Source organism: Pipistrellus hanaki, assembly GCF_964339955.1.
Source record: "Pipistrellus hanaki genome assembly, chromosome: 6".
In the NCBI taxonomy this organism is placed as follows: domain Eukaryota; kingdom Metazoa; phylum Chordata; class Mammalia; order Chiroptera; family Vespertilionidae; genus Pipistrellus; species Pipistrellus hanaki.
This window is the reverse complement of record NC_140508.1, coordinates 5,305,293-5,372,000: the sequence shown is the minus strand read 5'-3', so window position 1 is coordinate 5,372,000 and position 66,708 is coordinate 5,305,293. Positions and strand designations below refer to the sequence as shown.

Here is a 66,708-nt window from a genome sequence, read left to right as displayed (position 1 = left end):
CTGTTCCCTGCAGGGCCGGGCTATGGATCGGGAGGGCAGCAAGGATGGGGTGGGGTGCTGGTGTGGACACAAAGCGACGTCCGGGGGATGTGGAACCAGGAGGCCTGGACTCCCAACTTCACAGCCCAGTACGGTGCTGGGAGGTGCCTGATGCGCCCCCTCCAGGGAGGTGCATGCGGCTGGGTCCTAAGAGGGGCCTGCCTGTTGCTGGACCAGCCCTTTGCACTTGCTGAGGAGGGCCTGAGGTGGGCTCTCCGGGCAGATGCCTGGAGGGCCAGGACGGGGGCAGGGAGAGGGGAGGTGGCCAGACCTAGGGGTTGGACCAAAAGGTTCCCAGAAAGTTACACGGAGAGCTGATCACAAGCCCCTAAAGGGGCAGGTGTGGCCCATCGGCTCCTCACGCCCCAGGCAGAAAACGCACCTCTTTGCCTGACCGGGCCCTGTCCATTGTCTCGGCCCTGTCCATTGTCTCTGCATCGGGGCTCACACACCTCTGAAATGTGCCTCTGACCCTCCTGACACACAGCACATGCTCCGAGCTACCCTGTGCTCCCACCCTCAGGACTCCCACCTCCACTCAAGTCCCTGACGTCTCTTCCTTCATTCACGTGCATAAAAGAAGCTGGAAAGCTGTCATTTCTGGGAAGCATTTGAGATCTTGCCTCCTGGCAATGTCGTGTTTGGCTCAAACAAATCTCGTAAAAATTCGCTACAGGTTTGGACGTTTCTTACGTCAAGGGGGGCGGGGCTCCATTGTGTTCAGGGCGGAGGGACCAGGCCCAGGACGAGGATCCTCAGGCAGGGCTGACCAGAGCGGGGCAGTGCTGGGCGGCAGCCAGGGCCTGGCTTTCATCCGAGGCCAAACAGGAGCCCCGCTGCCTGGGGGAGGCAGGCCAGCCCAGCAGGCACTCAGCCGCTGGAGCTGTTATCGGAAGGGTTCCAGTCCACCGGGGCAGCCTGACAACGGCGACCTCTGGCTTCTCCCGTCTTCACAGATCCACGGCCCAGTGTCAGCTGGGGGAGGGGGCTCTCCCACACTCAGCCTGGGAGGGAGACACTGAGCCATGGGAGGGGGCGTCCAAGCTGGAGCCTGGCCTCTGGACTGCTGTCTGCATTGACGTCAGGCTGATCACCCCATTGAGTCACGGCCCCATGTTCCTGAGTATCCTGGGCGCTCGTGGGGCCGGCCTGCCCGGCAGATCCTGCTGGGACGGTGAGCCAAGTCAGGAAGGCAGCTTTGGGGACCCTCTGTGGAGAGGAATGCCAGCTCAGGCCTCTGGCTCCGGAGCACACCTAAGCCTGACTGTGCCTCTCCCCCCACCAGGGTGCTGAAGCTCGGGGACAGAGGTCACAAGGCTCCCAGAGGAGGGGCTGTGGCCGGTCTCTGTTCCTTGGTGACCTGGTGGCCTCTGAGGTTTCCCGGGACCTCATGCCCACAGATGGCCTAGTCCCGACAGCAGCAGGGCGGGGAAGGCAGGACTCCTTCCAGAGCAGCAAGGGGCTGTCCCCAACAGTCCTCCTGCTAAGGACTCAGGCTCTCCCTGGACCCCTTCCTCTGAGGCAGCAGCCCTCAGGTAGGGAGGTGGGTGGCAGACCACAAGGGTAGGGGTATCTGGCCTGGGGAGGGGTCCAGGCTGCTCTGGGCCTCCTGCTGGTCCTCAGGTCTAGGCCTCCATTCCTCAAGGCCTGCCCTCTGCCCACTGGTCCCAACCTCGAGTCCCAGCCGAGAGCCGTGGGAGGCTCCAGCTCAGCAGCGGCTAACAGAGCAGGAGTGCTCCCATCCTGCTGGGTCAGACCTGCGGCCCGCGGGCTGCATCCCGCCCCCAACGAGCCTTTCTGCGGCCCAGCCGTATAACGGTATGTAAGAAGTGTTCTAATAAAAATTTCGTAACATAATTTTTACAATATCCTGTTATATATAATTATTAATAACGAACTGCAATGTTCACTAATGACTGATGACTATAATCATGTTGCATTCATTTCCCTTATGTGTAGGCGCACCATTTCCCTCCACTAATACCAGCAGTGAATATTTTAGCAGCGATTACCAAGTCATTAGTCTTGTACTCACTTCTTTGGTGTGCGTAACAGGAAGTATTTTGCTTTCAGAGAACAAGAAAAATAGGTTTATTTGTGTTACCCTTATTAATTTGTGCAGTTATTCAGTGTCTGGTAAGTTAACAATCAAGAAAGTGTCGGTCTGCGGACTGAAAGGTCCTGGGTTCGATTCTAGCTCTCTATCTCTCTCCCTTCCTCTCTGTAAAAATCAATAAAATATATTTAAAAAACAAAAAAGAAAGAAAGAAAGAAAGAAAGAAAGAAAGAAAGATGAGAGAGAAACATCAATCAGCCACCTCCAGCACACCCCCTACCGGGGATGTGCCCACCACCGAGATACATGTTCTTGACTGGAATCGAACCTGGGACCCTTGAGTCCACAGCTGATGTGCTACCCACTGAGTCAAACCGGTTAGGGCTGTTCTATTATTTTATGTTAATGATCAGGGGCCCAGTGCATGAATTCGTGCACCTTGAAAGGAACTGTGGGCCATGAGGCTCCAGTGGGCACATGGCCTGGTCTCCTGTCTGCTGGCAGCCTCACTCCTACTACCCCTGCTCCCAAGCGCTGACAGAGTGGTCCCTGCTTGCACCCTTTGACAGTGTGGAGTGATCGGGGCTAGTGCCAGCAGCGGGCACGCTGCTCTGATCGCCCTCAGAAGCAGGGGGAGGTGGAGAAAGCCTCAGGGATGGTTGGGGCCAGTACCCCACCCCCCCCACCCCCCTGCTCACACCCACTGAGGGCACCAAGTGATCGCCCTTCAGGAGCAGGAGGAGGTGAAGAAGCCCTGAGGGGTGATCAGGGCTGGCAGCCTTTGCTTGCACCCACTGACGGTGCCAAGCAATTGGGACCAAGGCTGGGCACTGGCAGCATGTGCGAGTGGCAGCCCCGGCACCAGCAACAGGTGCGAGAGGTGGGACCGCAGTGCAGGGACAAAGAATTTTCAGTAAATGCCAGAGGCTCGCCCGGATGACAGCAACTGGCACCCCGCCTTGATCTGGTGTCCCCGCTCCACCATCCCGCCATGGCCAATGCCACCATGTTCCACACTGTGCCGCCTGCTGCCAATACCTGCCATGCTCTGTTAGCGCACACATGTCATAGCGACCGACTGTTTGGTTGTTCGATTGTCTTGCCATTTGGTCTATTTACATATTAGGGATATATATATATATATATATATATATATATATGACTCGTTTATTTAGCCCTTTGTATTCAGCATGTCTCTATAGAAATAAACCTATGTTTCTATGAAAATTGAAGCTTTTGGTTTTTTTGTGGCCACATAACTTAAACCTTCTTTATTTGGCCCGTCTTAGCTTTTGAGTCTGACATGACCTCCTGATGAGGCTGCTTCCAGCTCTGAGTGCTCACTGGCCCGGTAATGTGGTCCTCCACGCCTGCGACTTTAGCCGCCAGCCTCCCAACCAGCCTGGGGGCACCTGCTTCCTGTCCATGCCCACAGACGCACTTGCCTGCTGGCTTCCCTGGAAGGGCACCAGGAAGGGGGGGCCACACCACTTCAAACCACAGCACTAGCTCCCTCGCCCCCTTCCCCGGAGACAAACACAGGCCAGGAAGCCTGGGCTCCCTCCTCACGCCACACTGCACGGCCCTCTCGAGGGGGCAGGGCCCAGGGACGGCTGGGGCCCGGGGCCTGGAGGCCCGCACAGCCACCTGTCAGTCATTGTGAGCACAAGGACCTGTGTGCGGAGCAAGTGGGCGCCCCATGCGACTGCTTCCCGGAGAGCCTCTGGCTGAGCAGGGTGCCGCTTGGCTGGCAGGTCCCACACTTGCCCCGCAGATGAGCAGCAGGGCTCCTGGGGCAGCAGGGCCATTGCAGTGGGCAGGGGGAGGAAGTCAGGACTCGGGGCACCAGGACTGGGTGTGCCCTGCTGGACATTCAGGACAGAACGCTGGGCTACCTGGTTGGGAGGTGCCCAAGGACCTGGGAAGGCAGTGAGCGGCTGACTTTGTGCTCTTGGCTCTCCCTGGACCTTTGGCCTCGTTTTCCCGTCTTTACATGGGAAAGGTGCCTGCGGCCAGAGTCTGAGGAAGGCAGGACACACTCGCTGGGCCCTGGGGAGGACGTGGGCAGCAGGGTGATAGGGGGCCAGTTCCTCTCCCCTCAATGCTCCCATCCTCCACGCTGTCCCCTCCCTGGCAGGGCACAGACACAGAGGCAGAGAGTGGGCACCACATCTCGCTGCCCCACCTCCCACCAGCCATCAGTTGCTCCCTGGCAGCTGTGAAGAACCTCCTCCAGCGGTGCTAGGGCGGACTCAGCACATTCTCCTCGCCTGCCCCTCCTGCTCTGTCTGGGGCGGTGGGCGGAGACCTGGCCCCCAGGGGGTTCAGAGGGAGCCCACCCACCACCTCTGCTCACTGGTCCCTCCAGGGAAATTGGGAAGCTTACCTAGATGGGGGAGATCCCAGCCTCTAGCCCCCGACTCCCAGCTACCATGGGGGTGCCGGGGGCAGGAGTGTACGGCTGTGGTGTTTGTGAGGGGGGAGGGGAGGAGAGGGAGGGGGAGGCATCTTGGACACTGTGCCTGGAGGCAGCTGTCCTTCGCAAGGGACCATAAATTACCCTGAGCAGGCCTGTCCGGTGCCGCCAGATTCCTCCAGGTCTCCTGCCCACCCTCTGAGCCGGCCCTCCCCCACCCTGAGCCTCTTCTCCTCGCCCACCCCAGGTGGGAGAACTGGGTGAAGTTACTGAATGAACAAGCTGGAGAGGAGAGGGGCGGGAGGGGCATTCCCGCTGCCTGTTTTTCAACTCCTAATGGAGAGAAGGGGCCGCCCAGCCCCTACCTACAGACTCAGGATTTGAGGGGGGTGGGGCAGCCAAGAGGATGCTAAAGGTGGTGCAAACTGTGGGGAGGGGGCAGGACCCCCACCAGGACAGCAGGATGTGGCCCCACGAACTCACCTGGCCCCCAGGACTGTCCAGAGGTCTCACGTGGGACAGAGCCCGCTGGCTGGCTCAGAAAATGGGGAAGCTGCCAGCCCCACCTTGGGTTTCCCTGGAGGCTGATTGGGTCAGAGCCTCCTCATGTAGAAACAGCGGGGACAGAATCCCAGCCTGGCCTCCAGGCTTTGTCAGTCTCCTGGGTGTCCTCCCTGTACAGGGGCGGCCCTGAGCAGGAGGGTTCAGCCTGGCCCACCGAGTCTAGGTCCACATTGCCCCAAGCACAGGCACCGCGGGGCACAGGGAGGTTCACACGCCCCCACCCGCACAGCAGGTGCTCATACATGTGCTCCGGGCTTCCTGGCATCCACCAGGCCCTGAACACGCTTCCTTCACAGTTTGCGTGGGTGCCAAGTCCAGTCCCTCCCGATCCATCTCCCTGTTTCATATGCTTTTCCCAAACCGCGGGGGCGGGGGCAGGGGCGGGGGCGGGGGAAGCATGGGGTCTGCCATGGGGGTTCCTCTGTCCCTCTGCCAATGGGATTCCCTCCAGGGCCCCAACACGGCCCCGCACACGGACACCCGGCCGCGCACACGGACACCCGGCCGCGCACACGGACACCTGGCCGCGCAGGAGCAGAGTGCTCCTTCCCGCACACCTGCAGATGAGGACGACATGGGACAAGTGAGGGAAATAAAGCCGAAAACCGGCCTTGGGAGAGGGGGCGGCTGTGTGGGGGTCTCCGGAGGGCACCCGTCCAACTGGGTGTGTGTGTGTGTGTAGCCAAACAGACGTATGGCCGTCGCTGGGGCCGCTGCGTGGTCCGGGGTGCGGGCGGGGACGCGCTGCGTCCTGGAAGGACAGACGCCGCGGCTGGAGCGGGCGGTGCGGGATGGTGCGGCCGCCCGGCAGGAGCCCGAGCCGCCGGCGCCGGGCCGCGAGGGGCCGAAGGTGCGGAAACAAAGAGCGGAGGCTCCGGGCTGGGAAGCCGGGTGGGCGCGGCGGACCGGGCGCCGCGGGCCGCGGGATGTCGCTTGGGACCCAAGCCCTGCCCGGAGGGGCCGGGCCTCTCGGGGTCCCCACGGCCTGGCCCGGGGCCAGCAGGTGCCCCTTCCGGAGGCGGCCGCCGGGTCCGGAAGGGTTAAGGCCGCCCCTCCCCCCTCCCGTCCCCGGGGCGCGGGGCTCCGGCGCCCGGGCGGGCGGGGCGGGGCCTGGCGTCCGGGCGGAGCGAGCGGCCCCGCGCACACCCAGGGCTCCCGGGCGCGCAGTGCGGAGAGCGCCCGGAGCTGGAGATGGCGAGGTGGCGCCCCGTGCCGCCGCCGCTGCTGCTGGCCGCGCTGGCCGTGCTGGGCGCGGCGCGGGCGGCCGGCGACCTCAGCCTGCACCCGCCCTACTTCAACCTGGCCGAGGGCGCCCGCATCGCCGCCTCCGCCACCTGCGGCGAGGAGGCCCCGGCGCGCGGCGCCCCGCGCCCCACCGAGGACCTCTACTGCAAGCTGGTGGGGGGCCCCGTGGCCGGCGGGGACCCCAGCCAGACCATCCAGGTGGGCGCGGGCCGGCGGGTGGCCGCGGGGGGTGCGCCGGGCTCGGGCTCTGCGACTCCACATTTCGGAGAACAGACGGGACCCCAGCTCGCCATTCAGGCTGTGCCGGGACCTGCGTGCTCCCGTCGCCCCCGCCCCCGGAAGGCGGGACGCCGCCGACGGCGGGGCGAAGGGGGCGGCTGGTGCCCAGACCTTGGCGCCCGAGGCCGGGGTGCGGGCGAGGTGGGAGCGGCGCCGCCTGTGCGGAGGGGCGGACCGATCCGCCTTCCCCGGGACGAGCTGGAACTTGCTGTGGCGTCCGGATGGGACTGGGACGGCGGGAGGGACCAGACCCCGGAGGTTTCCCCGCTCGCTGCAAAGTGAAAGCCATCCCTGCTGGGGTGTCTGGGGCTTGGCGGGGACCTGGGTGGAGGAGGTGGCAAACAGCTGGGTCTCTGACGGGGTGGGGACGGGGAGCGCCGTCAGAGCGGCACCTCTGCCCCCAGGTGGCCAAGTCCTCAGGGTGAAGACCCTGGGCAGGGCCCCTCCCACGCCAGGAGCCTGCAGGTGGGGGTTGGGTCAGGTGCCCACACATGGTAACACGCTCTCCCCCAGGGAGGCAGGCTGCCAAGGCCCCCAGGGCTGGGGTCCTGTGAGCTCCTGGGGTGGCCTTGGGGAAGCAGGTAGGGTCTGCTCTAGGGGTCCCTGACACCCTGTATGGGCCCACCTTTCCATTTCTGAGGAACCTTCAGGAGAGTTTGGGGTCCCCAGGGCCGGAGGAGGTCCAGGCCACCTCCTCCCTGATGGGAGAGGCTGGGGGAGGGCAGGAAGGTAGTCGGACGGTTGGGTAGCTGGGGTGGGTGATGAAGGAGCCTTCACTGCGCGCCTTCCGCTTCCCGCCCTCCCCTTCTGCCTGCCCTGGCCCTCAGTGGGGGGACCCTGTGTGGCAGAGCCATTCTTGGCGGAGTGCTGCCTCCCTCAGATGCCCATTACCTGCATGGTCTCCTCTAAGCCCCGCACAGCAGAGCTGGGAGGTCTCACTCTCACATTTCCAGTGGGGAAACTGAGGCCTGAAAAGGCGCAGACACCTGTGGAAGCCTCACAGCTCTGACCTGGCGGGGTGAGCAGTGAGGAGTCCCTGGCACATCTGGTTGACGCCAAAGGGGCTGGCTCCGGGGAAGGAACTTGTAGGGGGTTTCCAAAGCTGCCCCAGGGGGGCTGGCCAGTCCCCACTGTGCCTCACTGCTCAGCTGAGATTCCGCCACTCAAGTAGTGGAAGCTCCTGGCTTCCTCTGAACCCCGACCACTCCTCCCCACCCATGCTGCCTGGCCCAGGTGGCAGACCCCTGAGGAGGGAAAGGAGAGCCTGGAGCAGAGCTCAAAGCCCCTCCCCCCTGCCTCTCCTTAGTTGCGTGGTTTTCCTCCCAGAACCTGAGTGCCCTCGTCTGTAAGATGGGCACGGTGTGAGGGTGCCCTTTCCCTCCACTTGGAGGCTGGGAAGCCATTTGTCACAGTGACCACTTGGCACCAGTGGCAGCCCCGGTGTTAGGGGACGGAGCTGGCCTGAGTGAGAAGTGTCAGCCTGCTTGCCTGGTCCACGGTCTGGCAAGAGGGGCCGAAGCTTGCCCCCGAAGCCGGCGGCACTCGGGGTAGGACCTGCTCCGAGGCCGCTGGGGTGAGGCATGGTAGGAAGGCCAGCAGGACACGAGCTGAACAGCCATGGGACTTTAGACAAGTCCCTGGACGGCCCAGCACCGCCCCCTCTCCTCTGGGGGCGGGAGGTCTACTCAGTGCCCTGGTCTCCGATCGGTCGGAGAGGTGCCAGGAGATACAGCCCACCTTCTCTCCATCCAGAGAGCCCGGTCTTGTGCCACGTGGGGGAGGTCACAGAGGGCATGGGGCCCTGGGCTGCAGGCTCCCAGCTCCCAGGGGACCCCCTGGAGGAGACAGGACAGAAGCTGGCGGGGCCAAGGCAGGGGGAGCCCTGCTGGCGAGGCGGTCGTGCGGGCAGCCCTTCCAGCCTCAGGTGGGCACGGGAGGAGCTCAGGACTGGCCGCAGGCCCCGGAGGCAAGTGGGGGGCTAGGCCACTGGCGGTGACTCAGCGGGAGGGGAAGTTCTCATGGCCTCTCCCTGTCTCCGCTCCCAGCAGGAGCCTCCGCACCGAGGTGTGGAGGGAACCGCGTCCCCTGCCCGCTGCGGCGGCCAGGCACAGTGAGGACTATAGGGTCACCTCCAGACTGTCCGCAGGGGCCTGGCCGGAGCCCCCGCACCCAGCCACACGGGCTCACAGGCGGGAGGCTCTTACACAGGCAGCCTTCTCTGGAACGCCGCCATCCCAGCCACACGCCTTGCCTCCCTCCTCCGAGAAACCTCCCGCCACCAGGTCCCTGACAGCCTGCACCCATGTGCACAGCACTGCTGGCGACACCCTTGAACCCCTCCTCTGTTCGCCCAAGAGCTCCCACAGGCCCGGGAGCCAGAGCTCCAGGTTCTAGCCCAGGTTCACCATCCGAGCCCGGCATACGGTCCCCCTGGCTCACGCCACTTCTCTATGTCCTCCGCGCTCTGTGCCCGCGGTGTGGCAGCCAGCACCCCCAGCTGGCAGCCCCGGAGAGGCGTAAACAGACTCACTAATAGCCAGACGTTCCAGGTCTGGAGGGAGGATAAAAAAGCAAGGTGATGTCTGGGGGAGCAGAGGGGGGAGCGGAGGGGGGTCAGCATCCTGGGTGGTCTGCTAGATCTGGGTGGGGCACTGTTAAGGAGGTGACATCTGAGCTGAAATGGAGGACAGAAGGTCAGAGTGCAAAGGCCCCAGGCAGGAGCAAGGTGTGAGATGGGGGACTCAAAGCACCAGGACCCAGAAGCCCACTCTGCTGCCTCCCAGGTGCCCGGAAGGAGCCAGGGCAGCCCATCCAGGGGAGTGGGGTGCAGTGCGCGTGTGGGGCCTGGGAGTGCCCCACCCCCACTTCCAACTCCTCCAATGAGGCCTGGCCCCCTGGGAGGCTGAGGGGGTAGTGTCTGCCTTTCCCAGACTCTGGCCTCAATCACTGCCAGGTCCCCGAGGGCTGGCTTTGTGTGTGCGGAGGGATGGCAGGTCTGGTTTCCTCTGGGCGGGAGGAGAGGGAAAGGGAGGGGGAGGGGGAGAGAAAGCGGGAGCGGGAACTGGAGGGCTGGGCTCCACTGGGCCAGTGGCCAGGGCCCAGCCCTGCCCCCACCTCACCCCACCCCAGGTTCTGAGCACCTGCTCCTCCACATTAGGGACGGCAGGCCAGGACGCTGGGAGCCCTCTGTCCCCCAGGGGACAGGCCCCTGGCAGGTGTCTGGACTGTGATGGAAGCAGCTGCCAGGCCTGGGTGGGATCATTAATCCAGGGACAGCTGAGGCAGATGCCAGCATTACCCCCACTCTTCGGATGGGGACACTGAGGCTTAGTTAGCAGCTGTCCTGCCTTGGCCAGGTCCCAGCACTCAGAAGCAGCAGAGCCAGGAGGTCCAGGCCCTGCCTGCTGACTGCCCACATGCCTCCACTCTGGGCCTGTCTGCACAGGCCACTGGAATGGCTTGGCTCTGTCTCTCTGGAGACCCTAATCCAGATGGCTCTCGGTGAAGCCTGGCGGGTGTGTAGGAGACACGCCATTGGGAGGCGGGGAGGGGGTCTGGCTGTCTTAGTGCTCCTGGCCCCCTGGCCCTTGGCCTCCGGGCCACTCCGCTCTCTGTGTGTAGGAGCAAGCGAATTGCCCCTTGACTGGCCCTTCCCCCCAGCCCCAGCGACATTGGCTTTCTCCCCCTTTACTCAGTGGTTCTTCCTGCCCCAGGGTCTTTTTGCGGGCAGTCCCTCTGCCGGATCACATACCGCCTTATGGTGTATGCCACCTCCTCAGAGAAGCCCACCTTGATTTTCCCATCTAAAGTGGGTGTCAAACATCTAAAGTTGTTTGAGTGTTATCCCGTGCACCAAAAGGTTGCTGGTGTGGTTTCCTGTCAGGATGTGTATGGGAGGCAATTGATCGATGCCTTTCTCTCTCTCTCCCGTCCTCTCTAACAAAATCAAGCACACGTGGCTCAGTGCTTGAGCATCGATTTATGAACCAGGAGGTCATGTTGATTCCCGGTCAGGACCCAGGCCCGGTTGCAGGCTCGATCCCCAGTGTGGGGTGTGCAGGAGGCAGCCAATCAATGATTCTCTTTCATCATTGGTGTTTCTATCTCTCTGTCCCTCTCCCTTCCTCTGTGAAATCAATAAAAATATTTAAACAAACAAATAAATGGGCTGGGCACCCCTCTCCTTCCCCACCTTGGTCTCTCCATAAGGGATGTGGCCACCTCTCACTGAGTGAAGGAGGCAGTAGACACAGGGAGTGAGTGAATGGTGGACGGGGCCTCAGGTTGGGATGTCGGCTGTGATGGTGGAAGAGTGAGTGGAGGGGACGAGCAGTCCCGCCCTTCTCCGCCATCTGACGGCTCCGTCCCCCCAGGGCCAGTACTGCGACATCTGCACAGCCGCCAACAGCAACAAGGCACACCCCGTGAGCAACGCCGTGGACGGCACGGAGCGCTGGTGGCAGAGCCCCCCGCTGTCCCGCGGCCTGGAGTACAATGAGGTCAACGTCACCCTGGACCTGGGCCAGGTAGGGCTCCTTTGTCTGTCACAGCCCTCGCCTCTGCGGTTCTGACCCCGGGTCCCACCGGAGTGCACCGGGCCAGCCAGACCTCCTGGGGCGGGCCCAGCACAGACACAGGGGTAGCCGCAGGCACCTTGCGTGTCCTCTCCACATCCCTGTGGGGTGGAGTGGGGGTGCTAAGGGTCCAGCACGGCGGCGGCAAACGCTAGGCCTGGTGTGCATTCTGAGGAGTTCTGCCGGGAGCCAGGCTCCAGCTTGCTGGTGTGGGAGGGGCCCAGGAATGCGGGGGAGGCCGGTGGAAGTGGACATTCCTGGGATACCTGTGCAGCCTGCGCCCGCCCGGGGTCAGGTGTGCCTGCTCCCTGCTCCGGGGCCTGTGCAGCCAGGAGGGTGGGGCCGGCATTTTCCAGAGACGAGAGTCTCCTTGGTGGGCCCTGCCGGGTCAGACTCGGGTCCAGGGTGTGTCCTGGTACTGTGTGACTTTGCCTAGGTGCCTGACCTGGGAAGTGGGCTAGCAGTCCCGTCGCCTCCTGGGCTGGGGTGGGGGCGTGTAGGTGAGGCCAGGCCTGCCTGGAGTTGGGGTGACAAGGTTGATCTTGCCAGACCGCGCCCCGGAGGCAGGGAAGGGTCAGGCCTAGAAGCTGGAGTCCAGCCACGTGACCCAGTGCGCCTGCCTGTGGCCACGCCTCCTCCTGCGGCTGCTGCGACCCTGAGGGTCTGAGGAAGGCGGCCCAGTGTCTCCCCTGAGCTGACCGGAAGGGCAGACCCAGGGGCAGGTTCGGGGTACAGTGTTGGGCACCTCCCTGGAGGTCTACAGGCCTGGCCTAGTGGTTGGTAGGCGGTGAGGGGAATGGGTTTCGGTTCTAACAGGTGGCCTGAAATGTGGGGGCTCTGGATTGGCTGCGATGCCCTGGGGAAGGGGGCTGGGGGCGACTAGGGAGAAGCTGCCCCTCATCAGGCCCAGGGCCGGTGCTGGTGCCTGGCCCGGGCTGGCCCGGGTGCTGCGGGTCGGTCAGGGGGAACTTGTGCTGAGCTGGTGGGTTCTCGCCGCTCCTCCTGCTCCTCTTCTTCCCCTCCCCGTGGGACAGGCCTGGCCAGGCTGGGGGAGGGGCGAGGGCCAATGGCCCAGTCTCCATGGCAACCCCAGAGTGGCCTCAGAGCAGGTGGCACAGTGCCCGCAGCGAGGTGCCGTGTGCGGCTGAGGAGGAGCTCGCGGGGTCCCTGCCCCCTGGGCTCCCTGCCGCCGGAGCCGGGCGGTGGCAGGCAGCTCCTCTGCCCTGTGGACGGTCCAGGGCCAGGGAGAGGGTCAGCGTGCGCCCCTCCCTGACGATAGCGTGACCCGAAGGGGAAGGGGCCACTTCCCAGTCTCTTTGGGGAGGTGGACCCCCAACCCCCCTGTCTACCTGCCCTGGGTCCCTCCTCTCCCTCTCCTTCCTCTTCTCATCCACCTAGCCTCCCCCCACCCCAGTCCCTGCTGCCCAGGAGCCACCAGCCCGGTCTCGGTCTGGCCCAGGCTGCCAGCCTTGGTCGGGATGGCAGGGCCAGGGACTGCTCACCAGGGTGCTTTGGGGTGGGGTGGGGCGATGGACCCAGGCTCCCTCCATGGGTGAGAGGCGGGATTCTGGGGGGAACGGGGAGCGGGGCTCATTGCCCTCCTCCCTGAGCCACAAGCAGTGACTGGCTCTTTGGGGTGCCACCTGCTGGGGTTGGGGCGCAGACTGGATTCTGCCCTCAGCACCCGGTCTGGGCAGAGGAGCCCACGTAGGGTGGGGAGCGAGGGCTCTGGGGCCGAAGCACCGGGGAGGCGCCTGGAGGTGCCGGTGGGCCTCTGGGCCTCACAGTGACCCTGTGCCTCCAGGTCTACCCAGATCTGAGCACCTGGTGCCCACCGTCAGATTGAGGGGTCCCCAGGGCAGAACCCCCCAAGCACATTCCCTGGCGCAGATGAGAGACAGGCTGGGTGGGAGGGGCCCGGCTGAGCTAACCAAGTTACTCCCCCTTTGGGTAATCCTTGGAGGCGAGGGTCCAGGCGGGGCTGGGCTTCCTACAGGAAGTGGGGCTGAGTGGGCAGCGGGGCTGGGCACTGCGGTGGCAGGCGGCCAGCTGCCTTTGTTCTGGGATCTGGAGCGGATGCCCTGGAAAGGGGGTGGGGTGGCAGCCTGGGCATCAGGAGCCTTCCTGCTCGGGGAGGCTGAGGAAGGGCCGTGGCTGTACAGCCCCTCCTCTGCCGGCGGCCGCCCGCCCTCCCTCCGTGTCTGTCGCGTCCCGTTCTGACCTTTCGCACGTGGGGGATGTGGGACCCTCTTCCTTCCTGTGGCCGATGGAGCAACAGGTCCCAGGAGCCAGGTCCTGGCCGGGAGGGCGAGGAGGGCTCAGGCCTCGGGACCGGGCCCGCCCCCGCATGGGTCTCTGCCAGGGACCCTCAGGCCTGAGAGCCCTCAGCGCCAGCCTCCAGGTGGGGCCCGGCACATGGTGTGACTGCCTAGGGTCCTCCCAGGGGCCACGGGTTCTTGCTTGTCTCTGTCTCTCCTGTGGGCCCTCCTATGGCCTTGGGCTCCCCCTTCCCTGGACCCAGTGCAGGGCAGGCGCTGTTTCTGACCTCCTGGGCTCAGGCCACACGGCGAGGCTGGTCCTGACCCAGGTGCTCTGCCCCTACCAGGGATTCTGCCATGGGGTCTCAAGCCCTGTGCCCAGTCACCTGGGCAGGTGAGTTGAGGCCCATGGAGTGTCCTCCTCCCTGTCCAGTCAGCTCCCTGGTGGCTCTTACCTGTGGCTACAGCCCCCATTCCCCAGAGCCAGGTGAGGACCACTGAGCCCTGTGCTGAAGGGCCCGGTGAGGGTCTGTGCCCTCGCTGGGGGACAGGACATCAGATGGGTTTGCTGAGGAGCAGAGCTCCGGTGAGGCTGCCCTGGGCACCCGTGTGGAGAGACCAAGACCTTATCTGGTCTCCGGGCCTCGGTTTCCTCCTCTGTACAGGGGGTGAGGGCCCTGGGCACTTGCGTTAGGGCCTTTGTGCCTGAGTGAAGGCCCTTGCACACAGCTCCTGTGGCTGGACCCATTTCCAGGCGCCTCGCCCGCAGGCTGGCGGCTCAGGGCTCCCTGTGCGGCCGCCTGGTCCCCACATGCCTGCTGGCTGGCTCCCCAGTGGGGTTATTCCAGGGGAGTGGCAGGAAGTTCAGTCGAGGCTGGCCAGGCTCTGGTTACTGAGCCCAGCAGCCAGGACAGGTGTGGGGCCTGGACTGGACTCAGCGCCTTGAGCTGGCTCCCTGGGGAGGGCCATGGGGAGGTGCCTCTCCTTGTGAGAACCGGTGAAGCCCTGCCTCTGCGTGGCCTTTTGCTGACACAGCCCTTCCCTGCCTGGTGCCTCCTGCGCTGCCGCACCCTCAGCGCCGCACAGCGCGCCTGGCTGCTCGCCTCGCTCAGGTGCACAGAGATGGCCCGCCACCTCACACTGGGCCCCCCAAGGCCCCTGCTTCCATCTGGCTGTTTGTTTTTTAATTATTATTGAATTTCAGAGAGAGAGGAAGGGAGAGGGAGAGAGAGATAGAAACAGCAATGAGGAACGTCATTGATCGGCTGCCTCCCGCACGCCCCCACCAGGGATCGAGCCTACAGCCCAGCATGTGCCCTGACCCAGAATCGAACCAGGGACCTCTTTTTCCTCCGTCAACACACAACTGCTGAGCCACACTGGCTGGGCTCCCGTCTCTGTTTTTTTGGTTTTATCATTTGTTTTTTAAAAATACATTTTATTGATTTTTTACAGAGAGGAAGGGAGAGGGATAGAGAGATAGAAACATCGATGAGAGAGAAACATCGATCAGCTGCCTCTTGCACACCCCCTACCGGGGATGTGCCCACAACCAAGGTACATGCCCTTGACCGGAATCGAACCTGGGACCTTTCTGTCTGCAGGCGGACGCTCTATCCCCTGAGCCAAACCGGTTAGGGCTGGTTGGTTTTATTGTTGTTAATCCTCACCCGAGGATATTTTTCCATTGGTTTTTAGAGAGAGGGACGAGAGAGGGAAAGACAGAGAGAAACATCGATGTGAGGGACAGACCGACTGGCTGCCTCCTCCCAGAGCCCGCCCCGGGCCAGGGCCAGGGCCAGGGCCGGGGCCAGGGCCGGGGCGGAGCTTGCAATCCAGGTACGTGCCGCTGGCCAGAACTGAGCCTTCAGCCCCAGGCAGCGCTCCCTCCGAGGGCCCATCTGTTTTAAACAAACCCGCAGGTTGACCTCCAGCAGCGCCGCTCACCAGACTAAACTGTGTGTGTTTGAGGTCCCCTGGGATAAACTCCACTTCCTGTGGCTGGGCGGCCACCTGGCCTGCGGGCTCCTGCGGGGCGGGGGGAGGGAGGGCGCAGGGAGCACACGGAGGCCTGGCCCACGCCGGGCAGCTCCTGAACACCCCCTCCCTGAGATCCCCACCCGCTCCGCGCACCTGTTCCCCCAGCCGGGCACCCGTCCCTCCCGCAGCGCCGGCCGGGCCTCTGCTGTCCCCTCTGCTTTCCCCTGTTGTACTTTTCCGTTCCCCGTCTCTCCTGGAGCGGGCCCTCCCCGACCTGGAGCGGACGGCTGTTCTTTTCCCAGGTGGGGCCTGCCCGGACTCACCTGCCCTGCCCTGGCCCCCAGGCCGGGCAGCCCCCGCTGTGGGGAAACCTCCATCGAGGTTCCCAGAGGGGCCTCTGCGGAGAGGTGGGCAGGCTGGGGAGAGGGCAGACGTGAGGGGCTGGGCCAGGTGCTTTCAGCAGACCGGCTGGGGGCGCAGAAGGCCGGCCCAGCACCTGGGCAGGGAATCCAGGAGGCCTGGGTGCCCCGCTGCTCACTCTGGCCTGGGAGCTAGCCCGGACGCCCGGTCTAGGAGGGGCTTCCTGCCTCCACCCGGCCACCGCCTGGGACCCTGGCCCGGCCCCAGGAATCAGCCCGCTTCCGGCAGGCCGGGCTGAGTCAGGGCTGCCCAGTGATTCACACAGCCTGCCTGGTGGGTGGGGGCTGGGCCCTCTCCTCCCTGCCTAGCTATCCCTGGCTCTGAGATGGGCCAGGGCAGAGACGGGGTGTGCTGGCCTGACCATCTAGCAATGGGGGGTTCCAGCCACCACCCTGCCCTTGTGACAGAGGTGCTGAGCCCAGGAGGCTGCTGGCCACCCTCTGCACCCTCCAGGCTTCATTCCTCCTGGTGTCCAAATCTCTGCCCGGCCCCCAGCTGGCCTCCCCTCCCCACGGCCTCTGCTCTCCAGAGTGGAGTGTGGCAGCAGGACAGGTGGCTGCTGCTTCTGCTTGTCTGCCTCAGGGCCAGGTGGCATCACACCACACTCCGGACCCTGTGTTTCTTTCCTCTGCTCCTGTGCCCAGGAGGGGATGTGGCTCCCCACGCCGCACGGCCATTAGCGCCTGGAGCCCACCCTGGGCCTCCTGCTCTGGCCTGGCCCCGTCAGGCATTGGGCGCGGGGGAGGGGCAGATGCCCTCCTGGGGCCCTGTGTGGTCAGGCCGGGAGTGGGGGCCAGGGTGTAGTGACCGAGAGGCCGTCCGGCTGCTGTCCTGGAGACGTGCCTGCCCCAAAATAGCCAGATTGTTAAAAATAACTCAGGAGGCCTTTGTTTGGCTTTTGCTTAAAAGACGTTCTTTCCCTCTGCAGAGAACTCTGCGGCGGGAAAGGTCAGCCTGCGCTGGCAGCAGAGCCTGTGGGCGGGGGCGGGGGGCAGGGCGGTGGACGAGGCGGCCCGGCTCTCCGGGGTCATGCCCAGTGTGGCCTCAGGAGCGGCACAGGCTGGGGACAGGTGGAGAGAGAGCTCTGGGCTCACGCCCTTCCTCCCCTCCAGCCGGGCCAGGGCCCCCCAACCCCCGTGTGACAGACAGCTGACCAGGTGGACAGCGGCAGGGGCGGGTCTTCCTCCAAGCGCGGCCCAGCATGACAGGCGTGGGGGGGCGTTCCCATGACGCCCGGTCCTGCCCCATCAGTGTCTTCACATCAATATTTGTGCAAGTGCCCTCAGCTGGGAAAAATGCAGCCGCCGGCCGCGGGAGGGGCAGAGCCGGCCAGTGACGCTGCAGCCTGGTGCCTCACTCAGGGAAAGGCGGGGGTGGGCCCAGGCTGGGTGGGAGCCTGCAGTCCCCTGGGGGCCTTGGTGACTCACAGCACCCAGGTCCCCCGGGGCTTCCTGGAATGCCTGAGGGTTGGCCAAGGTGCTGGCGGGTGCAGGGCCTGTCCCCTGGGGCGCACCCTCCCCCACCCGGTGGGAGGGAAGATGACCTCAGAGCCTGGACATGGTGATTAGGCTCCCCGGCCCCCGCCCGGAAAGGCCCTGCCTCCACGGGGGGCCGTCCCTGAGCCAGGCCTTCCCGGAGGGCCGCCTCAGCACAGCGTGGCTCTGCCCGGGACCCTGCCCCGGCATTCTTAGCAGCCTATGCCTCCTGAGGGCTGGGCCGTGAGGGGTCACCGTCCTCCATGGGGTCACCATAGCCACCTTGGGCAGCCCTGGGGGCACCCCTGCTCTGCCTCCGCTGGTCCCGGGGGGATCCAGACCAGTGGACGCCCAAAGGGGATGCTCCTCTGGGCTGGGCAGGCCCTCGGAGGGGGCGTGGCGTCACCCTCGAGGTCCGTGGACAGCGCAGAGCCCACGGGCGGTGCCCTGTGGCAGCCCTGGTGTGGGAGGCGGAGGGCACTCATCACGTGTGGCATGTTGACCAGCGTGTCCAAGCCTGTTTCTGGGCCTCCCCCTCCTGACCGCAGACTGGGGGTGCTCGTGTCCCCCGCTACCCTGTACGGAGCCCTTGGGGCCCACACCACCAAGTTCAGCATGTACAATGGCTGTCGGCTCCCATGTTCCCCTGGCATTGGGGCCGAGGGGAGGGCTCGCTGGTCCTCAGAGCCGCCTGGGAGCCGCGTCCTCCCCTGTGGGAGACCGGCTGGGGGTGGGGAGGCAGGCAGGTCTGGGCCCTGGGCCACCGCACCCCCAGGGCCAGGTGGGGAGCCTTAGGAATGGCAGTGTCCCCCGTGTAGGCCTCAGCGGCCACAGGTGGTCATCGGACCCAGGCCTCCTCTGTTCGGCTGGCCCTCTCCCCGGGTGTCTGGCCCTCACGGGAAAATGCACAGGTGTCCCCTGGGGAGGAGCCCACGCCCCCTCCCCACCAGCCCCGGCGTGGAGGGCGTCACTTCACCCCTCCCCCAGGTGTTCCACGTGGCCTACGTGCTCGTCAAGTTCGCCAACTCCCCGCGGCCGGACCTCTGGGTGCTGGAGCGCTCCGTGGACTTCGGCCACACCTTCCAGCCCTGGCAGTTCTTCGCCTGTGAGTGTCCGGGGCGGGCGGGCAAGGTGCTGGCCCTGCCCCTCTGCCACCCCAGCCTCTGTGGGTCGGGACTGTTGGGATGCACCCCAAAGGCAGGTGGCTCCACAAAGCCTGCACCTCCCCTCCCCGACCGCAGCCTCCCGGAGGGACTGCCTGGAGAGGTTCGGGGTGCCCTGGCTGGAGCGCATCACGCGGGACGACGACGTGGTCTGCAGCACCGAGTACTCCCGCATCGTGCCCCTGGAGAACGGCGAGGTGGGCGGCGGGCCGGCGGGGCGGGGGCGGGGCCCGGGGGCGGGGCCGGCCTGACCATCCCTCTGCAGGTGGTGGTGTCCCTGGTGAACGGGCGCCCGGGGGCCATGAACTTCTCCCACTCGCCGCTGCTGCGTGACTTCACCAAAGCCACCAACATCCGCCTGCGCTTCCTGCGCACCAACACGCTGCTGGGCCACCTCATGGGCAAGGCGCTGCGGGACCCCACCGTCACCCGCCGGGTGAGCGCCGGCCAGGCGGCCGCAGCGGCCTGGCACGAGGGGGTTCTGGGTCACGTGGGCGGGGCTGAGCCGGACGGGGGTCCTGGAGGGTGGGCCGGGCTGGTGTGGGGGCCCCCACACTCACAGCCAGGCGTGCAGTACTATTACAGCATCAAGGACATCAGCATTGGCGGGCGCTGCGTCTGCCACGGCCACGCGGACGTGTGTGACTCCACAGACCCCGCAGACCCCTTCAGGTGAGGTCTTCGGCTCCTGCCCATCCCCTCCACCCCCCCATCCCCCGCCACCTGGGGAGGAGGCCTGGCTCCCGTGCGCTCGCTGGCCGCCACGCCGGGCGTCGTTCCCGTGTGCACAGCGAGGCGGAGGGGCCGTGCCCGGCCCAGCTGCCGTGAAGGTGGAGTTCTTGTCCAGACCCTGAGCCTGGGGCCTGGCGGACAGGAGTCGCCAAGGGAGGCGTCCGCCGCAGCTGCACACCCTGTCCTCTGCCTACCCCACACACTGCCCGCCGCCCCCACCTCCGCTTCACCCCCCACCGCAGGCCGGGCCCACAGCCCTGGCGGGGAGCTGAGGGCGCCGAGCAGGCAGCGCCCGGGCCGGCGTCAGCCCGTGAGGCAGGGCCCGCACCTGCGTCTGTAAGCAGCACCAGCAGCTGTGTGCCCTGTGCCTTCCCTGCCTCAAAACCATGCAGCCCCACACATGCTCTTGGATCTGGGGTCTTCTCTGTGCCTCCTGCTGGGGTTTTACTGCTTTGTCTACACCCCAATTCATAGGGAGACCAGTGAAGCCCAGACAGCATAGAGGTGAACCCAAACCAGTGCTTTGCAGCCAACGGGTCTGAAAAGGGAGGGCACAGGCAGGCCCTGAGGACCCCCGCTGTCCACGCTCCGCGCCGCCCTGGGCAGGTCCCCGCCTGCCGGCTGTGCTCAGGCACGGCGCTGGCTCTGAGCACCTTGGTGCCAAGCAGGGACTTGTGCGGTGGGCAGGAGCTTGCTGGGCAGCCAGTGTTCTCGGGAGAGAGGCAGGTCTGCCCTTGCCCACTGGGTGGCACCGCACCCGCCCTGCTCACCGCATGGCACGTGGGCGTGGACGAGCTCAGCGCCCAGGCCGGGCGCAGGCTGCACGGCGTCCCCAGGCCCCGGCCCGGCCCCCGCACACACCAGTGTCCCCCCTCCCGCCCAGATGGAAGTCGTGGTGGTTGCTGTCAGTGTCCGGCTGCTCTGGCTGCTGTTACAAAGCACCACAGATCATGCTTCGCTCCTCACAGTTTTGGGGGCTGCGGGGGGCCCCTTCCTGGGTCCCAGAGGGGTCCTCTCACCGCATCCGCACATGGTGGGCAGAGGGACAGGGCACTCTCCGGGCTGCTTTTATAAGGACACTAGTCCCTTTAGTGAAGGCTCCACCCCAGGACCTAATGGCCCATAGCCCCCACGGCCGTCACGTTGAATGGGGGACACAGCCAGGCTGTGGCAGCTGGTGAGTCTTGCCCGGTTCTGTTTGTCGTCGTCCTGTTTGGCTGTTTTGCCCTCACTCGTGGGTGAGACGTGAGCTGGCTATAAAATTCTGGCTGAAGGTCATGTCTCTCAACACTTGGTCTCTTGGCATCTCTGGATGCTTGGGAGAGTCCCCCATCCCGCGCACTGTTGCCTGGCATCTTCTGGAAGTGTCTGCGATCTTCTTGGTGCTCTGCTGGTCCACTCTGCGGTGTTAAGGGGTGGACATGTTTTCTCTGCCTCTGACTCATGCTTTTTTTTTTTTTTTTTTTTTTTAAGAGAGAGAGAGGAAGGGAGAGAGAGAGAAACATCGATCAGCTGCCTCCTGTGCATGCCCCAACCGGGGATCAAACCTACAACCTGGGCATGTGCCTTGACCAGGAATCAAACCTGCCATCCTTTGGGGCACAGGGTAATGCTCCCCCCAGTCGAGCCACGGGGCCAGGACAGGATCTGAGAACGCGACTCTTCGTTAACCTCCTAGACCGTCTTTGGCGGTCCCTCTGCCTGCTGGGCTCCTCACCTGCCCTTCTCTCCTTCTGGAATCGGGACCTGGTTTCCTTCCGTCTCGGGGTGTCTGCCCCCCCCCCCCCCAAGCTGCCTTCGGATGCTGCTTCCGCTCAGTCTGCTCGGCTGCGTCTGACCTGCAGTGCGCCCACCCACTGAGTCCCACATGCAGAGATTTTGTTTTTGTTCATGGCATTCTGCTGGTTCTTTGTCACATCCGCCTATTTTTCACAAGTTTTAGCTTCTTTAGGCTTCAGTCTTTAAGCATCCTTGCTTTACGGGGTCTGCGATGCTCCGTGAGGGCGTGGGTCAGGCCTGTCTGAGCGGTGGCGGCCCGCTCCTGCGGACCTGGGTTGGGAAGAGTGGCTTTGCCAACCGTGCTGGGTATCGCCCGCCTGGCACAGCCATGTGAGCTCCTAGCTTAGGGGTGCCGTCCATGTCGGTCACTGGAAAGTCTAGCAGCAGCTGCAGCCTCTGGCTGCCTTCCTGTGGCAGCTGGTCTTGCCCTCCTGCCCCCCGGCCCTCCAGGGGCCCCCGGGCTCTGAGGGCGGCAGTGCGGACCCTCACGGGGACGGGCTGGGGCGGAGGGATTGGAGCTCTGGGTTGTGCACAGAGCTGGCCCAGGACCCAGAAACACACGGCTCCCACGCGGCTCCCTCTGGCCCCACATTGGAGGACAGCTGGCCTGGGCCGGGTGGGGCTCTGGCGTGAGTGTCTGTGAGGAGGTGGCTGCAGCCTCAGTCCCCATCTGTGGCCAGCTGTCCCCTGCCCCTGCGCCAACAGGAGCGGCTCTCCGGGGCAGCAGGCAGGTTCCAGCCCTCCCACGGTGTGTCCCCCCGGCCGGAAGAGGGAGCAGTGCTTGGCACCCACCTCTGGAGAGGGCCCTGGACTCAGGGGCTCCTGACTGAGCTCCGGGTCCTGCCTGGAGGGGATGGCACAGCTCCAGGACCCGGTGCTCAGGGGACCACACAGTGTCCTGCGCGCAGCTCACCACCCACAGCCGTGCGCCTCGGCCGCCTCCTGCCTCTTCTGCGGGGTCTGAGCCCGCTCTGCCCTGTGTCCCACAGGCTGAAGTGCGCCTGCCAGCACAACACGTGTGGGGGCTCCTGTGAGCGCTGCTGCCCTGGCTTCAACCAGCAGCAGTGGAAGCCGGCCACACCCGAGAGTGCCAATGAGTGCCAATGTGAGTGCCCCCACGTGCACACATGCTTTTGCACGAGCTCATACATGCACAGGTCTCATGCACACTTACACACTGGCAGCGCTCACTCCTGCACACGCAGTGCCCATGGATACACTCTCACGCATGCGTGTCTACATACTATACATGCATAAGCACACACATTTTCACACGTGTGTACAGTTCACACGTAGACATGGGTGCTCACGTGTGGACACACAACACTCATGCATGTTCACTGCTGTACTCCCACAGGCTTGCACACTGACTGCACATGTGTGTGTTTGGCTACATCTGAGGTTGTCTGGTTTGTGGGATGAAGTCTGGGGTCCCCCAGGTGGGGTCCTGGGGGCCTGCTGACATCTGGGTGCCTGCCCTTCCCTCCAGCCTGCAACTGCCACGGCCACGCGGACGACTGCTACTACGACCCCGAGGTGGACAGGACCAACGCCAGCCAGAACCAGGACCGCGTCTACCGAGGCGGCGGCGTGTGCATCGCCTGCCAGGTGGGCGGGCTCCGGGGAGACGGGCACTGGCGGGGTGGGTGGGCCCAGGTGCTGCTGGGTGGGACACCCTGGACTCAGTGGCGCCCCCCACCCCCCAGCATCACACCACCGGCATCAACTGTGAACGCTGCCTGCCCGGCTTTTATCGCGACCCCGACCAGCCCCTGGACTCGCCCCACGCCTGCCGTCGTGAGTGGGGTCAACCTGCTGGGTGTCCTGGGGACGGGTGGCTGGGAGCAGGTCTGCCCAGACCGGTGTCCCAGGGCCCGGTCACTCCGGGAGGCCGCTCCGGGAGCTGGCCAGCCCCCCCCGCTGCCCAGACTGAGACGCCCGGCCTGGCCCGAGTCCCGGCTTGGGTCTCATGTCGCGCGGCCCCCACCCAGGTTGCGACTGCGAGTCCAATTTCACCGACGGGACGTGTGAGGACCTGACCGGCCGCTGCCACTGCCGGCCCAGCTTCACGGGGGAGCGGTGCGAGGCGTGTGCTGCGGGCCTCACGGGCTTCCCACACTGCTACCGTGAGGGTGCTGCCGGGGGGCGGGCCCCGGGACCCTCTGGCCCTGCCTCCCCCCTGCCTGTGCTGAGCAGCCTGGCTGACACAGTGTCTCCTCCCCAGCCTCGTCCGTCCCCCGCAGCCCCTCCGTGGCTCAGGTGCAGCAGGCCGGACAGATCGTGAGTAAGTTTCCCTGAGGTCTCCTCCGCCTGGTGCCCTGGATCGCCTCTGCCTAGTGCCCTGAGGTCCCCTCTGCCTGGTGCCCTGGGCCCTTCCGCCTGGTGCCCTGGGCTCCTCTGCCTGGTGCCCTGGGCTCCTCTGCTTGGTGCCCTGGGCCCTTCCGCCTGGTGCCCTGGGTCCCCTCTGCCTAGTGCCCTGAGGTCCCCTCCGCCTGGTGCCCTGGGCCCCTCCGCCTGGTGCCTGGAGCAGGGGCAGGAGCGCCCCTGGAGGCCCCGCAGGGAGGTGGGCTATTCACTTCAGTCACATTCCTTTGGGTTCTCTTCATTTTCTGTGAACAATACATATTCATGCTGGGAAGTGGTAGAAACCTTAAGTAAGCTCGCCGTCAAAGGAGACAGCCGCATTGCAGCCCCGCCAGCACCCGCTCGGCGCTGCGGGCACCTCTGTGGACACGCACACTGGCGTTCACACCCGCCGTGTGCTCTGCCGACCGTTCAGGACTGCGTTTCCCGCGCACCGCCACGCTGCACGCATGTCACTCCTCGGCCCGTGTCACACGGAGCGATGTGGCGTTCATTCACAGCCCCGGGCTGGGACTTAGGCTCTTTCCCACTGTCTTCTCTGGAATAATGTTCCGATAAACATCCTTGCAGCTCAAGCTTCCCATAACTCCGCAGTTCTTCTGTAGGAAGGGTTCCCAAAGAGGGTTCTGCAGGCACCCAGGGGACCCTCGGGCTGGGGCGCCAGCTTGTTCTCCGGTAAAACCACCTGCCAGCGCCGGGCGCCAGGCGTTAGCACACACGTTCAATCCAGTCACTGCTTTGGGACACAGCCAGGTTCATTACCGCAGCCCGGGCCTCGTGCGTGCCCACCCAGCATTGAACTACAACCTTTGGTTACGGGATGGTGCTCCAGTCAGCCGAGCCACTGGCCAGGGCTGTCTGGGTTTTTTATTTTTATATTGAATTGTATGAGTTTTGGGTTTTTTAAAATACATATTTTTATTGATTTCAGAGAGAAAGGGAAAGGATTGGCTGCCTCCTGCATGCCCCCTACTGGGATTGAGTCCACAACCCGAGCATGTGCCCTTGACCGGAATCAAACCTGGGACCTTCAGTCCTCAGTCGGAGGCTCTATCCACTAGCCAAAACAGCCAGGGCTATGAGTTTTCAATATATTTTGGATATTAGCCCCTTATCAAATGTATCATTTGCAAATATCTTCAATCCAGTAGGTTCCCACCCAAGCTGTATTTCACGTTTAATCTGTGGATTATGTAACAGTCTATTAACATGGACCCGCCTTTGAACATAGATGCTCTCATTAGTGAGGCTGGGAGAAAGGTTTCTGGTTTATGCCATCTTGCTTTGATTTGTAAATCACCTTGTGAAATACTTGGAAAGGGGTGGGTACCCTTGGCTGAGAATCGAACCCGTGACTTTGATTGTCTATTTTTATTCTCTTTCTTTTTGTCTCTTCCTTCTTTGACCTAACAGTAATGCATTGAATTTATTGGTGTTTTCAAAGGATAGCCCAAGGTTATACTACAAGATTGCTTGGGTTTTTCTCTGACTCTGGGGCAGAGATTTTGTTTCCTTATACAGAAATTTTGGAACTAAAGTCTCTAATGCCTTCTCTATCTTTTCTTGTGGTTTATTATAGTTTTTGATAGCTTCTTGAATTATTTCTTGTCAATTCAAAGGTTTAAAGCAGCAGTTCTCAAGCAGGGGTGATTTTGATCCAGGAAAACGTCTAAAATGCCCTTTTGGTTGTTGTAACTGGGGTGCTGTTGGCATCCAGTGGGTGAAGGAGGCTGGGGTGTACAGCATATCACACATTGTGGCTCAGTGGTTGAGCGTCAACCTAGAAACCAAGAGTTCACGGTTTGATTCCTGATCAGGGCACATGCCTTGGTGCAGGTTCGATCCCCAGAGTGGGGTGTGCAGGAGGCAGCCTATCCATGGTTCTCTCTCATCATTTATGTTTCTAGCTCTCTCTCCTTTTCCCTTCCTCTCTGATATTTAAGAGAAAATAAGAAGAATGCATCTTTTTAAAAAAACAAAAAACATTTTATTGATTTTTTTTTTTTTACAGAGAGGAAGAGAGAGGGATAGAGTTAGAAACATCGATGAAATCATCGATCAGCTGCCTCTTGCACACCCCCTACTGGGGATGTGCCTGCCACCCAGGTACATGCCCTTGACCGGAATCGAACCCGGGACCTTTCAGTCCACAGGCCGACGCTCTATCAGCTGAGCCAAACCGGTTTCGCCAAGAAGAGTGCATCTTAAAAACAAAACAAACATACAGTGCACAATACGGCCCCACCCCTATGGTAGTTGTCCAACACAGAATGTCAGTGGTACTGAGGTTGAGGAACCTGGGCTAAAGCTCTCAGTTTGCCTCAGAGTATAACTTTGGCTAGGTGTATCGATCGCACAAGGTTGATTGTTGTGTTCTCACTATTGCTTTTTTCTACATTGTTGGTCATTTCCATTTTTATTTGCTTTTGACCAGTTTTTTTAGAAGCATGTTTATCATTCTTGGTGGTTAGATTTTCTTTCTGCTCTTTTTTTTTTTTTTTTTTTAATAAATCTCTATTGCCAAAACCGGTTTGGCTCAGTGGGTAGAGTGTCGGCCTGAGGACTGAAGGGTCCCAGGTTCGATTCCGGTCAAGGGCATGTTCCTTGGTTGCAGGCACATCCCCAGTTGGGGTGTGCTGGAGGCAACCGGTTGATGATTCTCTCTCATTGATGTTTATAACTCTCTATCCCTCTCCCTTTCTGTAAAAAAATCAATAAAATATATATTTAAAAATAATAATAATAGTAAAATAAATCTCTATTGATTTCAGAGAGGAAGGGAAAGGGAGAGGGAGATAGAAACATCAATGATGAGAATCATCAATCAGCTGCCTCCTGCTCACCCCCACACTGAGGATCAAGCCCACAACCCCAGCATGTGCCCCAACCAGCCAAACCACGACCTCCTGGCTTACAGATGGACGCTCAGCCACTGAGCCACACTGGCCCGGCGCTGTTCTTTCTTGTCGGTTCAGTCCTCGTTTTGCTGCATCATAGTCAGAGTCAGCAGTGGACGATTTCTGCTTTTTGTGTTTTGAATTTGGTATTTTGTTTTCCACCCTTTTGGGTTGTTCCGTGAACATGTGGCAGGAACATGTGTTCTCTGTTGGATACAGATCTCTGTGTGTGCACCTGTTCCAGCACGCGTGTTAATTGTGCTGTTAAATCCACTCTGTCTGGGCGTGGTTTTTGCCCATTCTGAGAACAGCCTATTCCATCTGTCTCTCTAGGAGTCTGGTTTTGCCAAACTCTCGAACTGTGGGTAGTTTATTTAGCTTTTTGCAACTGAAGACCGTGTTTGTTCTGCTCTCAGAGGCTTGGGTTTGCTGCCTCGTGGTGGGTGCGGAAGTCCGTTTTCTCCGCACACATCCCTTCTGTCCCCATTAATGCTCGCGGCCGTGGATCGGCGTCCCTGTCTCCACGCTCACTTCTCTCCCTGCATCGAGGGCTCTGCGTCTTCAGCTGTTTCCCGCCGAGTGGTTCCTTTGAGAGTCAAACTGAGGCCTTGGGTTTTGCCTCAGACGGGAGCTGGCCTGGCACAGGGATGGTGGCATTTCTCCCTTTCGGCTTAATTTCCCCTCTCTTGCCTTTTGCTGGTTGAACAACCAGACGTGTTTTGGTTTTGGTTGGTTGGTCTGTATTTTCTTCTCTGGGGGTTTGGAAGTCCTGGCCCTTGGCCATCCTTATACTTTGGACAAATATCGAGCTGTTTCTCTCTCAGTAACAAATCTAAATGGTAGTCATGGCCCTCTCTATGCACAAGGTAAGACTTGAACACATTTTTCTTTTCTTTTTTTAATATATTTTATTGATTTTGTACAGAGAGGAAGGGAGAGAGATAGAGAGTTAGAAACATCGATGAGAGAGAGTCATCGATCAGCTGCCTCTTGCACACCCCCTACTGGGGATAAGCAACCAAGGTACATGCCCTTGACCGGAATTGAACCCGGGACCTTTCAGTCCCCAAGCCGACACTCTATCCATTGAGCCAAACCGGTTTCGGCTTGAACACATTTTTCCTTATTTCTTCCTACCCCCGTGTTGCTCAGTGGTCAGCCTGGATACCAAAGGGTCCGGGTTTGGTGCCTGGCCAAGGGCATGTTCCTGGCTTGCAGGTTTGATCCCGGCTCCAATAGGGAGGCAGCCGATCTGTGTGTCTACATCAGTGTTTCTCTCTCCCCTTCCTTCATCCCTGCCCCTCTCTAAGGATCAATGGAGAAAAAGTCCTCTGGTGAGGATCAATGACAACAAAAACGACTAGCATTTTCTCTCACCGTGTCGCGAGGCTGTTACATGTTTGTGGCTGTGTGAACGGCCTGGTGGACCTGGTGTCTACGTCGCAGACGACAGAGTCCCCGTGTGTGGTCGCCCGTTTCGTCAGTCACTACTGTTTTCCCTGGAACATCAACTTCCCCTTTCTGGGGTTTTTATTGTCATTTATTTGTGTGATTTAAAATTAAAATATGTTTTTTCAATTACAATTTTCTACAATATCACGTTAGTGTTGGGTGTCCAACACAGTGGCTCGTTGTTTGTACCCCTTACGAAGCGACCCCCTGGGACGCCCGGGGCCCTCCTGCCTTTGATCGTCTTTCAGTTCTTGTGCCGCGTAGGAACATTCGGATGTGCCCTGGCCGGTTTGGCTCTGTGGATGGAGCGTTGGTCTGTGGACCAAAGGGTCCCAGGTTTAATTCTGGTCAGGGTTGTGGGCTCAGTCCAACGTGCAGGAGGCAGCCAATTGATTCTCTCTCATCATTGATGTCTCTCCCTCTCCCTCTCCCTCTCCCTCTCCCTCTTCCTCTCCCTCTCCCTCTCCCTCTCCTTTTCTCCCTCCCCCTTCCTCTCTGAAATCAGTAAAAATAAAAATAAAAAAAAAATAGAATAAGTACGGATACGGATTGTGGAGAAGGGAGGATCCTGTGGGGAGGGCGGGTCGGCAGGGCCTCTGAGGCTTCCCTCTGCCCCGCCCAGGCTGCGACTGCAACGCTGGCGGGACCCAGGGCAACGCCTGCCAGAAGGACCCGCGGCTGGGACGCTGCCTGTGCAAACCCAACTTCCAGGGCACCTACTGCGAGCTCTGTGCCCCGGGGTTCTACGGCCAGGACTGCCACCGTGAGTGCAGCCCCCCGCCCCCGCCCCCGCCCGTCCCGCACGGGCCCTGGACCAAGTGTGGCCCCTCCTGCAGCGTGCCAGTGCGCCAGCCCCGGAGTGGTGGACGGTGACTGTGACCGCGACTCGGGCCAGTGCGCGTGCCGGGCAGGCTTCCAGGGCGCCACCTGTGACCGCTGTGCCCCCGGCTACTTCCACTTCCCCCTCTGCCAGCGTGAGCACGGCCTCCCCGTGGGCATGGGGGGCCCGGGTCTTGTCTGCCCCACTCAGCACCCTGTGCCTCTCGCCCCGCAGTGTGTGGCTGCAGCACCGCGGGGACCCTGCCCGAGGGCTGCGACGAGGCTGGGCGCTGCCTGTGCCGGCCGGAGTTCGACGGCCCTCACTGTGACCGCTGTCGCCCCGGCCACCACGGCTACCCCGACTGCCGAGGTGAGCGGAGGGCGGGCCGGCAGACGCCCGGAGGTGGGTGGAGGAGGGCCACGCCGGTGCCCATGGCCTGCCCCTGTCTCTTGCAGCTTGCGACTGCGACCCCCAGGGGGCCCTGGACCAGCTCTGCAGTGTAGGCGGGGCGTGTCGCTGCCGCCCTGGCTACACAGGCACCACCTGCCGGGAGTGCAGCCCCGGTTTCCACGGCTTCCCCGCCTGTGCCCGTGAGTGTCCCTGCAGGAGGCGGGGGGGAGGCACGGCCCACTTCATGCCCAAGCCCACTCTCCATCCTCCCCAGCCTGCCACTGCTCCGCCCACGGCTCCCTGGACGCAGCCTGCGACCCCCGCAGTGGGCAGTGCAGCTGCCGGCCCCGAGTGACAGGGCTGCGGTGTGACACGTGTGTACCCGGCACCTACAACTTCCCCTACTGCGAAGGTGAGGTGGTGCGTGTGCGACTCAGGCTCACACGCTGCACACGTCATGTGCTGGGCATTCCCGCCACTGTGTGCTCTGTGCCCGTGCATGTGCCCACACGGTGCTTCTCGCATGTGTTCACGTGAGGTTCATATGCTGTGGGTGTGTATCCATGATTCTCGTAGTGTCCATGCACACCTCCGTGTATTTGTTCCTGGATGTGTGTTCACGCATTGTGTTTGTGTCCATATGCTGTGTGTGCGCGTGTGTGCTCACATGCGTGTTCACATGTGTGTACATGTGCTGAGTGCGCTGGTTGCTTGTTCATAATCATGTGCTGGGGCGGGGAAAGGGCACATGCCCTCGTGGTGTGGGGACCAGAACATGGAAGTGCACATCTTCACGCTATCTGCACATGTGGGAGCTGTGGGGCCTGGCGGGCCTGGGGATTCTTTGCCGTCAGGGTCAGTGACTAAGGAATGACCGAGCGGTGTCTCCACAGCCGGCTCCTGCCACCCTGCTGGCCTGGCCCCCGCCGACCGTGTCCTTCCCGAGGTGAGCCGTCAGCCCTTGGTGGGGTGAGACCGATGCTCCCCCTGCGAATGGTCACTGGGGAATCTCGGGGCCTATCTGTCCCCCTGGCGGGCCCTCCGTCCACTCTGGGGGGCGCCAGAGGTGTGCAGGCCGGGCTCCAGGGCTGAGAGTTGGTAGATAGGAGGAGGGGCCCACTCTGACCCTCAGTCTCAACCTCTCCCAGGCGCAGGCCCTGTGTACATGCCGGGCACACGTGGAGGGGCCAAGCTGCGATCGCTGTAAACCTGGCTTCTGGGGGCTGAGTTCCAGCAACCCTGAGGGCTGCACCCGTGAGTCTGCCCAGAGTGCATGCTGGGGCTGGGGGGACCCTGGAGGGACAGGGAGGCGAGGGTTGGCCTCAGAGTCCACCGTCAGGCCTGCCCTTCCCCTCCCGCAGGCTGCAGCTGTGACCCCAGGGGCACACTGGGTGGAGCTGCCGAGTGCCAGCTGGTGAGTCTGAGGGCCGGGTGCTGGGGCTGTCGAGGCAGGTGCGTGGGACACCCTTCCCTGCCTAGCCCCACCTTCGCCCTCCCCCCAGGGCAACGGCCAGTGCTTCTGCAAGCCCCACGTGTGCGGCCAGACCTGCGCCGTGTGCAAGGACGGCTTCTTCGGGCTGGGCCAGGCCGGCTACTTCGGCTGCCACAGTGAGTGCCTCCTGCTGGGCCCTCAGACACGGCGGGGGGCCGAGGCCTGGGGGACGGGAGTCAGAGCCGGGGGTTCTGGGCTCGGGGAGCCTGACGCTGCACTGGGACTCACAGAGCTGTTCCTGGTGCTCGGCCGGCCGGGGCTGGGCTGGGGTGGGCTCTGCCCTCGGGCCCTTCCCTCCAACCCTGCACCTGACAGACATCACCCTCATTCCCGCCCCTTCCTCCGGCCTGTACTCAGAACCTCCCCGGTGCCGAGTCCCGGTTGGCTTCTCAGCCCGTTCCTCCTGACAAGGTGGACGGAGCCCGGGGCCTGTCCCCTGAGCCGGGCTTGGAGGAGGCCTGAGGCGGGTGCGACCGCAGCACTGACCTCACCCCTCTGTCCAGGCTGCCGCTGTGATGTCGGCGGTGCGCTGGGCCAGGGCTGTGACCCCAGGACGGGCGCCTGCCGCTGCCGCCCCAACATGCATGGCCCCACCTGCAGCAAGTAGGTACCCCATGCCAGTCGGTGGGGGAGGCAGCCTACGGGAGGCAGCTGGCCATGGGCTTGTCCCTGGAGACCCCGGGGGCTGTGCCGGACCAGGGCCCGCCCCCCAGACAGCCACAGGCTGCTCTGACCCCGTGTTGTGGCCAGGCCAGCGCCAGACCACTACCTTCCTGACCTGCACCACCTGCGCCTGGAGCTGGAGGAGGCGGCCACGCCCGAGGGCCACCCCGTGCGCTTCGGCTTCAACCCCCTGGAGTTTGAGAACTTCAGCTGGAGGGGCTACGCGCAGATGGCGCCCATCCAGGTGGGCACAGCTTAAATGCCCGGTGGGTGGGCAGGCCTCTGAGGCACAGGACCCAGCGGTGAATGGCCAGGGAGGGGTGACCCCGGTGCACCATGTCCCCCAGCCCAGGATTGTGGCCAGGCTGAACGTGACCTCCCCTGACCTCTTCTGGCTGGTGTTCCGCTACGTCAACCGCGGGCCCTCGAGCGTGAGCGGGCAGGTGTCTGTGCAGGAGGAGGGCAAGTTTGCCACCTGTGCCAACTGTGAGTGCATCGGGCACTCCCCTCAGCCTGCTACCCGCTCAGCCAGGGCACTCCCCAGCCTCTCCCCTCCCGCCTGTGCCAGACCCCCGCGCACCCACACCTCCCCCGCCCCGCCCCGTGGCCCCGCACAGGAGGGAAGCCACCTGCCCGCTGGCCGGCGTGCGGCCATTCCTCCCGCCTCCCCACAGGCACGGAGCAGAGCCAGCCGGTGGCCTTCCCGCCCAGCACCGAGCCCTCCTTCGTCACCGTGCCCCAGAGAGGCTTCGGGGAGCCCTTCGTGCTGAACCCTGGCACCTGGGCCCTGCTCGTGGAGGCCGAAGGCGTGCTCCTGGTGAGGCGGGCCGGAGGGGGCGGGCCGAGAGGGTGGCGGGCTGAGGAGTGGGTGGCGGACTGAGGAGTGGGTAGCGGACTGAGGAGTGGGTAGCGGAGTGGGTAGGGGGGCTGAGGAGTGGGTAGCGGGCTGAGGAGTGAGTAGCGGAATGGGTAGGGGGGCTGAGGAGTGGGTAGCGGGCTGAGGAGTGGGTAGCGGAGTGGGTAGTGGAATGGGTAGGGGGGCTGAGGAGTGGGTAGCGGGCTGAGGAGTGGGTGGCGGAGTGGGGAGTGGGCTGAGGAGTGGGTAGCGGAGTGGGTAGCGGGCTGAGGAGTGGGTAGCGGGCTGAGGAGTGGGTGGCGGAGTGGGGAGTGGGCTGAGGAGTGGGTAGCGGAGTGGGTAGCGGGCTGAGGAGTGGGTAGCGGGCTGAGGAGTGGGTAGCGGGCTGAGGGGTGGATAGCAGAGTGGGTAGCGGGCTGAGGAGTGGGTAGCGGAGTGGGTAGCGGGCTGAGGAGTGGGTAGCGGGCTGAGGAGTGGGTGGCGGAGTGGGGAGCGGGCTGAGGAGTGTGTAGCGGAGTGGGTAGCGGGCTGAGGAGTGGGTAGTGGGCTGAGGAGTGGGTAGCGGAGTGGGTAGCGGGCTGAGGAGTGGGTAGCGGAGTGGGTAGCGGGCTGAGGAGTGGGTAGTGGGCTGAGGAGTGGGTAGCGGAGTGGGTAGCGGGCTGAGGAGTGGGTAGTGGGCTGAGGAGTGGGTAGCGGAGTGGGTAGCGGGCTGAGGAGTGGGTAGCGGGCTGAGGAGTGGGTGGCGGAGTGGGGAGCGGGCTGAGGAGTGTGTAGCGGAGTGGGTAGCGGGCTGAGGAGTGGGTAGTGGGCTGAGGAGTGGGTAGCGGAGTGGGTAGCGGGCTGAGGAGTGGGTAGCGGAGTGGGTAGCGGGCTGAGGAGTGGGTAGTGGGCTGAGGAGTGGGTAGCGGAGTGGGTAGCGGGCTGAGGAGGGGGTAGCGGAGTGGGTAGCGGGCTGAGGAGGGGGTAGGGGGGCTGAGGAGTGGGTGGCAGAGTGGGTAGCGGGCTGAGGAGGGGGTGGCAGAGTGGGGAGTGGGTAGCGGGCTGAGGAGTGGGTGGCAGAGTGGGTAGCGGGCTGAGGAGGGGGTGGCAGAGTGGGTAGCGGGCTGAGGAGGGGGTGGCAGAGTGGGTAGCGGGCTGAGGAGGGGGTGGCAGAGTGGGTAGCGGGCTGAGGAGGGGGTGGCAGAGTGGGTAGCGGGCTGAGGAGGGGGTAGCGGGCTGAGGAGTGGGTGGCAGAGTGGGTAGCGGGCTGAGGAGGGGGTGGCAGAGTGGGTAGCGGGCTGAGGAGGGGGTGGCAGAGTGGGTAGCGGGCTGAGGAGTGGGTAGCGGGCTGAGGAGTGGGTGGCAGAGTGGGTAGCGGGCTGAGGAGGGGGTGGCGGAGTGGGTAGCGGGCTGAGGAGGGGGTAGCGGAGTGGGTAGCGGGCTGAGGAGGGGGTAGGGGGGCTGAGGAGTGGGTGGCAGAGTGGGGAGTGGGTAGCGAGCTGAGGAGTGGGTGGCAGAGTGGGGAGTGGGTAGCGGGCTGAGGAGGGGGTAGCGGGCTGAGGAGTGGGTGGCAGAGTGGGGAGTGGGTAGCGGGCTGAGGAGTGGGTAGCGGAGTGGGTAGCGGGCTGAGGAGGGGGTAGCGGAGTGGGTAGCGGGCTGAGGAGGGGGTGGCCCAGCACTGATGCCTCTCCCCCCGCAGGACTACGTGGTGCTGCTGCCCAGCGCTTACTACGAGGCGGCCCTGCTGCAGCTGCGGGTGACAGAGGCCTGCACCTTCCGGCCGGCCTCCCAGCGCGCCGGGGAGAAGTGAGGGCCGGCCTGGCGAGGGGGGGCCTGGAGAGGGGGGGCTGACCGCCACTGCAGGCCGGCCTTGGCCCCGTGCTGACGGAGACTGTGCCCGCAGCTGCCTGCTCTACACCCACCTGCCCCTGGACGGCTTCCCCTCGGCTCCCGGGCTCGAGGCCCTGTGTCTGCGGGACAACAGCCTGCCCCGGCCCTGCCCCCGGGAGCAGCTCAGCCCCTCGCACCCCCTGCTGGCCGTCTGCCAGGGCAATGACGTGCGTGTCCCCGGGGGGCGGGGCCGAGACCTGCGGGAAGGGTGCCCTCGGCCTGGGAGACGTCCGTGTGGCAGTGAGGGCACGGGCCAGGACACCCTCAGGGCCGCCTCTATGAGCCCAGCCTCCGGCCACGGTGAGGGCGTGGCAAGCGGCTCAGTCTCAGGCTCAGGCTGGACCGCTGGGCTCTGCTCAGCAGAGGTGAGGTCGGGGGGCAGGGAGGCCAGAGGGAACAGGGCAGAGGCCGAGAGATCCCGTGCTCTGGGGGAGGGCCCCGGAGGGGTGTCCCAGGGAGCCTGGGGGGGCCGGCAGGCCTCTGACCGCCCTGTCCCCAGGTGGACGTCCAGCTGCAGGTGGCGGTGCCCAGGCCGGGCCGCTATGCCCTGGTGGTGGAGTATGCCAACGAGGAGGCCCACCAGGAGGTGGGTGTGGTCGTGCACACTCCCCAGCGTCTCCCCCAGCAGGGGGCGCTCACGCTGCTCCCCTGCCTGTACAGGTAGGTACTCAGGGCGGAGGTGGGGGGATTGGGCCCCAGGGCTGCTCACCCGCTGACTGCCCCTGCCCCACCCAGCACCCTCTGCCGGGGCACCGCTCTGGACGAGCAGCACCACCTGGTGGCCTTCCACCTGGACACAGAGGCCAGCGTCCGGCTCACGGCCCAGCAGGCGCACTTCTTCCTGGTAAGGCCCGGCACCTCCTGCACGGCCCAGGGCCCCGGGCGGCAGGCCTTTCAGAAGAGCTTAAACCCACATGAAGGGTAGAGAGAAGTGCCCTGGCCGGTGTGCTCAGTGGTTAGAGGGCATTACTTGGGTTGCAGGTTCAATCCCCAACCCCGGTTGGGCACGTGCAGGAAGTGTCTCTCACATCCATGTTCCTCTCTCTCTCTCTCCTCCTTCTCCCTCCCTCCATTTCACTCTAAAAATCAATGGAAAAATTACCCTCAGGTGAGGATTAACATCAAAAAAAGTAGGAGAAGGGAACTAGCGCAGGTCCCGTCACCAGTGCCACCGATAGCTCGTGCCTGTCTGTTCTTCCAGAACCTTCCACCTGCAGGGTTCTTCCTCTCACTCATAGTAACACCAAGCCCCTGGGGAAGGGACACACTGGAGCAGGGAGGGCGGTGATCTCCACAGAATCCCTTTGGGTACAATTTACCGGAGCAGATGCCGTGGGAACAGGCCCCCTGTGCCGGGAAGAGTCTGTGCGGGTCCCGTAGTGCAGCCTCAGCAGCCGCGTGGCCGGTCCTCGGCCCCGCCTCACGGGCGGGCCAGGTCGCCGCGATTAGCTGTCGTCAGACACTGCTGTCTCCCTCGCTCTGGAGCCCAGCACCGAGCGGCAGGGTTTATTCCACACAGACCAGAAACACTGGCGTTGCCCTCTGCGAAGTCTGTTGCAGCCACTTCCCTTGCCCCGTGGTCGGCAAACTGCGGCTCGCGAGCCACATGCGGCTCTTTGGCCCCTTGAGTGTGGCTCTTCCACAAAATACCACGGCCTGGGCGAATCTATGTTGAAGAAGAGGCGTTAGAAGAAGTTTAAGTTTAAAAATGTGGTTCTCAAAAGAAATTTCAGTTGTCCTGTTGGTATTTGGCTTTGTTGACTAATGAGTTTGCTGACCACTGGCCTAGGCCTTTAGGAGGTTCCCAGAGCGATAGATGCACGTTTTTATAAAAGCGTCCAGAACAGCGAGCCGGGCCGGGAGAGGGCCGCGGCATGGCGCTGTTCCCGTGTGCGGACGGGGACAGGTGTGCGGACGGGGACAGGTGTGCGGACGGGGACAGGTGTGCGGACCACGGGGACAGGTGTGCGGACGCGGGGACAGTTGTGCGGACGGGGACAGGTGTGCGGACGGGGACAGGTGTGCGGACCACGGGGACAGGTGTGCGGACGGGGACAGGTGTGCGGACGGGGACAGGTGTGCGGACGGGGACAGGTGTGCGGACGGGGGACAGGTGTGCGGACGGGGACAGGTGTGCGGACGGGGACAGGTGTGCGGACGGGGACAGGTGTGCGGACGGGGGACAGGTGTGCGGACGGGGACAGGTGTGCGGACGGGGACAGGTGTGCGGACGGGGACAGGTGTGCGGACGGGGGACAGGTGTGCGGACGGGGACAGGTGTGCGGACGGGGACAGGTGTGCGGACCCGGGGACAGGTGTGCGGACGGGGACAGGTGTGCGGACGCGGGGACAGGTGTGCGGACGGGGACAGGTGTGCGGACGGGGACAGGTGTGCGGAAGGGGGACAGGTGTGCGGACGGGGACAGGTGTGCGGACGGGGACAGGTGTGCGGACGGGGACAGGTGTGCGGACCCGGGGACAGGTGTGCGGACCACGGGGACAGGTGTGCGGACGGGGACAGGTGTGCGGACGGGGACAGGTGTGCGGACGGGAGACAGGTGTGCGGACACGGGGACAGGTGTGCGGACGGGGACAGGTGTGCGGGCGGGGACAGGTGTGCGGACACGGGGACAGGTGTGCGGACGGGGACAGGTGTGCGGACGCGGGGACAGGTGTGCGGACGCGGGGACAGGTGTGCGGACGGGGACAGGTGTGCGGACGGGGACAGGTGTGCGGACGCGGGGACAGGTGTGCGGACCACGGGGACAGGTGTGCGGACGGGGGACAGGTGTGCGGACGGGGACAGGTGTGCGGACACGGGGACAGGTGTGCGGACGGGGACAGGTGTGCGGACCACGGGGACAGGTGTGCGGACCACGGGGACAGGTGTGTGGACCACGGGGACAGGTGTGCGGACCACGGGGACAGGTGTGCGGACGCAGGGACAGGTGTGCGGACCACGGGGACAGGTGTGCGGACGCGGGGACAGGTGTGCGGACGGGGACAGGTGTGCGGACGGGGACAGGTGTGCGGACGCGGGGACAGGTGTGCGGACCACGGGGACAGGTGTGCGGACCGCGGGGACAGGTGTGCGGACCGCGGGGACAGGTGTGCGGACGCGGGGACAGGTGTGCGGACCACGGGGACAGTTGTGCGGACCGCAGGGACAGGTGTGCGGACGCGGGGACAGGTGTGCGGACCGCGGGGACAGGTGTGCGGACGCGGGGACAGGTGTGCGGACGGGGACAGGTGTGCGGACGCGGGGACAGGTGTGCGGACGCGGGGACAGGTGTGCGGACGGGGGACAGGTGTGCGGACGGGGACAGGTGTGCGGACCACGGGGACAGGTGTGCGGACGGGGACAGGTGTGCGGACGGGGGACAGGTGTGCAGACGCGGGGACAGGTGTGCGGACGGGGGACAGGTGTGCGGACGGGGGACAGGTGTGCAGACGCAGGGACAGGTGTGCGGACGGGGGACAGGTGTGCGGTCGCAGGGACAGGTGTGCGGACGGGGGACAGGTGTGCGGACGGGGACAGGTGTGCGGACGGGGACAGGTGTGCGGACGCGGGGACAGGTGTGCGGACGGGGACAGGTGTGCGGACGGGGACAGGTGTGCGGACGCAGGGACAGGTGTGCGGACGGGGGACAGGTGTGCAGACGCGGGGACAGGTGTGCGGACCGCAGGGACAGGTGTGCGGACGGGGACAGGTGTGCGGACCACGGGGACAGGTGTGCGGACGCAGGGACAGGTGTGCGGACGGGGGACAGGTGTGCAGACGCGGGGACAGGTGTGCGGACCGCAGGGACAGGTGTGCGGACGGGGACAGGTGTGCGGACCACGGGGACAGGTGTGCGGATGCAGGGACAGGTGTGCGGACGGGGGACAGGTGTGCAGACGCGGGGACAGGTGTGCGGACGGGGGACAGGTGTGCGGACGGGGGACAGGTGTGCAGACGCGGGGACAGGTGTGCGGACGGGGGACAGGTGTGCGGACGGGGGACAGGTGTGCGGACGGGGGACAGGTGTGCGGACGCGGGGACAGGTGTGCGGACGTGGGACAGGTGTGCGGACGCAGGGACAGGTGTGCGGACGGGGGACAGGTGTGCGGACGTGGGGACAGGTGTGCGGACGCAGGGACAGGTGTGCGGACGCAGGGACAGGTGTGCGGACGGGGGACAGGTGTGCGGACGCGGGGACAGGTGTGCGGACGGGGGACAGGTGTGCGGACCGCAGGGACAGGTGTGCGGACGGGGGACAGGTGTGCGGACCGCAGGGACAGGTGTGCGGACAGGGGACAGGTGTGCAGACGCGGGGACAGGTGTGCGGACGCAGGGACAGGTGTGCGGACGGGGGACAGGTGTGCAGACGCGGGGACAGGTGTGCGGACGGGGGACAGGTGTGCGGACGCAGGGACAGGTGTGCGGACGGGGGACAGGTGTGCGGACGCAGGGACAGGTGTGCGGACGGGGGACAGGTGTGCAGACGCGGGGACAGGTGTGCGGACGGGGGACAGGTGTGCGGACGCAGGGACAGGTGTGCGGACGCGGGGACAGGTGTGCGGACCTGTCCGGACGCGGGGACAGGTGTGCGGACGCGGGGACAGGTGTGCGGACCGCAGGGACAGGTGTGCGGACGCAGGGACAGGTGTGCGGACGGGGGACAGGTGTGCAGACGCGGGGACAGGTATGCGGACGGGGGACAGGTGTGCGGACGCAGGGACAGGTGTGCGGACGCGGGGACAGGTGTGCACACCTGTCCGGACGCGGGGACAGGTGTGCGGACGCGGGGACAGGTGTGCGGACCGCAGGGACAGGTGTGTGGACACGGGGACAGGTGTGCGGACGCGGGGACAGGTGTGCGGACGGGGGACAGGTGTGCGGACGCGGGGACAGGTGTGCGGACCGCAGGGACAGGTGTGCGGACCACGGGGACAGGTGTGCGGACGCAGGGACAGGTGTGCGGACGCGGGGACAGGTGTGCAGACGGGGGACAGGTGTGCGAACGCGGGGACAGGTGTGCACACCTGTCCGGACGCGGGGACAGGTGTGCGGACGTGGGGACAGGTGTGCGGACGGGGGACAGGTGTGCGGACGCAGGGACAGGTGTGCGGACCACGGGGACAGGTGTGCGGACGTAGGGACAGGTGTGCGGACGGGGGACAGGTGTGCAGACGCGGGGACAGGTGTGCGGACGGGGGACAGGTGTGCGGACGCAGGGACAGGTGTGCGGACCTGTCCGGACGCGGGGACAGGTGTGCGGACGCGGGGACAGGTGTGCGGACCGCAGGGACAGGTGTGCGGACGCGGGGACAGGTGTGCGGACCGCAGGGACAGGTGTGCGGACGGGGGACAGGTGTGCGGACGCGGGGACAGGTGTGCGGACCCGGGGACAGGTGTGCGGACGGGGGACAGGTGTGCGGACCGCGGGGACAGGTGTGCGGACGCGGGGACAGGTGTGCGGACGCGGGGACAGGTGTGCGGACGGGGGACAGGTGTGCGGACGCAGGGACAGGTGTGCGGACCCGGGGACAGGTGTGCAGACGGGGGACAGGTGTGCGGACGCGGGGACAGGTGTGCGGACCGCGGGGACAGGTGTGCGGACGCGGGGACAGGTGTGCGGACGCGGGGACAGGTGTGCGGACGTGGGGACAGGTGTGCGGACCGCGGGGACAGGTGTGCGGACGGGGGACAGGTGTGCGGACGGGGGACAGGTGTGCGGACGCGGGGACAGGTGTGCGGACGGGGGACAGGTGTGCGGACGCGGGGACAGGTGTGCGGACGGGGGACAGGTGTGCGGACGGGGGACAGGTGTGCGGACGGGGGACAGGTGTGCAGACGCGGGGACAGGTGTGCGGACGCGGGGACAGGTGTGCGGACGGGGGACAGGTGTGCGGACGCGGGGACAGCTGCGGCTGCCTCTGGGCGCCCGCTGGGACCCGTTGTCTCCCACTGGTGGCCGTGGACAGGGTGTGCCCAACTTTCTGTGCACTCGAGGGAGCACCCAGGGCACCCCCCCAAACCGCAGCACCCTTCCTCTGTTGTCACAGGGACTTTCTGTAACAATCACAGGGCGCCCGCCCTTCTGCTGACCCGTGTGTGTTGCCGTGGTCACGCGGCCTTCCTGCTGTGGCTGCAGTGCATCTGCTTGGCCACATTTGTCTTCACTTCCCATCGCAGTGGGCGGCACCGGCAGAATGCCCGCCGGGAGCCGTCCCAGAGCAGGGGGAGGCAGGCGGTCAGTGGCGTGGCTGGCGAGAGGACCGCGCTCGGGGACAACGGGAGGTGCCGCCCCAGACACTGCCCTCAGGGCTGAGGCTGTCAGACAGGGCAGGAGCTGGCGAGCAGGCAGGGACTTGTGTCACGAGCAGGACTTGGGCCCTAACAGGCTTGGCTCAGTGGATGGAGTGTCTGCCTGTGGACTGACGGGTCTCAGGTTCGATTCCATTAAGGGCATGTACCTGGGTTGCGGGCACATCCCCAGTAGGGGGTGTGCAGGAGGCAGCTGATGGATGTGTCTCTCTCATCAATGTTTCTCTCTATCCCTCTCCCTTCCTTTCTGTAAAAAATCAATAAAATATATTACAAAAGAGCAGAACTCAGGTAGGACACCAGTGTGGACAGATTCCACCTGTGTGCCCACGTGCACGCCTGGCCTTCTGCCCACAGCACAGCATCACCTTGGTGCCCGTGGAGACGTTCAGCCTGGAGTTTGTGGAGCCCCGGGTCCACTGCGTCAGCAGCCACGGGGCCTTCGGCCCCAGCAGGTAGGGGCGGGAGGGGCTGGCCTGTGGGGGGCTGAGCGGCTGTGGGCACACTGGCCAGGCCGCACTCAGCCCCACGCCCCCCTCCCCAGCACCTCCTGCCTGCCCTCCCGCTTCCCGAAGCCACCCCAGCCCACCATCCTCCGGGACTGCCTGGTGCTGCCCTTGCCGCCCGGCCTCCCACTGACCCGCTCGCAGGAGCTCACGCCAGGCGCACCCCCGTCCGGACCTCAGCCGCGGCCCCCCACCGCCGTGGACCCCGATGCCGAGCCCACCTTGCTGCGGCACCCCCAGGTGAGGACGGTGTGGGTGACGGGTGTGCAGGGGAGCCCATGGCCCACACCTGCCCCTCACGGAGCCTGTCCCTGCAGGGGACCGTGGTCTTCACCACCCACGTGCCCGCCCTGGGCCGCTACGCCTTCCTGCTGCACGGCTACCAGCCCGCCCACCCCGCCTTCGCCGTGGAGGTCCTCGTGAACGGGGGCCGCGTCTGGCACGGTGAGCGGGGCGGGGCAGGCGGGCAGACTCCCTCATCCACACAGCCCGGGGGTCACCGCACACAGAGGCCCCGTGTGGTAGCGCTGAGGAGTGCGCACAGATGGCGTGCGGCTCCGTGGCCCGTGGCCCGATGCCTGTCACCTGGCTGAGGGACAGGTCCACACGCCTCTCCTGTCGTCAGTTCTCAAACGAGATGCCCTCGGGCCCACAGTGTCCAGTGCCCACAGCCCGCCTGCAGCCCCTCCTGACTCTTCCTCACGTGTGTCTTAGGAGTCAGGGGTCACCGTCACCCGCAGGCCATCAGGGTACCACAGGACCTTGCTGAGGAATCGTGTCCTACGTGTTTGCCCATTTTGTCCCCGCTCCGCCACGCCCAGGGGCCACGGCTGGTCCGGGTGGTGACTGCGGGGCGGCCGCCCGGAGGATCGGGGGCCCGGCTCGGTGAGGGTGGGGGATGACCTGCTTTCCTCGCCTCTCCAGGGCATGCCAACGCCACCTTCTGCCCACATGGCTATGGCTGCCGCAGCCTGGTGGTGTGCGAGGGCCAGGCCATTTTGGATGTGACCGACAGCGAGCTCACCGTGACCCTGCGTGTGCCCGAGGGCCGCTGGCTCTGGGTGGTGAGTCCGCGGTGGTGTCCCTGATGCAGACGTCCTGAACCTGCGCACACCTCGCTCCTCACACCCGGCCCACACCGGTCACCCCGCAGTCATTCGAGGGCGGGGACAGGGCTGGGGTGATGCCCCCACTGTCTTAGCTGCCCGGCCAGCCTCGGCCGGTGCAGAGGCCCCGGGGTGCGCTCCAGCGGGCGGGCCCTCTGCTGGGCCCACGGAGGTGACCGGACCCCGTGCCCTAGGAGTACGTGCTGGTGGTCCCTGAGGACGCCTACAGCTCCAGCTACCTCCAGGAGGAGCCCCTGGACAAGTCCTATGACTTCATCAGCCAGTGTGCCACCCACGGCTACCATGTCAGGTGGGCGGGCTCGGGGCGGGCTGGGGCAGGGCAGGGGGCCCGGGCAGGGAGCCAGCCTCACCACCTGCCCCTCACCCCAGCCCCACCAGCTCATCCCCGTTCTGCCGAGACGCGGCCACGTCCCTCTCCCTCTTCTACAACAACGGGGCGCGGCCGTGCGGCTGCCACGAAGTAGGCGCCACCGGCCCCACGTGCGAGCCCTACGGGGGCCAGTGTCCCTGCCGCCCTCACGTCATCGGCCGAGCCTGCTCTCGCTGCGCCACCGGCTACTGGGGCTTCCCCAGCTGCAGACGTGAGTACTCCGTCCCCGGGTTCGCCAGCAGGGGGCGCCCAGGCTCAGAGGGGCTTCCCACGGAAACGTGGACATGGGTCAGGAGAACATTCTAGAGCCTGGCAGGCCAGTCCGGCCCCCTCCTGCCTTGTGGGACCTCAGGCAGCATCCGGCCCAGGCTTTGCAGGGCTGCCCAGAAGGTCCTGGGACGGCGATCCCAGGTGGCGGACCCCACATCGGAGCAGCCCCTGAGGCCAGGGCCCGGAGCTGGTGGCAGGGCGGGAGCGGGCGGGCTGCGGGCTGGCCTCCGTGAGGGGCAGCGGGGCCACAGCCATGCACGCTCCCCGCAGCCTGCGACTGTGAGGGCCGCCTGTGCGACGAGCTCACCGGCCACTGCCTCTGCCCGCCGCGCACCGTGCCACCCGCCTGCGTCACCTGCCAGCCCCGGACCTTCGGCTGCCACCCACTGGTCGGCTGCGAGGAGTGCAACTGCTCGAGGCCCGGCGTGCAGGAGCTGGCCGACCCCACCTGCGACCAGGACAGCGGCCAGTGCCGGTGAGCCAGGGGCCCTGACCGCGTGGTCCGGGGCTCGGGGTGGCATGTCTGGGCCCAGGGGTCCCGGGCCCACACTCCCTCCTCGGTCGCAGCGCCCTCTCCTTCAGTTCGGGGGCAGGGGACCGCCTGCCTCTCGCTGCAGTGTGGGGGGCCTGGTAGGGGGCCCAGCCCGCTTCTGCTGCCCTGTGGCAGGTGCAGACCCCACGTGGCTGGGCGCCGCTGCGACACCTGTGCCCCCGGCTTCTACGGCTACCCCGGCTGCCGCCCCTGCGACTGCCACCAGGCCGGCTCGGCGCCGAGCGTGTGTGACCCGCTCACGGGCCAGTGTCACTGCAAGGTGAGGACAGGAGGCCCTGCCACGCTGGTCCGGCCTCACCCACGGGGGGCAGCCTCGGGGGCGGGGAGGGCTCCCGGAAGCCGGGGTGACGGGCAGCCGAGGTGGTGAGGCCATCGCACACCTGCCAATCGCCTTGCCCGGCCGCTGCCCAGGAGAACGTCCAGGGCCCCAGGTGTGACCAGTGCCGCCTTGGGACCTTCTCGCTGGACGCCGCCAACCCCAAAGGCTGCACCCGCTGCTTCTGCTTCGGGGCCACCGATCGCTGCCGGAGCTCCATCCACTCCCGCCAGGAGGTGCGTGCAGGCGCGGGCTCCGCCCGGAGGGCACGCTGCTCCCGCCGGCGGGCGGGCCTAGGGCGGTGCTCACCGAGTCCCCCTGTGCCCACAGTTCGTGGACATGGAGGGCTGGACGCTGCTGAGCAGTGACCGGCACGTGGTGCCCCATGAGCTGCGGGCGGAGGCAGGGCTGCTCCACGCGGACCTGCAGCACCTGCCCGACACCGTTCCCGAGCTGTACTGGCAGGCGCCGCCCTCCTACCTGGGGGACCGGGTGAGTGGCGCGTCGGCCTCCGGAGGGCGATGTCCCAGGCGGCGGGCGGCTCCTGAGCCCACAGGCCAGCCTGGCGCGCCCAGGGCCTCTGCGGAGACGTGGGCCGCGGAGCGGGTCAGGCCAGCACACCCCTGTCCCACCTCCAGGTGTCGTCCTACGGGGGGACCCTGCGCTACGAGCTGCACTCGGAGAGCCCGCGGGGAGACGTGTTCCTCCCCACGGAGAGCCTGCCGGACGTGCTGCTGCAGGTGGCTGCCGGGCGGCGGGCGGGCGCCGTGGGCACAGCCGAGCCGGGCGGTGGGCAGCCCTGACCCCGCGCTTGCCCGCCTCCCCAGGGCAACCAGATGAGCATCATGTTCCTGGAGCCGGGGCGCCCGGAGCCCGGGCACGTGCACCAGGGGCGGCTGCAGCTGGTGGAGGTGAGCGAGCGGCGGGAACCAGCCCAGCCGGGAGAAGCCGCGGGGGCCCGGACCGCAGGGCCGCTCCTGCTGGGAAAGGTCCGGGAGCAGGCAGGCTCACCCCACTCGGCGTTTGTGCTGCCCGTGGCAACGCTCCCAGCCCATGCTGGCTTCTACTCCCCGCTCCCAGCGGGCCTGTGGCCCCTGCCCGGCCTCCCGTGTGTGTCTGCCCCCTCCCTCCGCGATGTCTCCATCTTAGAGGAGCTCTGTGCCGCCGGCCTTCGGAGACAGGCTGCTCCGCCCGCTGCCGCGTCACCTGTCTCTGAGACGTCTTCTGAAGAGCACTTCTTACACTTTCTGTGCTCGAGGCTATGAATTCATTTCAGTTAGTAGTGTGTCTCCCTTAAGAAAGTGTCTGTCTCTCTGAGATGAGAAAGCACACACATAAGTTTCCTCCTACAGCTCAAACTGTCTGTCTGTCTGTTTAAATCTGACACCAGAGCTGGCTCTGCACGGCCAGGTGGGGACCTGGGCCCCCCCCCCCGCCGCAGGATGGGCTGTTCCAGCCTCCAGTGCACCCCCTCCTCCCCCCCCGGAGGGTCTGTGCCGGGCCCGGTCTGCCCCACTGAGGACTGCGGTGGCCCCGCAGGGTAACTTCCGGCACACGGAGACCCACAGCGCCGTGTCCCGCGAGGAGCTCATGATGGTGCTGGCCGGCCTGCGGCAGCTGCAGATCCGCGCCCTCTTCTCCAAGCTCTCCAGGGCCGTCGCCCTGCGCGGGGTGGCCCTGGAGGTGGCCGGCCCCACGGGCGGGGGGCCTCTGGCCAGCAGTGTGGAGCTGTGCATGTGCCCTGCCAACTACCTCGGGGACTCGTGCCAGGTGAGGTGGGAGGGGCGGCACCGTCAGTCTGCCCTCCCCCCCCCCCCCCCCCCCCCGCAGTGCCCGCTCTTGTCTTCCATCCCATTGGTGTCACCACCCTTCTCTCCGCCTCAGAGCACCCGGCCTTCCTGCCACAGGCTGACCAGCCGCTTGCTCATCTGTCTGCTAATCTCCTGCCACCCTGGGTCCCTGCCAGCCCTTGACCACCCACCGCCCTGTCCACCGCGGCTCTGAGTCTGACCCCCGATGCCCCCCCAGGAATGCGCCCCCGGCTACTACCGGGACGTGAAAGGCCTCTTTCTGGGTCGCTGCGTCCCCTGCCAGTGCCACGGCCACTCGGACCGCTGCATCCCAGGCTCGGGCGCCTGCATGGTGAGTGGGCCTCGGGGGAGGAGCCACGAGGGGCCTGTGGGCCTGAGGAGGCGCCCGGGCAGGGACCCGGCAGGGCTGGGTGGGAACTGGGGCCTCCGCTGTCGGCGCTGACCTGTCCCCCCGCCCAGGACTGCCAGCACAACACCGAGGGCGACCGCTGTGAGCGCTGCCGGGCTGGCTTTGTGCGCAGCGGCGCCGAGGACCCCGCGGCCCCCTGCGTCAGCTGCCCCTGCCCGGTCTCCGTGCCCTCCAACAAGTAAGCTGGCAGTCAGCGCTGACTCCGGGGGGCCGGCAGCTGCGGGGTCCCGGTGCCCCGCGGGGAGCAGGTGGTGACGACCGCCCGTTTCCGCAGCTTCGCGGTGGGCTGCGTCTTTCCCGGGGGCCGCACCCAGTGCCTCTGCAAACCCGGCTACGCAGGAGCCTCCTGCGAGCGGTGAGCCGGCGGCTGGAGGGCAAGCCGGGCTGGGGATGGGCCACAGCACAGCCACGCCGCTGACCCCGCCCCCACCCCAGGTGCGCCCCTGGCTTCTTCGGGAACCCGCTGGTGCTGGGCAGCTCCTGCCAGCCCTGCAACTGCAGTGGCAACGGGGACCCCAACATGATCTTCAAGGACTGTGACCCCCTGACGGGCGCCTGCCACAGCTGCCTGCGCCACACCACCGGGCCCCACTGCGAGACCTGCGCCCCTGGCTTCTATGGCAACGCCCTGCTGCCTGGCAACTGCACCCGTAGGCCTCAGGGCAGGGGGGTTCAGTGCGGGGGGTGGGGGGGTGTTGGATATCCCCTGGGAGCAGCTGGGTCCCATGCTGGGCCCAGCCAGTCCTCCCCGATAAGACCCAGGCAGCTTTGGGCCAGCCTCTGCTGAGGCATCCCGGGGGCTCCCGCAGGCCTGGCTGGGCCTGGATGGGGGGTTGGGGAGGAGGGCGGAGTGGGACGTAAGGGCAGCTGTGTGAGCGGAGCCGGGGGCCTGGCCGGCCGGAGTGGCCTGGAGCGGGGGTGGCGGGGGTGGTACGAAGTGTGGCCCGGGGTTCCCATGGGGCAGCAGGAGCTCGCTAAGCCTGTGGGGGAAGGAGGGAGTCAGGGAGGGCAGGGCTCCTTCACAGCCCACCTTCTGCAGGGTGCGACTGCTCCCCGTGTGGGACAGAGGCCTGTGACCCCCACAGCGGGCACTGCCTTTGCAAGGCAGGTGTGACAGGACCTCGCTGTGACCGCTGTCAGGTAGGGCTGCCCGGGAGGGTGAGTCTTGTTGTACAAGGGCGGAGCCTCAGGGCTGGAGGGCGGGGCCTCGGGACTGGAGGGGAGGGGCAGAGCTGACCACACCTGTGCCTGCAGGAAGGACACTTCGGCTTCGAGGGCTGCGGGGGTTGCCACCCGTGCGCCTGTGGACCAGCCTCCAAGGGCCCCGAGTGCCACCCCCAGACTGGACAGTGTCACTGCATGCCAGGGGCTGGGGGGCTCCAGTGCCGAGAGTGTGCCCCAGGCCACTGGGGGCGTCCCGAGCAGGGCTGCCGGCGTGAGTGCAACGGGCAGGGCGCCATGGGGTGGGCACCTCAGGGCGGCGAGTACCCAGGGCCCTCTGCCACCACACACCCTCTCCTACCCGCCCCGCTCCAGGCTGCCAGTGCCGGGAGGGCCACTGTGACGTGCACACGGGCCGCTGCACGTGTCCGCCGGGGCTCAGCGGGGAGCGCTGCGACACCTGTAGCCACCAGCACCAGGTGCCGGTGCCTGGCGGTCCCGGGAGCGGCGGCGTGCACTGCGAAGGTGCGTCCCCGCTCACTGCACCATCTGACCACCCACCTCACCCCAGCCTGGCACTGCCCTGTGCCCTCAGCACTGACTTCAGATCTCCCTCAGTTCTCCGAGGGACCCCACACCTGTCCTTACATTGACCCTCGGACCCCCTCCCGATGAGACCTCTGGCCTCACCAGCGTGGTCCCCTGAGCCCGGCTCAGTGCCCCCATGCCAGCTCCATGGCCCCGCTGCCCCACCCCCACCACGTGGACAGACCTCCCTGCCCGTGCCACCCCTTGCACTGACTGCCCGCTGCCCGCAGTGTGTGACCACTGCGTGGTCCTGCTCCTGGACGACCTGGAGCGGGCCGGCGCCCTCCTGCCCGCCATCCGGGAGCAGCTGCGAGGCATCAACACCAGCTCGCTGGCCTGGGCCCAGCTGCACAGGCTGAACGCCTCCATCGCCGACCTGCAGGTACTGAGCCGCGGCCCCTGGCCCCCCCCGCGGCATCCGTCCCCGTCTCACTGTCCCTCCCCCCAGAGCCAGCTCCGGAGCCCCGCCGGCCCCCGCCACGAGACCACACAGCAGCTGGAGGCCCTGGAGAGACAGAGCGGGAGTCTCGGGCATGCCTCCCAGCGGATGGACAGCCAGGCAGGACCGCGCCCGAGGCCCTCTCCTCAGCAGGCCCCTCCCATAGGCCCTGTCCCTGAGCCCCGAGCCCTCCATTGTCACTCCCGACCCTCAGGCCCCTGGCCTTTCCCCACACCCTCCAGCAGCAGAGGCTGCAAGCTGATGGGTGCTGTGTCCACAGGCCGCAGGGGCCCGAGTGAGGGCTGGACAGCTGCTGAACAGCACGGAGGCCACCCTGGGCCGGGCACAGACACTGCTGAAGGCCATCCTGGACCTGCACCGAACCCTGAGTGGTAGGGCTGGCCCGGGCGGTGGGGCAGCGGGAGAGCTGAGTGAGCTCAGGGCTCAGCAGGGCTGCCTCCAGGGGCCTCGACCGGGAGGAGCCGGCAGGTCCAGATGCTTCAGTGGGGAGGTGGTGCTCACCCAGGGAGCACAGGGCGGTCGGGAGGTGGGGCAGTGGGGGTGTGGCCAGAGCGAGGGCGGGTGGGCCCTGCAGAAGGGCCCGAGCGCCCTCCCGGGCACCTGCCTCCCGATGGCGAGCTCCGTCACCACGAAGGAAACGGGCCACCGGAGGGATCGGAGGGCCTGGCCGGCCCCGCGTCCGGGAGAAGGGCGGGCCCTGCTGAGCGCCGGCCGGGGCCGGGCGGCCCAGCAGGTGGCTGAGCAGAGGGACGCGGCTGTGGGCTGTGGAGTGGGGTGCGGGCCAGAGGCCGGCTGGCAGGGAGCTTCCTGGAGGTGCGGGTGATGCTGGGGCGGGGCCTCGGCCTGGAAGCCAGTGGGCCGAGGTCTGCCCCGGGCTTGATGGCCCCTCCTCACACCCTCAGAGCTCATGACAGAGCACCTGGCCCCGGGCAATGCCTCAGCCCCGTCCGGGGAGCAGCTGCGCCAGACACTGGCCGAGGTGGAGCGACTGCTTGGGGAGATGCGGGCGCGGGACCTGGGGGCCCCGCGGGCAGTGGCTGAGGCCGAGCTGGATGAGGCCCAGAGACGTAAGTGTTCAGACCGAGGGCAGAGGTGGGGAGGGGCGAGGACTCGGCCAGAGTCCAGCACTGAGGTCAGTATGTCACTGTCCACATTGGGTCTCTGCCAGTGCTGGCCCGCGTGCAGGAGCAGCTGACCAGCCGCTGGGAGGGGAACCAGGCGCTGGCTGCCCGCACACGTGACCAGCTGGCCCAGCATGAGGCTGGCCTCATGGACCTGCGAGAAGCCCTGAACCGGGCAGTGGGCACCACGCGGGAAGCCGAGGAACTCAACGGCCGCAACCAGGAGCGCCTGGAGGAGGCCCTGGTGCGACCTCCCTCCCCCTCCCCTTCCCCTCCCCCTCCCTTCCTCTCCCCTTCCTCCTTCTACCCTCCCTACCCTGAAGCCCCACCTCTCCCAATCGCCCTCCTTCACCCCTCCTCCCCTCACCCCTTACCCACCCGCTCCCCCATCATGCCCCTGGGTTTCTATTGCCTCCTGCTCGCGCCTCCTCCCCTCCAGCGCTGGAAGCAGGAGCTGGCCCGCGACAATGCCACTCTGAGGGACACTCTGCAGGCTGCCAGCGACACCCTGGCCCGGGTCTCTGAGCTTCTGCACGGCATGGACCGGGCCAAGGAGGTGAGCTCTGCCCTCCCGCCGCACCCCAGGCAGGGTTGGACGAGTTTGCGTGCAGAGTGTGACCCCGGGGTCCCAGATCAGGGTCCCACCAAGCCCTCTGCCCCAGGAGTACGAGCGCCTTGCTGCCAGCCTCGACGGGGCCTGGACGCCGTTGCTGGAGAAGATACGCGCCTTCTCCCCTGCGAGCGGCAAGGTGGACCTGGTGGAGGCCGCCGAGGCCCACGCGGGGCAGCTGGACCGGCTGGCCCACAACCTCTCCAGGTGCGGGCCGCGGGCGCCCTGGGGCAGCCAGGTCCCTGCCGGGCATCAGGGCCTCCAGGGCACAGGTGGTCCGGCGGGTCCTGAGGGAGGAGTCACTGTCCTCACAGGAGGCCGGGCCCCTCAGGCAGGCTGGCCTAGCAGCTGATGGGGGGCCCCTGTGCTGGCCTGAGGCTCTCTGGGCCCCTCCCTCCACAGCATCATCCGTGGCGTCAACCAGGACCGGTTCATCCAGCGCGCCATCGAGGCCGCCAGCGCCTACGGCAGCATCCTGCGGGCCGTGCAGGCCGCCGAGGGCGCAGCCGGCCAGGCGCTGCAGCAGGCCGGCCACACGTGGGCGGTGAGGCCCTGCCCTGCCCTGCCCTGCCCTGCCCTGCCCTGCCCTGCCCCTGCCCCCACTGTGTGGGTGTGAAGTGTGTCCTGTCCCCATGTGTGCAGATGGCGGTGCAGCGGGGCCTGGCGGCCCGAGCCCGGGAGCTGCGGGCCAACAGCAGCGCCCTGGAGCAGGCCGTGCTCGGGGAGCAGCAGAGGCTGGGCCGCGGTGAGTGCCGGGCCCTCGGGGCCCCCGGCTGGGCTTGTGTGGGTCTGCGCACTGTTACCCGGCAGCTGCCCTGCTCCCCCTGGCTCGGTGTGCCCACCCTGTGGCTGCGGGGGGCAGAGGGCACGGGACCAGCTTCTGCGTGGTGGCCGGCTCCTCCGCTGCCCTGGCCGGAGGCTGTGTGCGGGGCAGACTGTGGATGAGAAGGCAGGCGGGAGTGGGCAGTGGTTGGCCTTTCTGGGCCCGTGTGCTCTCATCTCATCGACAAAACGGGGAGGATGTCTGTTTGCTGTGGGCTGGGAGGCAGCTCTCAGCCTTCCCCTGAGGCAGAGCCCGGCCATCAGGTGTCCCGTCTATCTGGGCATGCCAGCCTCAGGCCTCCGTGGTCAGGAGGGCCACAGTGGGCTGCACACACGGGGCAGGGGCTCCTCGGTCCTATGGCTGCCTCCCCCGCAGTGAGGGCCACCCTCCAGGGCACCGGGACCCAGCTCCGTGACACCCGGGCCAGGAAGGAGCAGCTGGCAGCCCGGGTCCAGGAGGTGCAGGCCATGCTGGCTATGGACACAGGTAGGCTGGGCCTCCCTCCTCCCTCCCTCACTGCTTCCCCAGAGGCGAACAGCCACCTGCCCGCCACTCCGGCCCCTACTGCCCAGAGGGACTCCGGGCTGGGGCACATCACACCTGTGCCACGACCGGGGCAGCTGAAGGGGACCCCGAAGGGGTGACCCTGGACCTGCAGAGCCGCCTCTGGTCGGGAGACAAACACCAAACAAAACAGACCCACGTAGCAAGTGAAAACTGGAAGGGCCAGGAAGTGCTTTAGAGAGAAGTTGGGGGCGGGGGTCAGGATGCCGGGGCAGCGGGAGGTGGAGGGGGTGCGAGGGGACGTTGTGGGGGAGCCGGGGAGCCTCGGGTGGCAGAGCCCGGGCGGCCCGCAGAGAGCCGTGTCTGACGGCCAGGGCGGAAGCCCGTGGCTGCCGGAGCAGAGCACCGTGGGCGCGGCCAGGAGGCGCAGGGGCTCTGGCAGGGCCCAGGGAGGTGGCCTGGCCCGGGGGGCGCGGGGGCTCAGGGAGACCGGGCCCCCGAGGCTGGCACGGGAGAAGCCACCCTGCGTGGAGGAGGGTGGGTTTCCGGCCTCAGCACCCCTGCTGCTGGTCCTAGTGGAGGGGACTTGTTGACGTCCCTGTGGGAGGGGAGGCCGGGGTCTTCTCTCGGCCCCGCTGAAGCCTGCCCACTGCCCGCCGCAGACGAGACAAGCAAGAAGATCGCTCACGCCAAGGCTGTGGCCGCCAGAGCACAAGACACGGCCAGCCGCGTGCAGTCCCGGCTCCGCGACATGCAGAGGAACGTGGAGCAGTGGCAGGGCCAGTACGGGGGCCTGCAGAGCCAGGACCTGGGGCAGGTGGTGCTGGACGCCGGCCGCTCAGGTGGGCGCCCCTGCACGCGGCGGTGAGAGCAGTGGGCCGGGACGCAGGGCTCGCAGGCCACATGCCCCTCCTCCCCCCGCAGTGTCCACCCTGGAGAAGACCCTGCCACAGCTGCTGGCCAAGCTAACCCTGCTGGAGAGCCGGGGCGGGCACAACGCCAGCCTGGCCCTGTCCGCCAGCATCGGCCGTGTGCGGAAGCTCATTGCCCAGGCCCGAGGAGCCGCCAGCAAGGTGGGCCTGAGTGCCAGGAGAGGGGCATCGGGAGGCTGGTGGTGGGTGCTGACGGGCCATGCACCCTGCACACAGGTCAAGGTGTCCATGAAGTTCAACGGGCGCTCGGGGGTGCAGCTGCGTGCCCCTCGGGACCTCTCTGACCTCGCTGCCTACACTGCCCTCAAGTTCTACCTGCAGAGCCCAGAGCCCACACCCGACGAGGTCGCTGAGGGCCAGTTTGTGCTCTATATGGGCAGCCGCCAGGTACGGGACCGCTTGGCAGGCCTAGTGGAGATGGGCATGGGAGGGTTATACTGGGTCCCTGTGCCACTGAGTCCCACCGCCGCAGGCCACTGGCGACTACATGGGCGTGGCTCTGCGGAACCAGAAGGTGCACTGGGTCTACCGCCTCGGGGACGCGGGCCCCACGACCCTCAGCATCGACGAGAACATTGGGGAGGAGTTCGCAGCCGTCAGCCTGGACAGGTGAGAGGCCTGCCCCGCCCGCCGCCCCCCCAGCAGCTGCACGTCGTCCAACCCTCCGCTCCGCCCGCAGGACCCTGCAGTTTGGCCACATGTCTGTCACTGTGGAGAAGCAGACGAGCCACGAGACCAAGGGCGATACAGTGGCCCCTGGGGCCGAGGGGCTACTCAGCCTGCAGCCTGACGACTTCGTCTTCTATGTGGGCGGCTACCCCAGCAACTTCACGGTGAGCCCGGCAGGCCGGGCGCTCGGCCGTCGCCTCTGCGCTCCTGTCCCAGCAAGTCCTGCGGGGTTTCTGGCCTCGGGTCTGCCTGTTTGAGTCCTCCCCTGGGGCTGACCGGCGCTGTGCCCACAGCCCCCGGAGCCCCTCCGCCTGCCCCGCTACCGCGGCTGCATCGAGATGGGCACGCTCAACGAGGCGGTGGTCAGCCTCTACGACTTCGAGGAGGCCTTCCAGCTCAACACGGCCGTGGACAAGCCCTGTGCGCGGTACGTGCGGCCGGGCCCGCCCTCACCCCCTCGGCCCACGCTCCGCTGACCCCGTGACCTCTGACCTGCAGCACCAAGTCGACCGGAGACCCGTGGCTCACAGACGGCTCCTACCTGGAGGGCTCTGGCTTTGCCCGCATCAGAGTGGAGAGTCATATCAGCAACACCAAGCGCTTCGAACAGGAGCTGCGGCTGGTGTCCTACCGGGGGATCATCTTCTACCTGCAGCACCAGGCAAGCCTGCCCCGCCCCGCCCTGGCCGCGCCCCACCACCGAGCCCACCCCCACCCCCCCTCCGGACCCGCCCCGCTGACCCACCCGCCCCGCAGGGTCAGTTCCTGTGCCTGGCCGTGCTGGAAGGCCGCCTCCTGCTGCTCTATGACTTCGGCCAGGGCCTACAGGAGGCCAAACCGATACAGCCCCCTCCGCCCCTGACCGTGGGCAGCAAGGCGGTAAGGCCCAGCCGGAGGACCGGCGGGCGGTGGGCCGGGCTGGCGGAGGAGCGGCAGTGCTGAGGGCCCGCCCCCTGCCATCAGATCCAGGTGCTCCTGCTGGGGAGCGGCCGCAAGCGCGTGCTGGTGCGCGTGGAGCGGGCCATGGTGTTCACCGTGGAGCAGGAGAACGCGCTGGAGCTGGCCACCGCTTACTACCTGGGGGGCGTGCCTCCGGACCAGCTGCCCCCGAGGTGAGCGCATGCCACAGGCGGGGCTCCGTGCTGTCCCGGCCGGCCAGCCCCACCCTCCCCAACGCCAGTGCCCCGTATTGCTTGCCCGGCAGCCTGCGCCAGCTCTTCCCGTCCGGAGGCTCCGTGCGTGGCTGCATCAAGGGCATCAAAGCTCTGGGCAAGTACGTGGATCTCAAGCGGCTGAACACCACGGGCATCAGTGCCGGCTGCACCGCCGACTTGCTGGTGAGCCCCACCCTCTGCCCGCGCCGGCCGGCAGCCCTCCGCAGGTGCGCCGGGCCTCACGGTGCACTTCCTGCAGGTGGGACGGGCCATGACGTTCCACGGCCATGGCTTCCTGCCCCTGGAGCTCCCCGATGTGGCCCCCCTCACCAGCAGCGTCTACTCCGGCTTCGGCTTCCGCAGCACCCAGGACAGCGGCCTGCTGTACCACAGAGCGTCCCCGGTGCGTCTGACCGCCTGCTGCCCCCGAGCCCGACTGTCCAGCCCTCCCTCCCCCAGTCTCACCCTGCCCCGCCCACCCTCAGCCGGACTGCAGCGTGGAGTGGGGCCGTGGGGCTGCAGGGAGTCAGTCTGGCCCCTGGCGTGGTCCGCTGACTGACCGCTGTCCCCAGGTTGGGCCGTGTGAGGTGTCCCTGCAGCAGGGCCACGTGACACTCCGGGTTGTGACGACCGAGGTGAAGACGCGGGGGGCGTTTGCTGATGGTTCCCCCCATTACGTCGCTTTCTATAGCAACAGCTCAGGGTGAGCGGGGACAGGTGGGGCGGCGGAGGGGGTCCCGGGTGCACCTGCTGAGGGTGCGGATGGTGGGAAACACTGCTCTCCTCACAGGGTCTGGCTCTACGTGGACGACAAGCTTCAGCAGATGAAGCCCCACCAGGGGGCGCCCCCCAGGCCCCGGCCACAGCCACAGCCTGAGCCGGCCCGTCGGCTCCTCCTGGGAGGCTTGGGGGCGTCCAGCACCATCCGTAACTTCAGCGGCTGCATCTCCAACGTGTTTGTGCAGCGGTGAGCTGAGCGGTGTCGGGGCTGTGCTGACCCCACCTGCTCAGGCCTCCGGCGCTCACTGCCCTCGCTGTCCTCGCAGGCTCACGGGGCCCCAGCGCGTGCTTGACCTGCAGCAGAATGTGGGCGGTGTCAACGTGAGCTCCGGGTGTGCCCCGGCCCCTGGCACCCAGACGCCAGTGCAGGCACCTCGAGGACTCCAGGCCACAGTGGCTCAGAAGGTGGGCACCACAGGCATTGGGGGACAGACAAGGTCAGCGGGCTGAGGGTAAGGGCAGGAGACGGGGCAGGTGGAACTGGGGTGGGCAAAGATGGCCCTTAAGCACCCGTGTCCCCATCTGACCCGCAGGTCTCCCGGCACACCCGGCAGCCCACCCAGGACTCTGCCTGTCCGCCTCCTCGGCCCCTGGGGACCACCCATGGCACCTACCAGTTCGGGGGCCCCCTGCCCAGTTACCTGGAATTCACAGCCGTGCTGGCACCCCTTAAGAACTGGTAAGACCAGGCCAGGAGGGGCGGGGCTGAGGAACGCCCAGGCTGACACGCCTGGCTGCTGGCTTCCAGGTCCCAGCTCTCCGTGGTGGTCCGCCCTCGCACCCGAAGAGGCCTCCTGCTCCTCGCTGTGCCCCTGGCGGCGGGCAGCCCCTCCCTGGCGCTCTTCCTGAGCCACAGATACTTCGTGGCTCAGACACAAGGCCCGGGGCCCGAGCTCCGCGTCCGGAGTCACCAGCGTTCAAAAGCTGGCCAGTGGCACAAGGTAAGGGGCTGAAGAGAAGGGCTTGGCGGCCCTGGGGGCTCCCGCCTGACATGCTCCTCCACCCCCAGGTGTCTGTGCGCTGGGCGAGGACTCGGCTCCAGCTGCAGGTGGATGGGGTCTGGACTCAGAGCCAGGAGCAGCCTAACCAGGAGCCTGGCCAGCAGTATCAGGGGGCAGAAGGCCCCCAGCCCTACACTCTCTTTGTGGGGGGTCTTCCTGTCCGTGGCCCCAAGCTCCCGGTGCGAATTGCCTCTCCCAGCTTCCCCTGCCCGATCCCCAGCCCAGCCCTCCCTCCCCAGCACCCTGACCTGACCCAGGTCCACCCCCGGTACCCCCAGACGTTCATCAGCAGCTCCCGGTTCAGTGGTTGTGTGAGGAGACTGACGGTGGATGGGCAGCCCCTGAGCACCCCCAACCGATTGGTGGGGGTCACACCTTGCTCGTCAGAACCCCTGGAGACGGGCCTGTTCTTTGCCGGCAGTAGGGGAGCCATCACTCTAGGTCTGTCTGCTGTGTGTGTGTGTCCCCGTGTGTGTGTGTGTGTGTGTGTGTGTGTGTGTGTGTGTCCCCCGCACGCATGTGCCCTGGGCTGTGGGGTTAGGGGTGTCATGCCAGAAAGCAAGGGGTCTGGGACCAGGCCCTCCCCCCTCACAGTCCCTCCCCGCAGACACCCTGGGAACCACCCTTCCTGCCGTGAGCCTGAAGCTGGAGGTGCGCCCCTGGACAGCCACGGGCCTCATCTTCCACCTGGGCCAGTTCCAGGTGCCCCCCTACCTCGGGCTGCAGGTGCTGGGGAAGCAGGTAAGTTGCGGGGGGAGAGGGGGCAGATGGCCAAAGGGCAGAGCTGGGGTTGGCAGGGCCCTCCTGATGTCCGGCCCCCCAGGTCCTGCTGTGGGCAGACGATGGTGCGGGCAAGTTCTCCACGCTGGTGACACTCTCCAAGGAGCTGTGTGACGGGCAGTGGCACCAGCTGGCAGGTGAGCTGGGGCCCGTCCCACAACCAGGCTCTTGACACCCACAGCCCTGCTCTGCAGAGCAGAGGGCGGGGGAGGGGCTCGGGAGGACGAAGCTGCAGAAGCCATGGGGTGGGCCTTCCGCTGCGGCTGGTGAGGCCTCCCAGGCCAGCCACAGAAGCCCGTGTCCCACAGTGACCAAAAGCAGGACGGCCCTCCGGCTGGAGGTGGACTCCCGGAGCAACCAGACCCTGGGTCCCATGCTGCAGCCCTCAGACAGCACCCCGGTGCCTCTGCACTTGGGGGGCCTGCCCGGTGAGTGTGGCCTCAGCCTAGGAGGGGGAGCTGCCCTCGGGGACCAGACACTGGGGTCGGCTGCTCTGTGGTGGACACCAGCAGGAAGCCAATCTCTGCCCCAACCCGTCTCCCTCCCTCTTCCCCGCCCCCAGGATCCTCACACACACAGGCGGGGCCTCCGTCCTACCACGGCTGCATGAGGAGCCTGACGGTGAACCGGGCCGCGGTCGCCTTGCCTCGCTCTGCGCGTGTCCAGGGCGCAGTGGGGGCCAGTGGCTGCCCAGCCACATAGCCCAGCTGCCCCTGGGGACCCTAGCCATGCAGGAGGGCACCTGCTGCTCAGACAGCTCGCTGACAGCGCCACCCTCCACCAGTCTCATAGATGAAGTTTGTATGAACTTCCCTAGAGGAAATGGTTTGTTATGTCTGACTTTAAATGGAAGTTTAAAATACAATAAAATGGCTTTTTTATATCTTTTATAACTGTGAGATCTCCCTTCCACCAATTTTCACTAGTTTGAGAAGTCTATAAATCACCGGTCCCTTTTCTTGAAACAAAAATTAAAAAGGAGCTTATGTAACTGAGTGTCAATGTTTTTCTAAACACCTTTTCTTATTCTTTATTGTTTGAAGTATTGCATATCTCCTTTCCCCCCTGACCTCTCCGGCGTGTGTGTGTGTGTGTGTGTGTGTGTGTGTGTGTGTTCCCGCACATGTCCTATGAGAAAGAGGGAAGCACGGACAGGTGCGGCTCATGGCCCACCTCAAAGTCACAGTCCCCAAAACACTGCAGACCAAGGGACAGGGGATGGGCAGAGAAGCACCAGAGTTGGCAGGTAAAAGAAAAAACGTTTATTTATTAGCAAGTTAGAACAGAGGTGTGAGGGTGTGTGACGGCCCACAAACACACTGCTCGTCCACACAGCCAAGAGCCCCACCCACAAAAGACAGCAAATAACTTAATCTAAGCTCATGTCCTCCTCTTCGTCCTTCTTGTCCTTCCCATCGCCCTCCTTCTGCTCCGGTCTGGCACTGTTCTGCATCGCTTTGGCAAAGGCTTCCACATCTACAAGGCATTGGAAAGCCTGAGGCCACCTTCCTGGGCCTCGGGGACAGCCAGCCCCGTGCTGTGCAAACAGGACGCCCAGTCCCGCCATAGCAGCAGGCGGAGGAGCGATACTTACCACCCTTGTTGGCGGCCTCCACGGCCTCTGCAGGCAGGCCAAACTGGCACATGAGGGGGCCCAGCTGCCCTGAGGCCAAGGCCGCACTGAACATGCCCAGGGCCTGCAAAGAAGAACCAGCCGTCTGAGCAAGCCGGGCTGGGGCCAGAGGCAGTGCCCCAGGAGAGGCCGGGGCTGTGGTGATGCAGCCTTACCTGCTGGAACTGAGGGGAGGTCAGTGTGTTCTGGATCTCCTCTGCGGTCTGTGGCAGCGACTCCCCAGAGGGCAGGTAGGGAAGCAGGCGCTCCTGGACGTCCGCATTGGCGAGGATTGGTGCCATGATCTCGGGCGTCAAGACGCTGGCCAGGTCAACTAGGACGCAAGCACACGGCCATTAGGGCTGCAGGCCGGCCCAGGCGCCCATTCGGAGGGCTGCGAACTGGGCTGTGCTCTCCTGGGTGTGGTGTGGCGAGAGATGAGGGAGCAACGGCAGCGCATGTGTAGGACGGCAGCTCGGCCCAGGGCCACGCTCGGCCGTGCCTTGAAAAGCCAGAGGGCGGGGGCAGCAGGCACCTTCACCCCCTGGAGCTGAGGAGCGTGTTACCTTGCTGGCTGCCTCCTGGCCCGGCCGGCACGTTCATAGTGGCTAGAATGCTCTGGAGGTCGCTCAGCTGGATGGGCTGGGTTGGGCTGGCTGCCGAGCTGGTTCCATTACCTGGATTGGGCGTGGGGCTCGGGCTGGACACCGAGGCAGCTGCTGGAGCAGAAGGGGCTGGGGTGGCGCGGGCAGAAGAGGTGGTGGAGGATGGCGTCACCGCTGCGGACTGGCTCCGGGAGCTGGGAAGAGCAGGGTAGGTGGAGCCGCCGGGCGCCCACAGAGGCACCCTCACCACGCTGGTCCTGCCCCAGAGGCCCTGCACCGGGAAGAACCTGGGCTATGAAAGGACCCTCCCAGAAGCCCATTTGTCCTGCAGCGCCTCTGCCCAATGTCTTTGTTCTCCCAAAAGCACTCAGACGGCATTCTCTCCCTCTTGCTCTTCCGTGAGGAAGAGAAGAACGGTCATCAGTGGCTAATGGCAGTTGCAGAAGCAAAGCCAAGAGCCGGTTTCACACTCAGGAGAACGTGGCACTTCCTCATGGTTCCGGGTGCTCTACACTCACAGAAACTTCTCGAGGAACAAACCATAGAAGTGACCCCTGCAAACATAGTCTTGTGCCCAGGCTTCTTGAAGATGGGCACTCACTCCTGGTGGCACTCAAGGGAGCACAGGGGCAGGGGCAAGGCTCACCTGGATGAGGAGCTGCTCGCCGGAGGCCCTCCACTCCCCAGTAAGCTGGCCAGGCCTGGCCCAGTCAGGGCCCCCAGCCCACCTACGAGGAGCAAGGAGACACACACTCAGATGTCGCCCTGGAGCACCGGCTCGCCCACCAAAGCAGCAGAGATGCCCGGCATGAAAGCCCAGGGACGCGCAGGGGGAGGGGTGGCCCTGTGAGCGGTGGTGCCGGCTCAGAGCAGTGTTCTGGAGGCCAACTCCTAAGTCAATGCCTCTGTTCCATTCATTACCCTTGGGAGTCAAGGTAACAGCAGCCCAGTCCAGCAGAGAAGCAAGTGCAGCTGTGAGCCACACCCACCCATACCCACAGGGGCAGCCGGCCGGGCTCCCCGAGCCACACAGCGGGGCCCTCACTGGGGGCGCTGGAAGGCCTGGCCCACTCGGCTCCTGTTCAAACCAAAAGGCTCACAGGCCCTCCTCCAGGGAAGGCAGAGCAGGGAACACAGAGACACCACTCAGCCAATCAGGAAACAGACTCAAACACAAAAGCAACCACAGCTCAAGGCGCCCGAATTAGAACAAAGGCTCCGTCCGCAGGCCGTTACCCAGTCCTCCGAGGCCGGCCGGTCCGATGAGCTGCATGAGCTGGCTGTGGCTCATGTTCCCCAGCAGGCTCTGCAGGCCGCCCTCGCCTGGAAGACAGAGGTGCTCGGGTTCAGGGCCCACCTGCGCCCACCCTGCAGTGCCCTGGGAAGGTGCTCTCAGAAGAGTTTGTCCTGCTGGGGCCTCCAGGCAAAAGGAGCTACAACACACTGCCTCCAGGACTGCCCACAAGCCACGTGCGCTGGAAGAGGACATGCGTGTTGCATGGAATTGCTGGGTGGGTCTCTGACACTGTTCTCCCTGTGAGGATGGGAGTGGGGACCTGGGAAGGGCTTCAGCTTGGACTCCTCACTTGCACTTAAAACACCTGGTCTGGGCCACGGCCAGGGACCTCAGTGGTTAGAGCACCACCCCACGAGGCCACGATGGCAAATGTGATCCCTGGTCAGGGCACGTGTGAGGATCCACCAGTGAGCGCACAAATAAGTTCAACAGCAAGCCATGCTTCTCTCCCCTTTCAGTCTTAAAAACCACACAGAGCCTGCTCCATCAGGGCCACCTGACACCTCCTGGGACCCTCGAGCACACGAGGGGAGGGCCGCATACCGCCCAGTGCAGACAGCTCGTGGCCTCCACTCCCGCTCGCCCCCAGCGCTCCCGGCATCGGCGGGTTGTTCAGGTACTCGTTGACTTTCCGGCAGTGCTCCTCGTCCTGGTCCGTCTTAGGCTCCTGGGGGAGGACAGGACAACAGCCGCAGCTGAGCGGCCCGCCCACCAGAGCCCAGCCCTCCAGATGAGAGACCTCGGCTCAGACAGATGAAGTCACCTGTCCCGGTCCCCGTGGCACCGGAGAAGACCAGCACTCCCACCGACGCCGTGCCCGTTACGGACAAAAGCACTCAGAGCACGAGACGTGCCAGGGCAGGTCCGTCCCGCAGGCCGGAGGCTCCTTTGACCAGACAGTCCAGGCCCTTCCTTCAACGCATGCACTTGATGAAATGACCTCGGCCACGGCAATGCCCACACCACGCCCGGCCCAGGCCCTTGGGGTGAACAGGGCGCCACCTGAGCCTCTTCCTGGGTGTGGTGGGGTCACCGGGCATGCCACCCTTCAGTGAGACTGATCTGTCTATCGCCACTGGGCATGCGTTTGTGTGGGGACACGGGGACTGACAGGCACACAGGAGGAGGGCAGAAACTGGTAAACAAGCTCATGTGGGGCGAACCTCTGACGAGACTTCTTGGCAAAACTGGAGAAACAGCTCTGCCCCAGCAGCTGCCAACCTCAGCCCCACCCGAGCCTCAGGTGGAGCTGGACTGGAGCGGGCTGCACGCCTGGGCCTGCTCCTCCTGGCCCAGCTCCTGCACCAGCACTTCGGCAAGGAGAGCAGCTGGGCCCCAAAAGGAAACCTTTTCCTGCCAGCTCTCCAAGTCCAGACTGGGACACACACACACACACACACACACACACGCACACACACAACGACATGGTGACATCTGTCAAAACTGCACACACGTGTACCCAGGGTGCCCACAAGCCACTCCTCCCCTTAGCACACAGATTACCTCACACAGGTGATGTCACAGCACTGCCCGGAGAGGAAGGAGCCCAGGCATGGCAGCAGCCTGACTTGATGGAGGCCTGCCTGGCACCCATGAGTGCGGACCCAAACTCCAGAGCACTCCGCTGGGGAGGCGGGCTCAGAGAGCTCGGAGAGCGCGCTGCATTGGAGGCGCTCGGGGCCGCACGGGGACAGGCTCCACGGCAGCGTGTGCTCACCCGGCTGGTTGTGGAAGCCAATTGCGCCATCTGGTGAGCAGGTTCTAACCTAGTTCTATGATGAGGAAAGAAAAACAAACAAAACCTACATACCTGCATCCAGAAGAAGAGCCGTTTGGACCCTGCCTTGAACTTGAGCACGTAGACCCTCCCGCTGGGGCACTGCGGCACACGCTTGAACTCACAGTCATCAGGGAAGATGATCAGATCCTGCAGAAAGCCCCGGAGGGAGGTCAATCCTGTGACCCGGCATCCAGCCCCGAGCCGCCCGGGAACACAGGCTGGGTGCTGTGTCTCAGCGCGTGGGGCGGGGAGGGGGGCGCAGGGCCAATACCACCCTCCTCCCCAGCAGGGTCTCTGCAGGCGGACAGGCCAGGGTCAGAGCACCCAGGAAGGAAAGGCTTGCAGGCCAGGAGCAGGCCTGGTGCTGAACAGGGAACTCGAGCTCTTAAAGAATTTTTTAATAGAAACATCGCGGGAACATTCCTAGATAAGTCAAAAAGTCAACTCTGACCTGCTCTTGAACCTAACACAAAACAATTTAGTCTGAAGGACAAAGAACACTAAGTAAAATGACCACGGGAGGAAGCCATCTGGTGGGCTGGAGTCAAGATCAGGATTTTTACGTAGCTTCTCCCATTCTAGTACCTAATCTTCAAAGTTTAAAGTATATAGAGTGATGCCCAGCTGGCATGGCTCAGTGGTTGAGCATCGAACTATGAACCTGGAGGTCACAGTTTAATTCCAGGTCAGAGCACATGCCTGGGTTGAGGGTTTGATCCCCAGGGCAGGGCATGCAGGAGGCAGTCAATCAATGATTCTCTCTCCCTTCCTCTGAAATCAATAAAAGTATAATAAATAAGTAAAGCATATACAGTGACAGGAGAAACCTACACAGCCTGTGGGACTGGGAAGACCGATAAGCAAATCAAAACAGCACTGAGAGCGACCTCGACCTCGCAGCAACCCCACACACCCACCCACGACCTCCAAGACCCGCCGCGCTGACCCTGCCACGGGCCACCGGAGGGCAGACTCACGTCTTCCACATTCCCAGACGTCCTGTCTTTCCAGCAGAAGTGAATGAGGGAGTCATCCGTCTGCTGAATGTACACCAGCCCTTTTCTTTTGTCTGGGGTGACAGTTGTTCCTTTTAATGACATTTTTCCTGCCCGAAACTCCACCAAATACTTATTGGATGACCCACGGGAGCCTGGCACCAGGCTTGGAAACAGAGCGCCGGAAGTCGCCATCCTGAAAGAGGGGCCGGCAGTCACCACTCAAACGTTGCAAGGGCACCAACTCCGTGAAAGCGGCCTCGCTGAACCTCTGGCTGCTGCTTCTGGGCGCCAGGGAGCACCGAAAGCTGCCCAAAGCCGCTCAAACCCACCGGGGGGGGGGGAGGGGGGGCGGGCAGGCTCGGAGCCTTCGGGCACCTGAGCCATGGAGCCAATACCCAGCGTCTCACGTTTCTCAAAGAAATTAATCTCGGCACGCAGAGGGCCACGCTGCCGCGGCCACTTTCTGTTCTTGCAAACTTGTTCCTTAGCCTGGGACACCCCCACCCCCCGCCCCGCAAGAATTTAAAAACTTGGCCGGGGACACCGTCAACATCAGATGGGACGCAAGACTTTGGCCTAACGCCTGATCTCTGTCGGGCACGGGGCCGCGAAGCTGCAGGTGCGCTCCCTTCAAACACCAAGTCTGCGGGGTGCGCGGCCCGCCCCCCCGCACACCTGGCAGCCGGCGCCTCGGCTCCGCGCTGGGCGGAGGGGCCGGGCGGCTCGCAGCAGGGCGGTGCCCCCGGCTGGCCCGAGAGTCCACGCCGCGGGCCCCAACCCCAAAGTCCTCGCTCCGCGCAGGGACCCTCGGGCCCCAACCCCCGAGAGCGCGCGGACTGCTCCCAGACCTCGGCTCTCAGGCCCCCGGCTCCCTCAGCCCCCGGGCCCCTCTACCCCGAACCCCCGGCCCCCGGCCTCCGCGGACCCGGCGCCCAGCTGGGAGGCTCCCGGAGGCGCAGGCCCGGTCCCAAGCCTTCCCCGTAGTCGTCTCCGCCCCCGGTCGCCCCACTCCACCTGGCCAACGCGGAGACTCGGCTGAGAGCTGTCCCGTGCGCGATCGCTCTTCCTCCTCGGAGCCTGCCGGGCCCCGCCGGAAGCTTCCGCTCGCCCCACCTACCCGCCGCTCTCGCCGCCGATTGGACCTTGTCCGAGGCCGGGCTGACACCGGCCCGCGAGCGACTGGCGAGAACGGCAGTCCATCACGCCGCCCGGCCCCGCCCCCATGCCGGCGGCTCCCTTCCGGCGGAAGCGCGGGCCGGCGGCCTGCGGCCAGAGCGGCCCCTATTGTTGCTGTGTCATAGGGGCGCGGCGGCGGCCCCTGGCGGCAACGCCGGGAACGACGCGGCGGGCGCGGGCGGGGCTGGGGGAGATGGACGGCGGGGCTGGGGGAGATGGACTCCGGGACGCCCCGGGCGAGGCGGCGTCTCTCAGGGTCACTGGGGGTTCGGGGCGTCAGTTCCTGAGACGGAGGGGAAACCGTCAAGGGGACTGGCTTCGGGTCTTCCGGAGAGTGACTGAGCCGCTGCCCCGGACTCTGCATTGCCCGTCGGACCTGGAACTCAAGGGCGCATGGTCCCGTGCCCCAACCCCACTGATAACAGTGCTTACAGGCTGTCCCCCCTTTCTCCCAGGCCCCTGGGCCCCGACCAACGGCGCTGACATTGGCCTCCCTCCTTCCCACCTGCGCCGGGAGTTTCAGAGGCTGATGTGCAGCGTCCTCCTTCAAGGCGGGTAGACCCCCAGGATGGGAGGGTAGACCCCCAGGATGGGAGGGTAGACCCCCAGGATGGGAGGGTAGGCCCCCAGGATGGGAGGGTAGACCCCCCAGGATGGGAGGGTAGACCCCCAGGATGGGAGGGTAGACCCCCAGGATGGGAGGGTAGACCCCCAGGATGGGAGGGTAGACCCCAGGAGTGGGAGGGTAGGCCCCCAGGATGGGAGGGTAGACCCCCAGGATGGGAGGGTAGACCCCCCAGGATGGGAGGGTAGACCCCCAGGATGGGAGGGTAGACCCCCAGGATGGGAGGGTAGACCCCCAGGAGTGGGGGGGTAGACCCCCAGGAAGGGAGGGTAGACCCCCAGGATGGGAGGGTAGACCCCCAGGATGGGAGGGTAGACCCCCAGGATGGGAGGGTAGACCCCAGGAGTGGGAGAGTAGACCCCCAGGATGGGAGGGTAGACCCCCAGGATGGGAGGGTAGACCCCCAGGATGGGAGGGTAGACCCCCAGGATGGGAGGGTAGACCCCCAGGATGGGAGGGTAGACCCCAGGAGTGGGAGGGTAGGCCCCCAGGATGGGAGGGTAGACCCCCAGGATGGGAGGGTAGACCCCCAGGATGGGAGGGTAGACCCCCAGGATGGGAGGGTAGACCCCCCAGGATGGGAGGGTAGACCCCCAGGATGGGAGGGTAGACCCCCAGGATGGGAGGGTAGACCCCCAGGATGGGAGGGTAGACCCCCAGGAGTGGAGGGGTAGACCCCCAGGATGGGAGGGTAGACCCCCAGGATGGGAGGGTAGACCCCCAGGATGGGAGGGTAGACCCCCAGGATGGGAGGGTAGACCCCCAGGATGGGAGGGTAGACCCCCAGGATGGGAGGGTAGACCCCCCAGGATGGGAGGGTAGACCCCCAGGATGGGAGGGTAGACCCCCAGGATGGGAGGGTAGACCCCCAGGATGGGAGGGTAGACCCCCAGGATGGGAGGGTAGACCCCAGGAGTGGGAGAGTAGACCCCCAGGATGGGAGGGTAGACCCCCAGGATGGGAGGGTAGACCCCCAGGATGGGAGGGTAGGCCCCCAGGATGGGAGGGTAGACCCCCAGGAGTGGGAGGGTAGACCCCCCAGGATGGGAGGGTAGACCCCCAGGATGGGAGGGTAGACCCCCAGGAGTGGGGGGGTAGGCCCCCAGGATGGGAGGGTAGACCCCAGGAGTGGGAGAGTAGACCCCCAGGATGGGAGGGTAGACCCCCAGGATGGGAGGGTAGACGCCCAGGAGTGGGAGGGTAGACCCCCAGGATGGGAGGGTAGACCCCCAGGATGGGAGGGTAGACCCCCAGGAGTGGGAGGGTAGACCCCCAGGATGGGAGGGTAGACCCCCAGGAGTGGGGGGGTAGACCCCCAGGATGGGAGGGTAGACCCCCAGGATGGGAGGGTAGACCCCAGGAGTGGGAGAGTAGACCCCAGGATGGGAGGGTAGACCCCCAGGGTAGGAGGGTAGACCCCCAGGATGGGAGGGTAGACCCCCAGGAGTGGGGGGGTAGACCCCCAGGATGGGAGGGTAGACCCCCAGGAGTGGGGGGGTAGACCCCCAGGATGGGAGGGTAGACCCCCCAGGATGGGAGGGTAGACCCCCAGGATGGGAGGGTAGACCCCCAGGAGTGGGAGGGTAGACCCCCAGGAGTGGGGGGGTAGACCCCCAGGATGGGAGGGTAGACCCCCAGGATGGGAGGGTAGACCCCCAGGAGTGGGGGGGTAGACCCCCAGGATGGGAGGGTAGACCCCCAGGATGGGAGGGTAGACCCCAGGAGTGGGAGAGTAGACCCCCAGGATGGGAGGGTAGACCCCCAGTGTGGGAGGGTAGACCCCCAGGATGGGAGGGTAGACCCCCAGGAGTGGGGGGGTAGACCCCCAGGATGGGAGGGTAGACCCCCAGGAGTGGGGGGGTAGACCCCCAGGATGGGAGGGTAGACCCCCCAGGATGGGAGGGTAGACCCCCAGGATGGGAGGGTAGACCCCCAGGAGTGGGAGGGTAGACCCCCAGGAGTGGGGGGGTAGACCCCCAGGATGGGAGGGTAGACCCCCCAGGATGGGAGGGTAGACCCCCAGGATGGGAGGGTAGACCCCCAGGAGTGGGGGGGTAGACCCCCAGGATGGGAGGGTAGACCCCCAGGATGGGAGGGTAGACCCCCAGGATGGGAGGGTAGACCCCCAGGATGGGAGGGTAGACCCCCCAGGATGGGAGGGTAGACCCCCAGGATGGGAGGGTAGACCCCCAGGATGGGAGGGTAGACCCCAGGAGTGGGAGAGTAGACCCCCAGGATGGGAGGGTAGACCCCCAGGATGGGAGGGTAGACCCCCAGGATGGGAGGGTAGACCCCCAGGATGGGAGGGTAGACCCCCCAGGATGGGAGGGTAGACCCCCAGGATGGGAGGGTAGACCCCCAGGATGGGAGGGTAGACCCCCAGGATGGGAGGGTAGACCCCCAGGAGTGGGGGGGTAGACCCCCAGGATGGGAGGGTAGACCCCCAGGATGGGAGGGTAGACCCCCAGGATGGGAGGGTAGACCCCAGGAGTGGGAGAGTAGACCCCCAGGATGGGAGGGTAGACCCCCAGGATGGGAGGGTAGACCCCCAGGATGGGAGGGTAGACCCCCAGGATG

At 65.5% G+C, this 66,708-nt stretch overlaps 2 protein-coding genes across 4 annotated transcripts; one reads left to right on the top strand and one right to left on the bottom strand.

Annotated features, from left to right (window-relative positions):
- The first annotated feature begins 6,212 nt into the window (after positions 1 to 6,212).
- On the top strand, positions 6,213 to 56,931 carry LAMA5 (laminin subunit alpha 5). Of its 2 annotated transcripts, none has more exons than XM_084888988.1 (80): positions 6,213 to 6,518; positions 10,973 to 11,125; positions 18,294 to 18,411; positions 18,548 to 18,666; positions 18,735 to 18,905; positions 19,044 to 19,141; positions 21,970 to 22,085; positions 22,470 to 22,588; positions 22,687 to 22,777; positions 22,972 to 23,106; positions 23,205 to 23,264; positions 28,316 to 28,456; positions 28,530 to 28,667; positions 28,748 to 28,882; positions 28,969 to 29,103; positions 29,178 to 29,315; positions 29,797 to 29,849; positions 30,052 to 30,157; positions 30,265 to 30,317; positions 30,406 to 30,511; positions 30,899 to 30,998; positions 31,146 to 31,302; positions 31,406 to 31,544; positions 31,733 to 31,875; positions 33,593 to 33,699; positions 33,797 to 33,950; positions 34,283 to 34,443; positions 34,519 to 34,627; positions 40,451 to 40,548; positions 40,638 to 40,839; positions 40,917 to 41,043; positions 41,524 to 41,663; positions 41,900 to 42,015; positions 42,096 to 42,307; positions 42,637 to 42,841; positions 43,034 to 43,178; positions 43,331 to 43,471; positions 43,566 to 43,727; positions 43,874 to 43,975; positions 44,063 to 44,146; positions 44,775 to 45,005; positions 45,264 to 45,377; positions 45,506 to 45,633; positions 45,730 to 45,810; positions 45,891 to 46,105; positions 46,495 to 46,595; positions 46,710 to 46,890; positions 46,992 to 47,141; positions 47,435 to 47,586; positions 47,653 to 47,763; positions 47,924 to 48,035; positions 48,567 to 48,731; positions 48,833 to 49,029; positions 49,225 to 49,341; positions 49,448 to 49,602; positions 49,798 to 49,939; positions 50,038 to 50,140; positions 50,594 to 50,704; positions 51,385 to 51,564; positions 51,647 to 51,795; positions 51,871 to 52,041; positions 52,127 to 52,263; positions 52,334 to 52,487; positions 52,617 to 52,750; positions 52,822 to 52,984; positions 53,080 to 53,202; positions 53,287 to 53,435; positions 53,528 to 53,660; positions 53,737 to 53,880; positions 54,050 to 54,180; positions 54,268 to 54,444; positions 54,524 to 54,662; positions 54,791 to 54,936; positions 55,006 to 55,198; positions 55,267 to 55,437; positions 55,537 to 55,699; positions 55,866 to 55,999; positions 56,082 to 56,175; positions 56,347 to 56,466; positions 56,601 to 56,931. In XM_084888988.1, exons 1-80 carry the CDS (start codon positions 6,267 to 6,269, stop codon positions 56,738 to 56,740), a joined length of 11,052 nt encoding a protein of 3,683 aa, XP_084745114.1. In that variant the 5' UTR covers positions 6,213 to 6,266; the 3' UTR covers positions 56,741 to 56,931. The 2 variants fall into 2 exon arrangements, with proteins under 2 accessions (XP_084745114.1, XP_084745113.1); XM_084888987.1 differs by having other exon boundaries at positions 22,972 to 23,112.
- Positions 56,932 to 57,277: 346 nt separating this feature from the next.
- Positions 57,278 to 63,484, bottom strand: ADRM1 (ADRM1 26S proteasome ubiquitin receptor). 2 transcript variants are annotated; one of them, XM_084889022.1, is made up of 10 exons: positions 63,345 to 63,484; positions 62,310 to 62,523; positions 61,363 to 61,479; positions 60,096 to 60,219; positions 59,492 to 59,578; positions 58,902 to 58,983; positions 58,217 to 58,449; positions 57,827 to 57,984; positions 57,633 to 57,735; positions 57,278 to 57,514 (listed from the first exon to the last, which is right to left on the bottom strand). In XM_084889022.1, exons 2-10 carry the CDS (start codon positions 62,520 to 62,522, stop codon positions 57,408 to 57,410), a joined length of 1,224 nt encoding a protein of 407 aa, XP_084745148.1. In that variant the 5' UTR covers position 62,523; positions 63,345 to 63,484; the 3' UTR covers positions 57,278 to 57,407. The 2 variants fall into 2 exon arrangements, with proteins under 2 accessions (XP_084745148.1, XP_084745149.1); XM_084889023.1 differs by having other exon boundaries at positions 58,328 to 58,449.
- Between the last annotated feature and the right edge of the window lie 3,224 nt (positions 63,485 to 66,708).

Coding starts and splice junctions, on each gene's coding strand:
- LAMA5 (XM_084888987.1), top strand. CDS start 6,267: ATGGCGAGGTGGCGCCCCGTGCCGCCGCCGCTGCTGCTGGCCGCGCTG. Junction 19,142..21,969: donor GACCCCGCAGACCCCTTCAG/GTGAGGTCTTCG, acceptor TGTGTCCCACAG/GCTGAAGTGCGCCTGCCAGC. Junction 51,565..51,646: donor GCTGGACGCCGGCCGCTCAG/GTGGGCGCCCCT, acceptor CTCCCCCCGCAG/TGTCCACCCTGGAGAAGACC.
- ADRM1 (XM_084889022.1), bottom strand. CDS start 62,522: ATGGCGACTTCCGGCGCTCTGTTTCCAAGCCTGGTGCCAGGCTCCCGT. Junction 61,480..62,309: donor CGTCTGGGAATGTGGAAGAC/GTGAGTCTGCCC, acceptor GGCTTTCTGCAG/GATCTGATCATCTTCCCTGA. Junction 58,984..59,491: donor GGCCGGCCTCGGAGGACTGG/GTAACGGCCTGC, acceptor TGCTCCTCGTAG/GTGGGCTGGGGGCCCTGACT.